This window comes from Rutidosis leptorrhynchoides, chromosome 4 (assembly GCF_046630445.1).
Source record: "Rutidosis leptorrhynchoides isolate AG116_Rl617_1_P2 chromosome 4, CSIRO_AGI_Rlap_v1, whole genome shotgun sequence".
In the NCBI taxonomy this organism is placed as follows: domain Eukaryota; kingdom Viridiplantae; phylum Streptophyta; class Magnoliopsida; order Asterales; family Asteraceae; genus Rutidosis; species Rutidosis leptorrhynchoides.
This window is the reverse complement of record NC_092336.1, coordinates 155,129,849-155,201,937: the sequence shown is the minus strand read 5'-3', so window position 1 is coordinate 155,201,937 and position 72,089 is coordinate 155,129,849.

Genomic DNA, 72,089 nt, shown 5'->3' with positions numbered 1-72,089 from the left:
ATATGAATCGAATAAGGTTATGAATAAGGTTACTACCTTAAGTTACTTGGACAAAGCTACTGGAAAAGGTAAGAAAAATCTTGGAATCAAAAGAGTGGTGGAGTGGGATTGAAAGATTGGAAGTAATCTCCTTGAAATCAGATGACTATATTGATACGTTCTTGAGTAGGTAAATGAAGAGAGATTAGGGAGTGAATTAGCTTGAAAGAAAATTGGAAATGAAATTATATGTGTGTGTGTGCAAAATAGCATGATTATGGGATGGATATATAGGAGATTTAGTTTGTTTTCTTGCACAAAAGTCACACATGAGGTTAAATGGCTGGTTCCCACATGTAACATCATGTCTAGTGGCTGATCATTGAAGTTTATTGTTGGTATATACCAATAGTAAATACGTATAGAAGCTGGGTATGATACGGTTACATATACCCTAGATATACTTGTAGAAATTTTGAGGAATCGGAACAAGAATTCAAATATGGACGGGTTTATAACTGTAAAAGAGGCTCAAAAACTGGGCTTTTATTTTTGGGTCAAACCGGGCCAAAATAAAATTTTAAGACATTTTTAATAAAGCTCGACCCCAGCCAGGGGCTCTGCCCCTTGGACCCCGCCAGGGGTTGCCACCCCTTGGACCCCGCTTATCGGGGGCGCTGCCCCCGAACCCCCGTCATAATCAAGATAAGTTCAAACAAGTGTGCACTCCACACTTCCCCAAACTTGTTCGATATTTATCAAGATTATTTTGGTTACAAATTAATCCCATTACACTTAAATCATATTGGTGACATAGACCACCAACACATTATAGATTGTAAGTATATATGTCAAAGAACGTTACATATAGTTATCGTTTTGAAAACTTAAGTTTGTGGTCTCAAAGTATACTTATAACTCATTGTTGTTAGTTCACAATGAAATGTTAAACCATCCTTAAATCATGTTAAATATGTATAGATATGTACATATACATAATCGTATAATTATCGTGTGTTATATAGTTCGTGATATCATCGGTCAAATTGGACGGTCAAACGTTGTGTGAAACTCTTTTCAAAAACATAAGTCTCAACAGTTTGGATTTCTTATCATGTTGGTAAGGTTTATTTTATGTAAATATTAATCTCACAAGTATAAAACGATCAGAAAATCCGGGTCGTTACATATACTTTGAGTTGTGATCGAGTTAGAGACATGTACACGGGTCACGATACGTATTATTTAATTCGAATATTATATATTAAACTATATATGAATTATTGAATTGCTAACTGTGGACTATCAAATGAGGACCAACATTGGACAATTAAAATGAATTAAAATATTGATTATAACATATGAAACTAAATATTTCTTCAAGTTTGCCACTTGATTTCATCTTAAACCTCAATTGTATCTTGACGATTACAATCTGCGTACAAACCTTTCATGATTCTTGAAAACACCTTAATCTAGAGAACGAATCAACCGCACTTCAACTACGGAAGAAAAGATTAATGCATATAGTTACGCACCTGAAAAAAAAACTCTCGGAACCTGAGTAAACGTTTCGCACGTATCTGTGCTAGCTCCTTTGGCGTTGTTATTACCGAAAATCACTTTGCAATCCCTTTTTAAATTAGCCAATTTTATCACAGCTCCAGTAAATCAACTTCCATTTTCATTTGGATTAGCCTTATTATAACTTGTAATATAAGTTGCCTTTCGTCATCGTTATTGGAGAACCATTTATATTCCACCACATTAGCATTACCAACAACTTCATTACTTATTAGCTTAAGTCGCTCTGAAGAACCATCATATTTGTTCATTAAAACCCTATCATATACTCATCCGCATCTTGTAACGAGAATTGTCATACCAATTACCTGGAATCAGCAATCAGTATTTTGAATCTCGTAGCGTTCCTACATCAAGAGTTATATATATACATATTACATTTATCTCTTAGAATTATGAACTTCCATTCTAAAATTCTGAAAAGCACCCAGTCTGCGAATTAATACTCGGAATTTTGAAAAGTTGAATAAATGACCTCAACAGCCAAAAGTTGAAGATAAAGAATTGTATGTTGGTAAAGCTCAGAAAAAGTTTGAAACTGAAAAACGGATTGAGCAAACTACGAAGGAATCTCTGAACAAATCACAAGGACTAAACTTATACATTAAGAATCCTGATGATTCTGTTTCTGATGAAATCTTTAGCGAATACCTTGCTTCTGACTCCAAATTCTTGTGGACAAATTTTCTTCACCATCCTTCGATATTAGAAATTCCAAGATATCATCGTATCTTTCATTATAAATATCCTCCATATTTCTGAAGATATTTTTATAACTATTCTTATCTGAAATCATTAATCTCTTCGTGCTATCAGTGTGACATCATATAGAAACTGTTAATTTCTATATTCTGTAAACTTTCGAGCTTAAAATATGAATGTTATTGAAGTAATGTTGGGAACTGATGCATGAGTTAGTATAATATAATGACACTTGATCAACGTGATTATATTACAGTAAGTCATGTTGAGTTTCTAAATGGAACATGATGATTCACAGATTATAACGTCATCATGTGCCATGTTACATAACTCTTTCATTCTGCTTAACTTCTGAACATATCAAGAAAATATATTCTTGATAGCTCTATTCTTAGTGATTCTGGTAATTTGACAAATAAAATCATGCGATTACGTTCCTTCTTATTTAGAACATTAAGTTCATTCAAAGTTCCATACTTACGAATTCTGGACAGTTACTCGCTTTACTAGAGATCGAAAAGATAATAAAAAGTTAAAGAGTTCCAAAATATAAGAGAAAATATAAAGCCCAATAATAACGCGGAGGTTACAAACCGTGGATATTAATACGGATAGCAATATAAAGACACGGTAGAATTAAGAATAGTATCACCCCAAGGTAATAGTAGAAGCACTCAGAGTTTTCTGATGGAATATTGAACAAAAGAATGACAGAAATGATAATTAGGAAAAAAAAATATATCAAGTATTAGAATGGGATTAAACATTTTCAAAATCTTTTGGATGTATGAACTAAGAAAGAAAGTATTGAGGTGGTGAAAATTAATGGAACGAAAAAAAGAAGAAGGTGAATTTATAATGGGAGTATCCGACAAAGCAATCGAAGTAGATGATCGCAATTAATTATAGAGATCCTAATTTCCTTATTCGCCGAAGAATCAAATCTTTTAGATTTCGAATATTTTCTTTATATTCCATGAATTCCGAAAATCCACCGTGACTACGTCAAAAGTTAAATCCATATCTCAATCTTTTATGATAACTTCACTTATACTCTGCGCGTAATCGAATTGTTTTATCCATATTATTCAATGATGATAAAACTCTAATTTCTAGCTCGTATGTGTCATGAAAACATACTTATTGTCAACCGTGACGACCTCACTCAAATTTCGGGACGAAATTTCTTTAACGGGTAGGTACTGTGACGACCCGGGAATTTTTGACCAAATTTAAACTTAATCTTTATATGATTTCGATACGATAAGCAAAGTATGTAATGTTGAGTCCAGAAAATTTTGAAACGATGTTCATATATTCATTTGACCTTCGACTGCTCTCGACGATTCACGAACCTTTAATCGCAAATAGAAATGTATATATAAATAATTATACATGTAAATATTTATATATTATAAATTAATTATATTAATGAACTATTATGTAAATTATGACTTAAAACTTAAACTTGTTATTTAAAAATGTTTATTTAAATATAGAAAGTAGATTGAATATACAAAACTTATAAATGTTAACAAAGTATTAATTGTTATACTTTGAGATTATTTATTTCAATAAATATATAATTAATATATTTACCTACTTGATAATTAAATCATAATTATATATATATATATTAGTTGAAATATATATATATATATATATATATATATATATATATATATATATATATATATATATATATATATTATTGATTGTATGTAGATTGTAATATATTAAGAGGTTTAACTATTAAATATTCAATATGTGTGATCATATAATATATAATATATAATTAATAATATGTAAGGTTAATATATTAAAAGTAATTACAAATTAGAAATATAAGTGTTATACAAATATTATTATTACTTTTATTATTATTATTAATATTAATATTAATATTGAAATCAGTATTAGTCATATTATTATTTTAAAATAGAGATATGGAGTTTGATATATATAAATTGATATGTTATTATTAGCACTAATATTATTATTATTATTATTATTATTATTATTATTATTATTATTATTATTATTATTATTATTATTATTATTATTATTATTATTATTATTATTATTATTATTATCATTAATAATATCAATTATATTATAATTAGTATCATTGTTGTAAATAATATTAGTGATATATATTTCATAATAATTATTATCATTATCATTAGTAATAATATTAATATTATACTTGTATTACTACTAGTCAAAATATTAAGGATATTATTACTATATTTATTAAAAGATTAATCATAATCTATAAATATAAATATATAAATATAAGAGAAAAACAAATAAAGATATAAATACAGATATATAAATACTGATGTATATTCTGATATACATAAATACTTAAATAAATACAAATTTCAGTATATATATATATAAACACATATATACTAATATATAAAATATGTAAATACAGTATATAAATAAATACAGATAGAATACGTTTTCAGTTGCAAGTCACCATCTTTCTGTATAATTTGTCCTCTTAATTGATAACTGAAAGGACCCGTCCTAATCCTCCTGGACGAAGTCATCAACATTTGGTCCCATTGCGATGATCGACTCCAAATAATGTCCTTAAATTGAACAAATGCACAGCGGAAGACTTAATTCGTACCTGAGAATAAACATGCTTTAAAGTGTCAACCAAAAGGTTGGTGAGTTCATAGGTTTATTGTAATAATCATTTCAACATGTTAATAGACCACAAGATTTCATAATCATAAACATAATACACTCGCAAGTGTATGTAAAGCATTCTAAGTGGTTGAGCACTTGGTAACCATACTTAACATTTAATCAACGTCGCATATTCCCTTTATTATGAAATCTCACTACACCGTACCAAGTGTAGTCACGAAACGAAGTACTGTGCAACCGTTGAATACTGGTCGTCCAGTTCGGTTGGGGTTGTCAGGCCCGATAGATCTATCAACAGGATTTGCGTTTACAATACCACATGTAAATAGTAGTTACCAAGCTACAGGGAAGTATGCCAGTGGTACAACTCAACGTAGAATATATTTTTAAGTACTTGTGTCTATTTCGTAAACATTTATAAAAGCAGCGCATGTATTCTCAACCCAAAAATATATATTGCAAAAGCAATTAAAAAGGGAGCAAATGAAACTCACCGTATTGTATTTTGTAGTAAAAATACATATAACGACATTGAACAAGTATAGGGTTGGCCTCGGATTCACGAACCTATATCATTTATATATATTAACACATATAATTGTAATCGAACGAATTTACATATTAATAGTGATATAATTGTTATCTTAATTAAGTGTTTCATTAAAACCCTAATAAGTTACATTTATTAATATTTATAGTTATGTCATATGTAGTAAATATATCTTTATATATACTAATAGTTATTTGACAAAATAATATTTTTAATAACTAAAAGTTTTTTTATTTTACAATAATAATAATAATAGTTATTATGATAATAACATTGATAATATGAAAATAATAATATTAATTTTTTTTAAATAATAATAATGATAGTAATAATAATAATTTTGATAAATATGATACTCTTTCTAATAATGATAATAATAATAGTAATGATGATAATGATAATTTTTAATAAAAATAATACTAATAATAATATTAATGATATTTTTAATAATAATTTTAATAATCTAATAATAATAATAATAATAATAATAATAATAATAATAATAATAATAATAATAATAATAATAATAATAATAATAATAATAATAATAATAATAAGATAAATAACTACCTTCAAAAAGATTTAAAATAAATGCCTAAATCGAGATTCAAACCCGTGACCCCTTGCTACCTGAGAACACTCACGACCACACCACCAATTCAGTTTTTCTGATTTAAAATCCCACCCGAATTCATTTAACCCATAATCTTCTATCCGACCCAACTGAAATTACCGGCCCAATAACAATTAATTTACGGCCCAGCAGAAACCTGTAGTCCAACAATAAGCCTACAGCAAGTTGTTTTATTTAAAAAAACAAATATATCTTGCTGAAGCCTAGGATTGAACACCCGACCTCTCGTTCAACCAACACCACTTCTAACCAATGCTCCGCTATAAGATTTCTGTTTTAATTACAGAATAATTCGTTTTATTCAGTGTTCTTCTGCTTTTCTTTTTCCTAATTCAACTATCATCAAACCCATCGCTTTCTCATCATCTACATACATCGTATCATCATTATCATGAAATCAAGATCACCCTTATAACCCTAACATCATCATTATTTCACCACCTAATCCATGATCATAATATGAAAGTAACATATAATATAAACTAACAAAATTTCGGTCCTTTTTTTTAAAAGTGGTCGACAATGACCTCCTCCCACTAACATGTGTTGAACCTTTTTTTTTATATGTTTTTATAAGGCACTATAATACACTCCTCTTTACAACTCTAACTTAGGAGTATACACAACCTTCTGTGTTTCTTTAGTTTTACTCGACCCATACTCTAATACCACATCTTCCATCTCGTTATCATTAAAAAAAATGGAACAAAATTTGCAGCAGCAGGACTCACTATGCAGTGATGAGAAGAAGTAAATAAGGAAAATATAATGGCGGTTTTGATGGTTATTTTTCCATCTTCAAAACATATGTGAAGATGGCGGTTGTTAGCTGCAAACAGGAAACACAAATAATAGTAGCAGTAGTTAATTAGGAAGGGAATCGATGGGTGTTTAGTGGTTTTTCGAATGAGAGAGAGAAGAGATAGCGAGAGAGATGTGGTGATCCAAGGGTGGTGGTGGCGGTTACCGATGATGATCAAGATGAGGGATGATTGGGCTGCCAAAATAGAAATGGATATCATCTGTAGTGGTCATTACGATGGTGGTGATTGTTTGATTCTCGAAACATAAAACCGAAAGAAGTGTAGCACGGTTTACAGTGGTGGTTCGTGGAGGTGCTTTAAATGGGTTTAAGATGGTGGCTTTTGTGGTGGTAAATGGTGTATGGTTATGGCCGGTGAATGGCGTTTTGGAGATCAAGCAAAGAGATGATAGTTTAGTTGTTTCCAATATCTCATGTCTATGTCTAAGTATATATATTAGAATGTTAGGTTAGATGAGGTTGATTAGGTAGTGGATAAATGTTAAAATAAAAACAGTAAAGTAACTTTAATAACCCAATTGTTTTTCCTCTGGTTAACAGGAAATTAAAAAGTTGATTGAGATGTATAAATATGTCGTATATATATATATATCTATATCTATACTACAGAAAAATGTGAATCTTAATAATTATTAATATTAATATTATAATATAATTAAAAATAAAAACGTGTTTCTCATAATTTAAAGGGATTATGTCTGCCGACAGATTTTACGGAAAGTGTATCGTGTCCACTGCTAAACAGTTAGTATATAAAAGTGTTCCTAAAAATCCCAAATTTTTAGATTAAACATATTTAATTATTTCACTCATTACCTGTTGGAAACCCGATCAAAAAGGTTTGAAAATTCTTTATTTTCTATTCCAATTTATATGCACGGAGTACTAATATTTAAACTTTAAAAGGTAAAAATATTTTTAACCAATCTAAAATATTCGTAATCAATTTACAGTTTAACTTTTATCTTAATCCTTTGTATATATATATTATATCCATATGAACACTAACGAAAAGTCAACCGAGTGTTACAGATGTTCACCATTTAAGCTCGAAATCATTCATTTTCCATTTTCTCTCACTATATACATATAATCAGTTTTTAAATAACAAGTTTACCACATAAATATATGTTATATAATTTTAAACAATTAGATTTAATATAATTTTACATTTTTTTACAAATAATATATATATATATATATATATATATATATATATATATATATATATATATTTACAAATAATTGTTCGTGAATCGTCGAAAATGGTCGAAGGTCAAATGAATATATGAATCAGTTCAAAATTTTTGAGACTCAACCTAACAGACTTTTCTTATCGCGTCGAAAATATTAAATTTGTATCGAGAGTTTAGTTTAAAATTAGTCGAAATTTTCCGGGTCGTGACAATAACCAAGTCGACATCAAGCATTACAGAATCATTCCTCAATTCCAAAATCAATTAGACATCCATTTCAAGTTTTATTTTTTTATATATATTTCTGTCCTTCAGAAGAAATTCTGTCGATTATTATGGCTAAATAATTGATGCAATTCAGCGATAAGTATTACCAATAAACCTACAATATCATTTAACAACCACAAGTACCTTTTACAGAGTCAAAATTGTCGAATTAATTCAAATATTTAAGAACACCCAGAAAAACTACTCTGTTCGTGTACCTTTAAATCAAATACTTCGAGTTCGAGTTTAATTTAAGAATCCTTTAATGCAGTCCTATTAGAAAATTTTCATTTAAACTACCTGTACAGTTTCGAACTTCAATTCTTCCTATCAAGCTTTAATTTTGGAGTCAAAATTTATTTTCAAAAAGTCAACCGTGTGATCTAGGATTAAATTGGAGTTATAGATATTGTTTCAGTTGAAATTGATGATTCATAAAGCTTCCATGAATCGTTTGCAACATATTTAGTGTTAGGATTTTCGTCTAAAAGTGTTCGGATTTCATAATCAAAGTTGGTGTTCTTGTGTTCTTCGTGTAACTGTTTAAATTTTTATTTTTATTATTTTTTTTAAAACCCAATCCAATCACAGCTAATTGTCAACCTGTTTCGTTATATTTCCTAAACCAAAATAAAAAGGTTAATTGCTATAAAAATTATTCCACTGGTCGACTTGTGTTTAGTGAAGAAGAAGAAGAAGAAAGTGACACAGAAAAAATACGGTTTATAATTAATAGATTGAGTTTAATTACATAAAAACAAGTTAGCTTGGATGGTTAGAGGGTGGTGTCGGGTTTCGAGAGGTCGCGGGTTCGAGCCTTGTCGTGGGCAATTTTTTTTGGAAAAACATCCTAAGGTAGTCTTTATTATATGTATTAATATTAATATTAATATTATTATTATTATTATTATTATTATTATTATTATTATTATTATTATTATTATTATTATTATTATTATTATTATTATTATTATTATGATCATCATCATCATTATTATTATTATTATTATTATTATTATTATTATTATTATTATTATTATTATTATTATTATTATTATTATTATGGTTATGATTAAGATTATTATTATTATATATTCATTAACATTGTTATTGTTATTATTATTATTTATATCAAAATCAATACGAGTATTTTTATTAAAACCTTAGAATCACTAGTATTATCAATATAGATATTACCATTACCACTATGATTATGAATATTAAAAGTATTATTATTTTCATTAGTATTAATACCATTTCATAATTATTAGAATTATTATTTATATTACAAACATAAGTATCATTAAATATTAATATTATTATTATTAATATAATTACCACTATTAGAATTGCTATTAATAAAAATTTTAATCATTATTAACAAACATCATGTTATTATCACTAAAGCTATCAGTATTATTATTATTAGTATTTTCAATATTATTAACATTAAAATTATTATAAAAATAAAAGTTTTAAAGATATTATTAAGGTTATAAGTATATACTAATCATATTAATAATTTTATATAAATATTCATAAATAACAAATTAAGTATTTTTAATATATTACAAATCAGATATATATATTAATATAACTATATAGATATTAATCATTTTAAATATATACACAAATTAAATATATAATATATAAATTAAGATATAATAAATAAAGTTGTTCGATTACGATTATGTGTATTAATAAATATACAAATGATATAGGTTCGTGAATTCGAAGCCAACCCTGCATTGTTCAATATTGTCATATGTATTTTTACTACAAAATACATTAGGTGAGTTTCATTTGCCTTTTTATCCTTTATATTTTTGGCTGAGAATACATGCACAATTTTTATAAATGTTTTACGAAATAGGCACAAGTAATTGAAACTACATTAGATGGGTGAATGATCGAAGCCAAATATGCCCCTTTTACTTGGTAACCTAAGAATTAGTAAACCAGCCTACTAATTGACGCGAATCCTAAAGATAGATCTATAGGGCCTAACGAACCCCATCCAAAGTACCGGATGCTTTAGTACTTCGATGTTGTTTTTATCATGTCCGAAGGATTTCCCGAAATGATAGGGGATATTCTTTTATGCATTTTGTTAATGTCGGTTACCAGGTGTTCAATCCATATGAACGATATTTTTGTCTCTATGCATGGGACGTATATTTATGAGAACTGAAAATGAAAATCTTGTGGTCTATTAAAATTATGGAAATGATTATTTATGATAAACTAATGAACTCACCAACCTTTTGGTTGACACTTGAAAGCATGTTTATTCTCAGGTATGAAAGAAATCTTCCGCTGTGCATTTGCTCATATTAGAGATATTACTTGGAGTCATTCATGACATATTTCAAAAGACGTTGCATTCGAGTCTTCGAGTTCATCAAGATTATTACTAAGTCAATTATAGTTGGTTATATTATGAAATGGTATGCATGCCGTCAACTTTCGATGTAATGAAAGTTTGTCTTTTAAAAACGAATGCAATGTTTATAAAATTGTATCATATAGAGGTCAAGTACCTCGCGATGTAACCAACTATTGTGAATCGTTTGTAATTGATATGGACTTCGTCCGGATGGGTTAGGATGGGTCGCTACATATTAATGCAACGAACGAAGGTAATTGCTTATGCGTCTAAATAATTGAAGATTCACGAGCAGAATTATACGACGCATGATTTGGAATTAGGCGCAGTTGTTTTTTCATTAAAGACTTGGAGGCACTACTTATATGGGGTCAAAAGTATTATATATACCGACCACAAAATTCTTCAACACATATTTAATCAGAAACAACTGAATATGAGGCAGCGTAGGTGGATTGAATTGTTGAATGATTACAACTTTGAGATTCGTTACCACGCGGGGAAGGCAAATGTGGTAGCCGATGCCTTGAGCAGAAAGGACAGAGAACCCATTCGAGTAAAAGCTATGAATATAATGATTCACACTAACCTTACCACTCAAATAAAGGAGGCGCAAAAAGGAGTTTTAAAAGAGGGAAATTTAAAGGATGAAATACCCAAAGGATCGGAGAAGCATCTTAATATTCGGGAAGACGGAACCCGGTATAGGGCTGAAATAATTTAGGTACCAAAATTTGGAGATATGAGAGAAATGGTACTTAGAGAAGCTCATAAAACCAGATACTCAATACATCCTGGAACGAGGAAGATGTACAAGGATCTCAAGAAATATTTTTGGTGGCCGGGTATGAAAGTCGATGTTGCTAAATATGTAGGAGAATGTTTGACGAGTTTTAAGGTCAAAGCGGAGCATCAGAAACCATCAGGTCTACTTCAACAACCCGAAATCCCGGAATGGAAATGGGAAAACATTACCATGGATTTCATCACTAAATTGCCAAGGACTGCAAGTGGTTTTGATACTATTTGGGTAATAGTTGATCGTCTCACCAAATCAGCACACTTCCTGCCAATAAGAGAAGATGAAAAGATGGAGAATTTGACTGTATTTGAAGGAAGTCGTCTCCAGACATGGAATACCAATCTCTATTATCTCTGATAGGGATGGCAGATTTATTTCAAGATTCTGGCAGACATTACAGCAAGCATTAGGAACTCGTCTAGACATGAGTACTGCCTATCATCCACAAACTGATGGGCAGAGCGAAAGGACGATACAAACGCTTGAAGACATGCTACGAGCATGTGTTATTGATTTCAAAAATAGTTGGGATCGACATCTTCCGTTAGCAGAATTTTCCTACAACAACAGCTACCATTCAAGCATTGAGATGGAGCCATTTGAAGCACTTTATGGTAGAAAGTGCAGGTCTCTGATTTGTTGGAATGAAGTGGGGGATAGACAGATTACGGGTCCGGAGATAATACAAGAAACTACCGAGAAGATCATCCAAATTCAACAACGGTTGAAAACCGCCCAAAGTCGACAAAAGAGCTACGCTGATATTAAAAGAAAAGATATAGAATTTGAAATTGGAGAAATGGTCATGCTTAAAGTTGCACCTTGGAAAGGCGTTGTTCGATTTGGTAAAAGAGGGAAATTAATTCCAAGGTATATTGGACCATTCAAGGTTATTGATCGTGTCGGACCAGTAGCTTACCGACTTGAGTTACCTCAACAACTCACGGCTGTACATAACACTTTCAACGTCTCAAATTTGAAGAATTGTTTTGCTAAAGAAGATCTCACTATTCCGTTAGACGAAATCTAAATCAAAGAAAAACTTCAATTCATTGAAGAACCCGTCGAAATAATGGATCGTGAGGTTAAAAGACTTAAGCAAAATAAGATATCAATTGTTAAGGTTCGATGGAATGCTCGTAGAGGACCAGATTTTACCTGGGAACGAGAAGATCAGATGAAAAGGAAAACCCGCACTTATTTCCAGAAGATACGTCAACACCTCCAACTGCTTAAAATTTCGGGACGCAATTTATTTAACGGGTAGGTACTGTAGTGACCCGAGCTTTTCCATGTTTATATATATTAAATGAAATTGATATTTATATGATTAAGTGTTTCCAACATGTTAAGCAATCAAACTTGTTAAGACTTGATTAATTGAAATAGGTTTCATATAGACAATTGACCACCCAACTTGATCGGTGATTCACGTACGTTAAAACTTGTAAAAACTATATGATGACATATATATGATTATGTATATAGTTAAAATGATATTATGATAAGTAAGTATCTCATTAGGTATTTTAACAATGAGTTATATACATAAAATTGAGTTTATTGAATTAAGAAACTCGAAACGATATATATAACGATTATCGTTATAACAACGTCTTACTAAATACATATGAATCATATTAAGATATTGATACTGTGACGCCCCGTACTAAATCATCATGTACGGACCATCAACAACAGGATCATTACAAGGTTAAGTACTATATGCGTTTTCAAAACAGAGTTTGCATTCATTAATAAAAGTGACGTCATAACATACGTCAATTGTTTTACAAATCAAAGTATGCTTCACTAAGTAGAAGCATTAAATAAGTGTACGTGACCATAATGGTCGTTACATAACATAAATTCATAAGTAAAAAGTTTGAATGCAACATAGGTAGTCATGCGATAACAACTCTAGGCAGCGGGTTCTACAGCACGACTAGTAAGATAGCGGAAGAGACTTCAAGCACCTGAGAAAATACATGCTTAAAAAGGTCAACACAAAGGTTGGTGAGCTATAGTTTAAGTATAACAGTAATGTAAGTAGGCCACGAGATTTCAGTGCTACAACGAGCGTTTCAAAAGTATGTAAAAGTATATGCTTAACCGTGGGCACCCGGTAACTAACTTAACGTTTAATGTACCCCCTTAAAGTGCACTTGGCAAGTGCGTATAACCTCGAAGTATTAAACACTCGTTAAATGCTAGCGCTACTAGCCCGAGTGGGGATGTCAAACCCTATGGATCCATATCTAAGATTCGCGTTCACGGTTCAAAAACCAATGATTAAACGTTACCGAGCTAAAGGGAATGTTTCTGCCGTTATATAACCCACACATATATAAAGTTTAAGTACTCGTGCCTAGTATGTAAAACATAAAATCCGCATGTATTCTCAGTTCCCAAAATAAGTTAAAGTAAAAAGGGAATGCTATAACTCACAATGATTAGTAGTAATGGTAAGGTAGTAGTCGGAAAGTGGTGTGCAAGTAACGGTCCAAACGTCCTCAACCTAAGTCAAATAGCACTAAGTCAATAAGTCGTCTCAAAAGGTTTACAAGTACGTAATTAAGGTCATAAGGGTCATCATCAATCATCATTAAACAAAAGGTAACAAGTAGGACTCGTTTATGAAAGTCGTTTAAAACAAAGGCTGACTTCGGTCAGTCACCACGGCCTCTACCCTTACTGAATTAAGGTGAGACCAGTGGTCATGGCTCCGTCTATGAGTCCCTTAAGTGTGGTAAAATTTACAGAAGCAAACTCGTCTTGGTTTGACCGTGGCGACGGTCTAAGTGCGAGTAGGTCAGAAATTTCTGCACAACGTTAAAGGACATGGTAACGATCGGAGGACCATAAATCCTAAACCGTAACTCGGATTAAGACGAGTCCTATATGAAAAGTTATCTACTCGAAAAGTTCTATCTAAAAATCAAGGTTAGAACAGCCCAGGTCTACTGGTCTGTTCCAGAAGCATCAGGTCAGTAGGTTTTGGACAGAACAGTGGGTTTTGGAGAGTTCCGGTTGTCTCGGTGCTTGATGTTCATCACGGTTCTCATCCTTGATGCGTATAGCTTCAAGTGTACAACTCGTTGATGTGTTAACATCATTTTGACCAAGGTTTGTCCATCATAACTCAAGTGCAAGTGTTGTAAGTGTTTGATGAACCAAGGTTACATGTAAGTTTATGAACAAGTTCATGAACACTAAGAAAGATCACAACCAAGTGTTGGATCCATGATACTTGCACCAAAGTGTAAGCTCTTGTTGGTTTCATGTCCTTGTTCAAATGTGTAGTAAGCAACTAACAATAAGAAATAAAGAAAATGAATGATAAGCCTAAACCAACCGTGAAGGTGGTATTCTAGTAACATACAACAAACAAGAACACAAGTAACAATTATAAAGATTATAAACTTTAAATCTTTGAAACAAATAAAGTAGAAAACTAAATAAACAAGAAAATGATTCATAGTTGCTCATACTTTTAAAGATTCAACCAAGTTGATCTTTAAGTGAAGTAACTTCAAAGTTACTTCAAGAACTACAAGTAATGAGTTTATACAACTATGAAGTTTAATCTTTTGAAACAAAATATGTAGAACATAACTAGATAGATTATGTTCTTGAATGTTCTTGAATTCTACAAGATATTATGAAGAATCAAGACTAGAAAGTTTGATTCTTGAAAGCATGTAAGTAGCTACAACAAGTAAGTAAACTATAAGTAATGAATCTTTAACAAGAACAAGTAACTACAACAAATGATGATGATGATTATGGGTCTCATGGCCACGGTTTTTAGGGAGAAAGAAGAAGAAGAAATGTCTTCAAATTACTTACAAAGAACAAGGAACTTGAGAGAAAAAGAGAGAAGGAAATTGCAAGTAAAGTGTGTGTGTATTTGAGAGGGAAAATGCAAGTAAGTTGTGAATGAAAAATGGAAACCAAAACACCCCATATGGGCATCAAAATCTCGGCATTCAGCAGAAAAAAAGAGGGGATGGGTTGGTTCATTGGTTACTAGCTTGTAAAGATGACAAAAGTTGGGTAAAAGAGGTGTTTACATGGGGATCAAGTGTTAACAAGATTCTAAATGGATGTAACTAACTAGTTACACTTAAGTTTGATACTTGCAAGTCTTAATGGGCTAATTAAGTCCAACTAATAAGTAGGGTGGGCTCTCATAAGTCCATGTACATGTATAAAGCCCAAGTTGTATGCAAGTAACAAGTAAGTCCACTAAATGCCCAAGTAATTAACTAATAGCTTTAGTTAATTGAAATGATTAATAAAATTAATCATGAATGTAAATAATATCTTAAAATATTATTCGTGCAAGTTCCGGGTGTCACAAAGACGTTTCGGGCATTTAAAGTTCAAGTACGGGCAATTAAAGCAACATGTAAATGTAATAACATACATTCGTTTAATCAAGCGTATTAATAATAATAATTATTAATAAATAACGTTGGAAAAACCAGGGTCGTTACAGATACACTATGTTTAATCATGACAAATGATAAGTAAACATGTCATTAAGTGTATTAACAATGAACTACATATGTAAAAACAAAACTACTAACTTAATGATTTCGAAACGAGACATATATGTAACGATTATCGTTGTAACAACATTTAACTGTATATATATCATACTAAGATATATTAATATATCATAATATCATGATAATGTAACAATTTAACATCTCTTTTGATATAATAAATAATGGGTTTATAACATTTAACAAGATTGTTAACCTAAAGGTTTCAAAACAACATTTACATGTAACGACTAACGATGATTTAACGACTCAGTTAAAATGTATATACATGTAGTGTTTTAATATGTATTCATACACTTTTGAAAGACTTCGAGACACTTATCAAAATACTTCTACTTAACAAAAATGCTTACAATTACATCCTCGTTCAGTTTCATCAACAATTCTACTCGTATGCACCCGTATTCGTACTCGTACAATACACAACTTTTAGATGTATGTACTATTGGTATATACACTCCAATTATTAGCTCTTAGCAGCCCATGTGAGTCACGTAACACATGTGGGAACCATCATTTGGAAACTAGCATGAAATATCTCATAAAATAACAAAAATATTAATAATCATTCATGAGTTATTTACAAGTAAACAAAATTACACATCCTTTATATCTAATCCATATACCAACGACCAAAAACACCTACAAACACTTTCATTCTTCAATTTTCTTCATCTAATTGATCTCTCTCAAGTTCTATCTTCAAGTTCTAAGTGTTCTTCATAAATTCTATAATACAAGGTAATCTTTCTTATTTACAGTAAGATATCTTTCTAATACAAGGTAATACTCATATTCAAACTTTTATTCAATTTCTATAACTTTAACAATCTTATTTCGAGTGGAAATCTTACTTGAACTTGTTTTTGTGTCATGATTTTGCTTCAAGAACTTTCAAGCCATCCAAGGATCCTTTGAAGCTAGATCTATTTTTCTCATTTCCAGTAGGTTTATCCAAAAAACCCGAGGTAGTAATGATATTCATAACATCATTCGATTCATATATATAAAACTACCTTATTCGAAGGTTTAAACTTGTAATCACTAGAACATAGTTTAGTTAATTTTAAACTTGTTCTCAAACCTATATTTTCGTTTTTATGTTTAGATTCATAAAATAGAGTTCAATATGAAACCATAGCAATTTGATTCACTCAAAACGGATTTAAAACGAAGAAGTTATGGGTAAAACAAGATTGGATATTTTTTGATTGTTGTAGCAACGGGAAATATTGTAACAATTCTATACAAATCATATCCTAGCTAACTTATATTGTATTATACATGTATTCTAATATATTATGTAATATTGGGATACCATAGACACGTATGCAAATGTTTTGACATATCATATCAACCCATCTATATATATTATTTGGAATAACCATAGACATTCTATATGTAGTAATGTTGGAGTTAGCTATACAGGGTTGATGTTGATTCCAAAAATATATATACTTTGAGTTGTGATCTAGCCTGAGACGTGTATACACTGGGTTGTGGATTGATTCAATATAATATATATCGATTTATTTCTGTACATCTAACTATGGACAACTAGTTGTAGGTTACTAACGAGGACAGCTGACTTAATAAACTTAAAACATCAAAATGTATTAAAAGTGTTGTAAATATATTTTGAACATACTTTAATATATATGTACATATTTGTTATAGGTTCGTGAATCGACCAGTGGCCAAGTCTTACTTCCCGACGAAGTAAAAGTCTGTGAAAGTGAGTTATAGTCCCACTTTTAAAAATCTAATGTTTTGGGATGAGAATACATGCAGTTTTATAAATGTTTTACGAAATAGACACAAGTAATTGAAACTACATTATATGGGTGAATGATCGAAGCCGAATATGCCCCTTTTGCTTGGTAACTTAAGAATTAATAAACCGATCTACTAATTGACACGAATACTAAAGATAGATCTATTAGGCCTAACGAACCCCATCCAAAGTACCGGATGCTTTAGTACTTCAAATTTGTTTTTATCATGTCCGAAGGATTTCCCGGAATGATAGGGGATATTCTTATATGTGATGACCCGGGAATTTCCGACCAAATTTAAACTTAATCTTTACTTGATTTCGACACGATAAGCAAGATCTGTAATGTTGAGTCTCGAAAGTTTTGAAACTATATTCATATAAACAATTAACCTTTGACCATCCTCGACGATTCACGAATAGTTGTGTAAATAAATGTGTGATATATATATATATATATATATATATATATATATATATATATATATATATATATATATATATATATATATATATATATATTAATATCATTATAAAGGTATGTATTAATTTAAATAAATATAATACAAATAAATCTTTTGAATTGAAATTTAAAGTAATATATAAAATAATTAATTTACTAATAAAACGAATATATTATACAATTAGAAAGTATTATGTAAATAATAATGTATAAATTATTAGATTTTTATATTTATATTATTAATATTAGTATTATTATTAGTGTTACTAATAATATTATTATTATTGAAATTATCATTATTGTTATTATTAATAACATTATATTGCTAATATATATATATATTTTTTAAGTACTTCTATTATTATTATTAGTGTTAGTATTTCTATTTCTATTTCCATAATCAATAATAGGTGTTATTAATATAAATTTTATTAATTAGAATTATTATTATTACATATGTATATAAATATATATATATATATATATATATATATATATATATATATATATATATATATAATTAGTATTAATATTGATTATATTATATACTTTATAAATACAAATATAGATATATGATATTGATACAATACATAATACTCATCCATCACGATCAATCTAATTATGTTACTGCTCATGATTGGTACTTCATTCACTGTACATCGAATTCTATGTCAAGTAGCAAACAAAGTTTGTTATCAATCTAACTCACCATCAAATTATTAATAAAACAATATTACAAATATTCTTGCATAGAATAGAAGGCTCACACATACAACACTCTTTCCCTTCCTCTCACAGCATACCAACACCCATCTTTGTGCTACAACCGAGACCCAAAACCATCTTTTGAAAACCCTTGTGGTTCAAACTCATACACCACCTACAAATGATTTACCACTATATACGAACTGCTACAGCTGCAAGATATGCATAAGTGTTGTTTCTGTCCACATGTGCAGCTGCACCTGCTGCTTGAATCTTCTATTTTGGTGATCAATGTGTACATCAAACCTGTTATATAAAGCAAGTGAGATGTTATTTAACTGCTGTTTTTGCCATATTCGATTTAACCATCAAATAAATCATTTTCAAGTTAATTGCTGCAAAAACAAGAAGGATGCTACTATTGTTGTTGTCCGATTATAACCTGAAACCCAAACCATCTCACCCGACCATCACCATCTATGTTGATTGCTGCACGATCAACTCTAGTTGTTGATGTTATCTATCTTCTGTTTAACCTGCAATGAAAACCAAAAAGGCACCTACTACTCATTGATTTTCTGTTTGGTCTTCACTGCATAAACAGGTCAGTGACATACGAATCCTTGTCATCTAAATAATTTAACAAACACAATTTTAATAATTTAGATTTCAATTAAATAAATTCAAAACTCAAACTAATTGTTAAAAATACTTACAGAATATATATCAGAGTTAATAATTTAAGCTTTACAAACTAATTCAAAAAGCATATCAAATTTAATAACTTTAATATCAAGAATATATATATATTGTATACTAGATATCTAAGATTTAATGAATTGGTAAATAGCTCAGATTGTACAAAACGCATAACTAATAAATATAGTCAAACACAAGAATAGATAGAGATGAACTGTTGCAGCTATAAGTGAAACAAATCGAGCCAGGAGATGAATCTGTAAAACCTAAAAGATGATGACAGTTTCACGGATGATTCGATTTTGGAACCGAATTGGGAAAAATTATAAAATAAATTATATTAGTAAATACAGATTACTTGGGTGATTTTTGGTATTCGATCAAATTTAAAATACTGAAAATAGAGGATTGAAGAAAATTAACAGAGTAGTAATGAACCAATTAACTTACTTCACCAATTAATATATCGATTAATTGATTTATTGGTGGAAAGTGATGAAGACCGATGATACAAATTGAACAAGGATGAGGACGAGTCAACAAACCTGCAATTCAACGACGATCACCGTTTGAGTAATCTATTGCTGACGATGATGATGATTGTGGATTGAGTAATCGACGAGTATCTTCCTCTTCTCTGCATTTTTATTTATTTATTTTCTTCTTTTCCTTCGATCTGAATTGGGGGTAACCATACGCGTGTTTTAATATATGATATATTATTATTATTATTATTATTATTATTATTATTATTATTATTATTATTATTATTATTATTATTATTATTATTATTATTATTATTATTATTATTATTATTATTATTATTATTATTATTATTATTATTATTATACGGAGTACTTTACATGGCTGGCAAAACAATTTACGTTGGGCCATTTTTGATTCAGTTGCTGTTGGACCGAGTTGTAGTTGGGCCGAATTCCTTATCTTGAGTTGGGTCGAGTCCCATTCCTTCTGTGGGCCGAGTTTTGGTTTTAAATAATTAAGTGAAACATATAATTTAAAGAAATTACTAGTAGTGGAGTGGTTAAGCGTGATTTGGGGTTCTAGAGGTCGCAGGTTCACGTCTCATCTGGGCATCATTTCTTGTTAGAAGGCATTTCTTTTTTTTGAAAAGGCTTGGAGAGGTTATACACTTTTATTTTATTTCTATCATTATTATTTTTGTTACTAAAATAGGTATATCTATAAAAGCTATCATTTATTAGTAATAGTAGAATATTAGATACAATTATGAACATTATTAGTATTATTATGAAAATAATAAAAGTATTGTTTTTCATTAATATTGATATTAGTTTCTTTTTTATTAGTATAGTAACACATTTAAAAATTTGTAATATTATTATTATTATTATTATTGTTGTAAGTACTATCTTAACATTATCATTATTATTATAAGTATCATTATTATTAATACTATTCCTATTATTAATATTATAACAAATAAATATTAATTATATAAAAATATATATTTAATACATATAACATAACTATATTAAGATTTATAAAAGTATATATAAAATAAATATACTTAATTAATAAAACCTATAAGTTATGAAATATAACAGTTATATCACTAATAATAATATATAAATTGTTCTAATACAACTATACGTGTTAATATATATATACTTGATATAGGTTCGTGAATCTGAGGCCAACCCTGCATTGTTCAATATAGTCATATGTATTTTTACTACAAAATACATTAGGTGAGTTTATTTATTCCCTTTTTATATATATTTTTGGGCTGAGAATACATGCAATGTTTTAATAACTATTTTACAATATTTGTATGCGTGAGTTTCATTAATCCCTTTTTAAATGCTTTTGCAATATATATTTTTGGGACTGAGAATACATGCGCTGCTTTTATAAATGCTTTACGAAATAGACACAAAGTAATCGAAACTACATTCTATGGTTGGATTATCTAATCGAATATGCCCTTTTTATTAAGTCTGGTAATCTAAGAATTAGGGAACAGACACCCTAATTGACGCGAACTCTAAAGATAGATCTATCGGGCCCAACAAGCCCCATCCAAAGTACCGGATGCTTTAGTACTTTGAAATTTATATCATGTCCGAAGGAGGATCCCGAAATGATGGGGATATTCTTATATACATTTTGTGAATGTCGGTTACCAGGTGTTCAATCCATATGAATGATATTTTTGTCTCTATGCATGGGACGTATGTTTATGAGAAATGGAAATATGAAATCTTGTGGTCTATTAAAATTATGAAATGATTATTTATGTTAAACTAATGAACTCACCAACCTTTTGGTTGACACTTTAAAGCATGTTTATTCTCAGGTATGAAAGAAATCTTCCGCTGTGCAATTGCTCATTTTAAAGATATTACCTGGAGTCATTCATGACATATTTCAAAAGATGTTGCATTCGAGTCGTTGAGTTCATCAAGATTATTATTAAGTCAATTATAGTTAGATATATTATAAAATGGTATGCATGCCGTCAACTTCGATGTAATGAAAGATTGTCTTTTCAAAAACGAATGCAATGTTTGTAAAATGTATCATATAGAGGTCAAGTACCTCGCGATGTAATCAACTGCTGTGAATCGTTTATAATCGATATGGACTTTGTCCGGATGGATTAGGACGGGTCTTCACAGTTGGTATCAGAGCAGAAGTCTTAGCGAACCAGGTCTGCATTAATGTGTCTAACTGATAAGTCGTTAGGAGGCATTAGTGAGTCTGGACTTCGACCGTGTCTGCATATCTAAAGTTTTGCTTATCATTTTTGTCGAAAAATCATCTACTTATCATCCTTAGAAAATTACCTGCTTATCATTCCTAGTCTAGACACATATTACTGCATTGATTGCATGAATAGTGTATAGATAAATTCATATCTTAGCGTATCTGACAATTCATATCTTAGCGTATCTGTTACTGTAGACCTTGCCTGATATCTCTCGTAAATTTCTCCTTAATTTAAGGGATCCTGATACTATAGATATCTATGTAATTTATGCATTGAGAATACCATCCAACCATCAATTGCTGTCACTAAATTCTTTGTACCAAAAACCTTTCCTGAGATCGCGTAAGATGGCCTCTACGAATCGACCAAGTTCCTCTGACTCCGAAGACAGCGTGACAGGAGCACACCAACCAATCAACTACCGTGATTACTGGAGAAAATGGGGGTGGGTTCGCGACATACTCACCCTATGGAGAAGGGAAGAAGGTACTCCATATCATGAATCGAATCTACCACCTAACCTTGGAGTACTCGACCCGCTCACCGGCGAACCTGTTCGCAACACCGTTTATACCCTTTTTGCCAGAATTTTTCATCTTGAGACTACCATTAACGGAACTAGAGAAGATATCCAATCACTACATCACACTGATAACTAACCAGGGTAAGTAGAAGAAGTTAAAGAACTCCGAGCTCGAGTGTTAACTTTAGAGAGCACGGTACACAGTTTGCAAGCACCAACAGTATCACCAACACCAGTCACATCACCAACCTTAGCACCAACAACATTAGTACCACCAACAACAACATCCGCATCACCAGCTTCGACATCTCATTCTGTACCTCGAGTATAATTGTCGTTCTATATGATGTTCTACATCATTTATCTTCATTCGACATGATGATTATGTAAACTCTAATGTTTTAGAGATTATATATTCTTGTTCAAACGGTAAATCAAATGAATTTAATAACATATTGACACATTAAATCCATGATTACATCTGAAGAAGAAAAAAAAAATATATATATATATATATATATATATATATATATATATATATATATATATATATATATATATATATATATATATTCATAAAGATTGTAATTAAATTTTTTTGCGTACAAACTGTTAATGGTGAAAATATTTTAACGGGTAGGTAATACCCTAGGAATATTTAGATCTCACATTAATAGGTTACACTGTACATTCTTTGAAGCTAATTCAACGGTCATTTATTATCCTACTTACATCCACCGATATACGAATCTGATTCACCACAGAATAACAATATCCATCCAATTTCATATTTGAATTTTGATTTATCAAAAATCAAGTGGCATAATGAAGGAAACATTTGACAAAATAAAATTTGTTAGAAACAAACAAATTAACTATGAGAAATTTTGTTAAGAATCCACGCTAACTGTATCGAGCTAATTGTTCCCAGCTAATTAATTACACTTTATTCATCGCAATTTAATTATCGCAATTTACATTCTCACAATTTTATTTATGGTCATTTAATTTCTATATTTATTTTACGCACTTTAAATATCGGGTCACGATACGTATTAATTAATTCGAATATTATATATTAAACTATATATGAATTATTGAATTGCTAACTGTGGACTATCAATTGAGGACTACCAACATTGGACAATTAAAATGAATTAAAATATTGATTATAACATATGAAACTAAACAATTCTTCAAGTTTGCCACTTGATTTCATCTTAAACCTCATTGTATCTCGACAATTACAATCTGCATTCAAACCTTTTATGATTCTTGAAAACACCTCAATCAATAGGACGAATCAACTGCACTTCATCTACGGAAGGAAAGATTTATGCATATAGTTATGCACCTGAGAAACTCTCGACAATTGAGTAAAAGTTTAACACGTAGCCGCATCAGATCCTTTGGCATTTATTAGCAAAAATAACTTTGCGATCCCTTTTCAAAGTAGCCAATTTTGTCACAGCTCCAGCAAGTCAGCTTCGACCTTTCGTTCGAAGTAGCTTTACTATAATCCAGATATATACAATTACCCTTTTGATACTGGAGAATTCTTTTATATTCCACCATACTACCAGCAGACATACCAACAACCTCGTTGCTTCTTGACTTGAATCTCTCTGACAAATCATTATATTTATTCATTGAAACCCTATCATATAATCATTCGCATCTTGTAACGAGAACTACCATACCAATTACCGGGAATCAGCAATCAGTACTTTGAAAACTCACAGCATATCTACATCAACAGTTATATGTATGACATTTATCTCTTAGAATTATGATCTCTCATTCTGAAATTCTGAAAAGCACTCAGTCACAAATCAATATATAAATGTTGAAAAATTTGAATGAAGCAGCAGAAACCATAGACAACCGTAAACGACCTTAATCATCGAAAGTTTGATGATAAACAATAGTATGTTGGAATAGCTCAGAAAAGTTGAAACTGGAAAACGGATTGAGCTAACCACGAAGGAGAACAAGGACAAATACAAGGACCATACCATATATTCAAAGAATCCAGGTAATTCTGGATCCGATGAAACCTTCAACGAATATCTTGCTCCGTACTCATGTTAAAATCTTGCGGAAAATCTTCCTCATCAACCATCGAACTTAGAAATTCCAAAATATCATCATAAATATCTTTGATATTTCTGAAGATATTTTCATAAATATTCTCGTCCGAAATTATTTATCTCTTCATGCTATCTATATTACATTATAAAGGAAACTACTTTAGTTTCTAAATTTCTTTAAAAATTCGAGTTTAAATTATGAATGTTTTTGAAGTAGTGTTGGGAACTGATGCATGAGTTAGTATAATATAATGACACTTGATCAATGTGATTATATTACAGTAAGTCATGCTGAGTTTCTAATGGGACGTGATGATTCACAGATCATAACATCATCATGTGCCATGTTACATAACTCTTTCATTCTACTCAACTCCTGAACAAATCAAGAAAATGTATTCTTGATGGTTCTATCTTCCGTGATGTTGATAAATTTGAAAATCAAATCGTGCTATCACGTTCCTTCCTGCTTAGAACATTATAATCATTCGAAACTCTATATCTACAAATTCTGGACCATTATTCGCTTGACTTGAAGTCGGGAAGAGAAAACAAAAGAATAGAGCTTTGAAATTTAAGGGAGAATATAAATCCTGATAGCAACACATAAATTACAAACCGTATATATCAATGTTTATAGCAACATAAATACACGGGAGAATTAAAAACATTATAATCCCAAGTGCGAAGTAGAAGAAAGCAGATTCCTCTGGTGGAAGTTGGAAAAGGAGAATGATTGTTGTGATAGTAAGGATGAGGACAAGGATCAGAACTGGATTAAACATTTTTAGAATCTTTTGGATGTATGAAACAAGAAGGAAAGTATAGGAATGGTGAGAATAATGGAACGGAAGAGTTTAATTTATAATGGAAATATCAGACAGAGTAATCGAAGCAGATCACCGTATTTAATTAGAAAGATCTTAATTTCCTTATTCGCCGAAGAATCAGATCTTATAGATTTCCAAGATTTCCTTTTAAATCCCTTGAATTCCGGAATTCAACCAAGACAATGTCAAAAGTTAAGACGCTCCTTATTTTCTAAATTCAAACCTGTCTACGTCAAAAGTTAAAAACAAATCTTTGTTTCTCATTTCATTCTTTTGTGAATAGTTTCACTCGTGCTTTTCGAATAATCAAATTATTTTTATCCATATTACTCAATGATGATAAAACTCAATTTATCAACTCATATTCGTCATGAAAACATTTTTATTGTTAGCCATGACCACCTTACTCAAATTTCGGGACGAAATTTCTTTAACGGGTAGGTACTGTGATGACCCGGGAATTTCCGACCAAATTTAAACTTAATCTTTACTTGATTTCGACACGATAAGCAAGATCTGTAATGTTGAGTCTCGAAAGTTTTGAAACTATATTCATATAAACAATTAACCTTTGACCATCCTCGACGATTCACGAATAGTTGTGTAAATAAATGTGTGAATATATATATATATATATATATATATATATATATATATATATATATATATATATATATATATATATATATATATATATTAATATCATTATAAAGGTATGTATTAATTTAAATAAATATAATACAAATAAATCTTTTGAATTGAAATTTAAAGTAATATATAAAATAATTAATTTACTAATAAAACGAATATATTATACAATTAGAAAGTATTATGTAAATAATAATGTATAAATTATTAGATTTTTATATTTATATTATTAATATTAGTATTATTATTAGTGTTACTAATAATATTATTATTATTGAAATTATCATTATTGTTATTATTAATAACATTATATTGCTAATATATATATATATATATTTTTTAAGTACTTCTATTATTATTATTAGTGTTAGTATTTCTATTTCTATTTCCATAATCAATAATAGGTGTTATTAATATAAATTTTATTAATTAGAATTATTATTATTACATATGTATATAAATATAAATATATATATATATATATATATATATATATATATATATATATATATATATATATATATATATATATATATATATATAATTAGTATTAATATTGATTATATTATATACTTTATAAATACAAATATAGATATATGATATTGATACAATACATAATACTCATCCATCACGATCAATCTAGTTATGTTACTGCTCATGATTGGTACTTCATTCACTGTACATCGAATTCTATGTCAAGTAACAAACAAAGTTTGTTATCAATCTAACTCACCATCAAATTATTAATAAAACAATATTACAAATATTCTTGCATAGAATAGAAGGCTCACACATACAACACTCTTTCCCTTCCTCTCACATCATACCAACACCCATCTTTGTGCTACAACCAAGACCCAAAACCATCTTTTGAAAACCCTTGTGGTTCAAACTCATACACCACCTGCAAATGATTTACCACTATATACGAACTGCTACAGCTGCAAGATATGCATAAGTGCTGTTTCTGTCCACATGTGCAGCTACAGCTGCTGCTTGAATCTTCTGTTTTGGTGATCAATGTGTACATCAAACCTGTTATATAAAGCAAGTGAGCTGTTATTTAACTGCTGTTTTTACCATATTCGATTTAACCATCAAATAAATCATTTTCAAGTTAATTGCTGCAAAAACAAGAAGGATGCTACTATTGTTGTTGTCCGATTATAACCTGAAACCCAAACCATCTCACCCGACCATCACCATCTGTGTTGATTGCTGCACGATCAACTCTAGCTGTTGATGTTATCTATCTTCTGTTTAACCTGCAATGAAAACCAAAAAGGCACCTACTACTCGTTGATTTTCTGTTTGGTCTTCACTGCATAAACAGGTCAGTGACATACGAATCCTTGTCATCTAAATAATTTAACAAACACAATTTTAATAATTTAGATTTCAATTAAGTAAATTCAAAACTCAAACTAATTATTAAAAATACTTACAGAATATATATCAGAGTTAATAATTTAAGCTTTACAAACTAATTCAAAAAGCATATCAAATTTAATAACTTTAATATCAAGAATATATATATATTGTATACTAGATATCTAAGATTTAATGAATTGGTCAATAGCTCAGATTGTACAAAACGCATAACTAATAAATATAGTCAAACACAAGAATAGATAGAGATGAACTGTTGCAGCTATAAGTGAAACAAATCGAGCCAGGAGATGAATCTGTAAAACCTAAAAGATGATGACAGTTTCACGGATGATTCGATTTTGGAACCGAATTGGGAAAAATTATAAAATAAATTATATTAGTAAATACAGATTACTTGGGTGATTTTTGGTATTCGATCAAATTTAAAATACTGAAAATAGAGGATTGAAGAAAATTAACAGAGTAGTAATGAACCAATTAACTTACTTCACCAATTAATATATCGATTAATTGATTTATTGGTGGAAAGTGATGAAGACCGATGATACAAATTGAACAAGGATGAGGACGAGTCAACAAACCTGCAATTCAATGACGATCACCGTTTGAGTAATCTATTGCTGACGATGATGATGATTGTGGATTGAGTAATCGACGAGTATCTTCCTCTTCTCTGCATTTTTTTTATTTATTTTCTTCTTTTCCTTCGATCTGAATTGGGGGTAACCATACGCGTGTTTTAATATATGATATATATATATATATATATATATATATATATATATATATATATATATATATATATATATATATTATTATTATTATTATTATTATTATTATTATTATTATTATTATTATTATTATTATACGGAGTACTTTACATGGCTGGCAAAACAATTTACGTTGGGCCATTTTTGATTCAGTTACTGCTGGACCGAGTTGCAGTTGGGCCGAATTCCTTATCTTGAGTTGGACCGAGTCCCATTCCTTCTGTGGGCCGAGTTTTGGTTTTAAATAATTAAGTGAAACATATAATTTAAAGAAATTACTAGTAGTGGAGTGGTTAAGCGTGATTTGGGGTTCTAGAGGTCGCAGGTTCAAGTCTCATCTGGGCATCATTTCTTGTTAGAAGGCATTTTTTTTTTTTTGAAAAGGCTTGGAGAGGTTATACACTTTTATTTTATTTCTATCATTATTATTTTTGTTACTAAAATAGGTATATCTATAAAAGCTTTCATTTATTAGTAATAGTAGAATATTAGATACAATTATGAACATTATTAGTATTATTATGAAAATAATAAAAGTATTGTTTTTCATTAATATTGATATTAGTCTCTTTTTTCTTAGTATAGTAACACATTTAAAAATTTGTAATATTATTATTATTATTATTATTATTATTATTATTATTATTATTATTACTATTATTATTATTATTATTATTATTGTTGTAAGTACTATCTTAACATTATCATTATTATTATAAGTATCATTATTATTAATACTATTCCTATTATTAATATTATAACAAATAAATATTAATTATATAAAAATATATATTTAATACATATAACATAACTATATTAAGATTTATAAAAGTATATATAAAATAAATATACTTAATTAATAAAACCTATAAGTTATGAAATATAACAGTTATATCACTAATAATAATATATAAATTGTTCTAATACAACTATACATGTTAATATATATATACTTTATATAGGTTCGTGAATCCGAGGCCAACCCTGCATTGTTCAATATAGTCATATGTATTTTTACTACAAAATACATTAGGTGAGTTTATTTATTCCCTTTTTATATATATTTTTGGGCTGAGAATACATGCAATGTTTTAATAACTATTTTACAATATTCGTATGCGTGAGTTTCATTAATCCCTTTTTAAATGCTTTTGCAATATATATTTTTGGGACTGAGAATACATGCGCTGCTTTTATAAATGCTTTACGAAATAGACACAAAGTAATCGAAACTACATTCTATGGTTGGATTATCTAATCGAATATGCCCTTTTTATTAAGTCTGGTAATCTAAGAATTAGGGAACAGACACCCTAATTGACGCGAACTCTAAAGATAGATCTATCGGGCCCAACAAGCCCCATCCAAAGTACCGGATGCTTTAGTACTTTGAAATTTATATCATGTCCGAAGGAGGATCCCGGAATGATGGGGATATTCTTATATACATTTTGTGAATGTCGGTTACCAGGTGTTCAATCCATATGAATGATATTTTTGTCTCTATGCATGGGACGTATGTTTATGAGAAATGGAAATATGAAATCTTGTGGTCTATTAAAATTATGAAATGATTATTTATGTTAAACTAATGAACTCACCAACCTTTTGGTTGACACTTTAAAGCATGTTTATCCTCAGGTATGAAAGAAATCTTCCGCTGTGCAATTGCTCATTTTAAAGATATTACCTGGAGTCATTCATGACATATTTCAAAAGATGTTGCATTCGAGTCGTTGAGTTCATCAAGATTATTATTAAGTCAATTATAGTTAGATATATTATAAAATGGTATGCATGCCGTCAACTTCGATGTAATGAAAGATTGTCTTTTCAAAAACGAATGCAATGTTTGTAAAATGTATCATATAGAGGTCAAGTACCTCGCGATGTAATCAACTGTTGTGAATCGTTTATAATCGATATGGACTTCGTCCGGATGGATTAGGACGGGTCTTCACATTATATGCATCTTGTTAATGTCGGTTACCAGGTGTTCATCATATGAATGATTTTTTTATCTCTATGTATAGGATGTATATTGAAATATGAAATCTTGTGGTCTATTATTTTGATTGATAAATATATAGGTTAAACCTATAACTCACCAACATTTTTTTGACGTTTAAAGCATGTTTATTCTCAAGTAATTATTAAGAGCTTCCGCTGTTGCATACTAAAATAAGGACAAGATTTGGAGTCCATGCTTGTATGATATTATGTAAAAACTGCATTCAAGAAACTTATTTTTGATGTAATATATTCTTATTGTAAACCATTATGTAATGGTCGTGTGTAAACGGTATATTTTAGATTATCATTATTTGATAATCTACGTAATGCTTTTTAAACCTTTATCGATAAAATAAAGGTTATGGTTGTTTTAAAAATGAATGCAGTCTTTGAAAAACGTCTCATATAGAGGTCAAAACCTCGCGACGAAATCAATTAATATGGAATGTTTATAATCAATATGAACGGGACATTTCAGTCTATTTGCATATTGATCCTCATCACAAGATTGGTATGTATCATATAATTGAATTGAACATGAAGAATTAAGATGTTAGTTATGCACATCACATATCTAGCATATGCTTTAAATCCTACTTATTGATTGCTATGCAACACTTAGTTTAACCTATTAAGAGATAATAATTGGTCTATGATTGTTATTCTACTTTGTGTTAATATAAGTTATGAAACTTATCTAATATGAATTCTGTATGAATTGATTGTCCATGTAATCACTTGTATCTTGTATCTTTATTTGTATCTTATTTTGATTCTTCAATTCCTTATTTTATTTATCTTTAAAAGCAAACTCTTTCCTAAGAGAAATCTATCCCATAAAAGACATAAAAATATATCTTTAATTCTTTAATAAGAATTAAATAATAAAGCAACTCTTATCGTTACCACACTTCTCTTGGGACGATAACCTTACATACTACCTCTGATCGGGATTTGTTGCTCGTTAGGGTGTTAAAGTGTATTAAATAAAGGTTTTATAAATTTAAAAGTTGAAGAATAAGCTAAGCACTACTGCACACACTTTCAACACATCAACTTTTTGGCGCCGCTGCGGGGAAGTGAAGCACCTTCCTTTAGAGGAAGTGAAGCACCTTCCTTTAGGGGAAGTGTAGCGTGGTAAATACGGAGATTTAATATACTTTGGTTATTGATATTTCTTGAAAATGGGTGATGATTGTCTTCCTTTAGGAGAGGGTTGTTGGGGTTCCGATTTAAAGGCTCCTGCCTGAACCTAGATGCTGACGGGTCACTTAAGTATTAAAAGATTCAATAGGCCGTGTATGTTTGATTATTCGTTGTTATGCAATAAAAGTTGTTAATTAATATTTATATTATTAATTACGTCTTTAATATTTAATATATTTATTAATTTAAAATTTACTTATATCCTAAGATATTTCTTAAATAGAAAACTTAAATATATAAATCCTTTAAGGCTTAAAAGATTTTCTCCTAAAACATTTCTTTTCATGATTTTAGATCACATGATTACTCGGTCCAAGAAACCGGTCTTACAAAGAACGTTGTCAAATCCTGATATATTATTTAAACTTTCTAAAGATTCGAAAATTGTTAAGAAATTAGATTTCCAAGAAGGAACTACTTCTAGTGATGATTCATTATCTAGCCCTCCGTCTAGTCCTGATTCTAATTTGGGATCTCTTTTTGGTTCAGAAATTAAAATGACTGATTCAATGGAAGCGTTAATGAAAGCTGGTCGGGAAGGATTAGGTCATGCTATTACTCAGCCCGAAATAAAAGAAAATTTTGATATTAAGGGTCCTATTTTTCATTTGCTAAAAGATAATCAATTTAGGGATACAGAGCAGGAATATGATAATGCCCACATTCAGAATTTTAAAGATATTTGTAATCTGTTTAACATTAATAATGTGGAGAGTAATATTATTTATCTTCGTCTCTTCCCATGATCACTAAAAGATGAAGCTATGGAATGGTTAAACTCGTTACCTAAATGAGATATTACTAGTTGGGATACGATGGTTGAGAAGTTTCTCACTCAATTCTTTCCTGCGTCTAAAACTGTCACCCTTCAAACTGAAATTGCCAATTTTCATCAGAAAACTAACGAGTCTCTTTATTCTGCTTGGGTTCGATTTGGTAAAATGCTTAGAGGTTGTCTGCAACATGGTTTGAATAAGTTTAAAAAGGTAACTACTTTCTATAAGGGTTGTGATATTGCTACGAGAAGAGAGATTGATACATCTGCTGGAGGAAACATTATGAGCAAAACTGCTGAAGAAGCTGAAACTCTAATTAATAAGTTGGCTGCTCATTCCCATGAATGGCACCAAGACTTAGATATTTCTCGTTCGGTAAAATCTGTTAGTTTTGATTCTGAAGATATGGTTAAAGCTATGAATGTGTAATTGGGTAATTTAGGAAGGCAAATTGAAAAGCTTACTAAGGAAATGCATATGATTAAGGTAGGTTGTGAAAAATGCCAAGGTCCTCATGCTACTAAAGATTGTGTTGCTAGTCTTACCATGGAGCAAGTTGAGAATGCTTCGTATGTTAATCAATTTCAAGGAAACCCGAACTACCGTAATAATTATAATACGCCTTATCCTGCTAATAATAAAAACTCACCTGGTTTCTTTCCTGTTAGAGCACCTTTCATTCCAAATTCTTCTAATGATAAGAAATCTAATCTTGAGGAAAGCATCCTCACTTTCATCAAAAATCAAAATGAAGCTAATGATAACATAAAGGCTCAACTTTCCCAAGTACAAAATAATCATCAAGCGTCAATTCAAAACTTAGAGCACAATGTAACTAATTTATTTAAACTTGTGGAGGGTAAAGTTCCGGTTGAATCTGAAGTTTCTAAGGAAGTTTGTTTTGAAAAGGTAAATGCGGTTACTTTTATTAATATAGATGATAGTGATGACAGTGATGGTTCTGATGATACTGAATATGATTTTGATAAGGGGCCTAGAGAAAATGATCCTGAATATAATAGGTTTTGGGAAACTGTTAAGGGAATATCTGAAAGAGAACATCTTGGAAGAAAAGCAGTCCGTGAATATGTAGTTCTAGAGGAGCTGATATAATGTGAGAATATGAATTAACTAAGGAAGAATTGTCCAAAGAAGTAGAAGAAATGAATGGTGGATATCCTGATTCGGAAGAAGAAGATGTTGCTACTAAATCCACATCTATTAAGGAAGAGGACGCTAATTTAGATGAATATGTGGACAAAGTAGTTGAAGAAACAACTCGCAGGATAGATGATGAATCTGAATAAGTCACAAAGTTTACTGAATCGTTGAAAGGAAATAAGCGTTGGGTATTCATTCTGCCACGTGATGAAATTCAAGATGATAATTTGGTTAAGGAAAAGGATTTTGTTAGTGAAGTGTCATTAAAGGCAATAAAAATTTCAATTTCCGACTTCCCGATAGTTCGTGCTAATTCTGGAGAATTTCATATCCCTAGTGAAATTAATGGTTCCACATCATTTCGTGTGTTAGCTGATAGTGGGTCTAGTGTGAATATTATGCCTTTTAGCATGTTTGAGCGATTGAAGTTAAACACGCTAGAACCTATTGATGGAATTGTTTATTTTGGTAATCAAAGCTTAAGTCGTCCAAGGCATATTGTGAAAAATGTTATGGTTAAAATAGGGTCAACTAAATTTCATATTCATTTTCTTGTTATGGACATGGTGGAAAATAAGATCACGCCTATTCTTCTAGGAACACCATTTCTGTCCATATTCAAAGCCATCATCAATTATGTCAGTAATACCATAATTATTCATCAAGTCCACCATAGTGAAACCCTGCCTATAACTGCAAAATCAGGTTTGAAAATGAAAGGACCCGTTCATATACATTATAAACGATTCACAATAGTTGATTACATCGTGAGGTATTTGACCTCTATATGATACATTTTACAAATATTGCATTCGTTTTTAAAAGACAAACTTTCTTTACAACGAAAGTTGACGGCATGCACACAATTTCATAATACATCCAACTATAATTGACATAATAATAATCTTGATGAACTCAATGACTCGAATGCAACGTCTTTCAAAATATGCCATGAATGACTCCAAGTAATATCCTTAAAATGAGCTAATGCACAGCGAAAGATTTCTTTAATACCTGAGAATAAACATGCTTTAAAGTGTCAACCAAAAGTTTGGTGAGTTCATAGGTTTATCATAACAATCATTTCAATATATTAATAGACCACAAGATTTCCGTTTATAAATATATGTACACTCGCAAGTGTATAAAAGTATTCTATAAGTTGTAGGCACCCGGTAACAAGCCTTAACGTTCATGTTTTACCCTCTGAAGTACACCAGATCAGGTGTGTTTAAAATAACCTCGAAGTACTAAAGCATCCCATAGTCAGGATGGGGTTTGTCAGGCCCAATAGATCTATCTTTAGGATTCGCGCCTACCGTACATAGACAAGTAGTTTAATGTTACCAAGCTAAGGGTATATTTCTGGTTTAAACCCACGTAGAATTAGTTTTAGTACTTGTGCCTATTCGTAAAACATTTATAAAAACAGCGCATGTATTCTCAGTCCCAAAAATATATATAAAAGGGAGCAAATGAAACTCACCATACTGCATTTCGTAGTAAAAATACATATAACGTCATTTAACAAGTGCAAGGTTGGCCTCGGATTCACGAACTTATATTAATTATATATATTTATATATTGGTCAATATTTGTCTAACAATTTTTGGTCAAGTCATAGTGTACCACAATCCTAATGCTCGAGACTAATATGCAAAAGTCAATAAAAGTCAACTTGACCCAAAATGACTACTAAAATTTATACGTGTTTATTATATAACTTAACTATAGTCGTTTTATATATTTTAATATATTTATTAGATTTTATAATAATAAAAGTCATTTATTAATAAAAATTTATATTAACGTTTATATATGATAAAATATACTTTTATATATCTTAAGTAGTAAAATTTATAAAGTTCACTTAATATCGTAAAACTATAGTGGTAAGTATTATTAATGTAATTATATTACGCGTAGTGAAAAATATCTTTGTATCCCCTATTTATTTGATAAAATAATATTGATCATAATAATAATAAGTAAAAGTTATATTATTTTGTAATAATAATAATTATTATTCTATAAAAAATTAACAATATTTATATTTACTAAAAATGTTATTATGATAAAATGATAATACTAACATAATAGTAATAATGATATTTTATAATAACAATGATATTTCTATTAAAATAATAACGATGATAGTAATAATAATCATTTTAACAATAATACTAAAATTCAGTTGACTATAACTTCTAATCCATTCATCGAAACCATTCGATATCTAAATGAAAAGTTCTTAATTTTTCACTAGCTTTCCAATGACATGCATATCATATACCCTATCTCAGTAGCATATGTATCTAATTCAGGATTCAACAAACCTATCTAAGGACAATATCGAATATACAAGCATGCATAATCCTATATACTCGAGCACTAGTCAGGGATACACTATTGATATATAAAAGTTAAGTTATGAGTGCTCACGTATCAATACTAAGATTCAATATTGCAGGAAAGTACGTAAACGCAACGGAGATGATAAACACCAGATTGACCTCACGAGCATACCCATGAACCATACCCATCACCTCCATAGCTATAACCCATAATTTCCTTAGCTTCGACTCATTCAAAAAACTATTTTGAAATCACTCAGACATCACTCCGTCGTAATATTTTATGTATACTAATAATATCTTGAAATAATACAGAGCAAATATATATATATATATATATATATATATATATATATATATATATATATATATATATATATATATATATATATATATATATGTAAATCGATTGAGAGAGTTTAGAGAAATATATTTTCAAGTTTCTATGAAATAATAAAACCTATTGATATCTATTTATAATAGATTTTTGAATTATTAAAGTGAATTATTAAAGTATGAATTATTAAAGTGAATTATTAAAGTATGAATTATTAAAGTGAATTATTAAAGTATGAATTATTAAAGTGAATTATTAAAGTATGAATTATTAAAGTGAATTATTAAAGTTAAAGTAAAGTAAAAGAAAAGTAAAGGTAAAGTTAAAGTATAGTAAAAGTATAAAAACTATGTATGTATAATACGCGTATAAATATATATAATATTAATTTAAATCGTTATATATATTTAATGAAATAAAATATAAATATCATTATATTTATTATACTGGTTAAGTAATGAGTTGTCAAAAGTGATTCTAGATATTTATAAAAATTATATACGTTTTAATAATAAAGTTCTTTTTAAACTGAAAACATTTTTATACGTTTGAAAATAGATTAATATAATATTATGGAAACCAATTCTCCACTAGCTTTTGTCTAACTTTCGTAAATGACACTTTTTATTTTTATTTATAAATAGCTTTACAAATTATTCCGAATATCATTAAGAGGAATAGATTTTCTCAAATCATAGTGGACCTCTCAACAGAGACTTGTAATCATAATTCAATGTTTCTAATAATTCAATCATTTAATATATATTTTTTAATTTCATCGATAATCATATTGAAACAAATACGTTCATATAAAGCATTATATGTTTAAATACTTTGTTGACATTTTCAATTTATAACATATACACATATACATACATATTCATATATGTTCATTTAATGGTTCGTGAATCATTGGAATTTGGTCAAGGTTTAAATGAATGTATAAACATAGTTTAAAATCCTTGAGATTTAACTTAACAAACATTGCTTATCGTGTCAGAATAATATAAAGATAAAGTTTAAATTTAGTTGGAAATTTTTCGGGTCGTCACAGTACCTACCCGTTAAAGAAATATCTTCCCCGAAATTTGATAGAGGTCATTATGGCTAACAATGAGAATGTTATTATGACGATTATGATGTTTTATCATGTCTAAGAAGTATGGATAAAATAATTCGATTACTCGAAGCGTATGAGGGAAGTTATCGTAAATGAAGGAAATAAGATTATAGTGATTCGTCATATCTTTTGACGTCATCACAATTGATCTCCGAATTTAAAGAAAATCTTTGTAATCTATCTTGGATTTGATGCTTCGGTGATTAAGGAGATTATGATTCTCTTCGTATTAATACGATAATCCATCTTGATTTCTCTGTCGGGTATTTCACTATAAATCCACCTCCTTCGTTTCTTTACAACTCACACCTTCTATTCTTTCTCCCTCAACTCATATTTTAAAGTATTTGTCAATATGCTTCATCCAGTACTGATTCTCGATATACTCCTCACTTTCATATCTGTCGTTCTTCTTTTTCATCTGCCTCTGGAAGAATCTATTTACTTCTACTATGCTCTCGGTTTTATAGTGTTTTTAGTTCTTCCGTGTCTTTATATTGCTATATGCATCAATATATACGGTTTATAATTTTTGGGTGGTTGTTGGGTTTTATATCTTCCCTTATATTTCAAAGCCCCTGCTTTTGTCTTCTATAATCATTGACATCCACAGTTAATGCTCCCTTCTATTTGCTGCGATTTATACTCCAATTTCTATTTTGGAGTTTTGTCCTTTCGTTTCTTCTTCTTGCGATTAAGCAACGTTTGTAATGGTCCAGTATTCGCAGATATGAATTTCAGAATGAACATAGTTAATGTTCTAAGAAGGAAATGGTAATGGCACGATCTTGATTTGTTAATTTACCAGAATACCCTGAAAAGACCGAATCATCAAGAAAATATATTCTTGATATTTTTAGAGATTAAATAGAATATAAGAGTCGTGTAACATGGAACATGATGACGGCATGATCTGTGAATCGTCATGTCCCATTAGAAACTCAGCATGACTTACTGTAATATAATTACGTTGATCAAGTGTCATTATATTATACTAACTCACGCTTCAGTTCCCAACACTACTTCAAAACATTCATAATTTAAACTCGAAAGTTTATAGAATATAGAAACTAATAGTTTCTTATATGATGTAACACTGATAGCGCAAAGAGATAAATGACTTCAGATAAGATTAGTTGTGAAAATATCTTCAGAAATATCGCGGATATTTATAATGAAAGATATGATAATATCTTAGAATTTCTAATATTGATGGATGATGAAGAAGATTTGTCTGTAAAGGTTTAGAATAAAGAGTAAGGTATTCGTTAATGACTTTAGCAGGCACTGAATCATTTGGATTCTTTGAAGACAGATTTAGACTTTGTGATTTGTCCACAGCCTCCTTCATAGTCTGTTCAATCCGTTTTCCAGTTCCAAACCTTCTCTTTTTCTCAGCTTTACCACCTTACTATTCTTTGTCATCAAACTTTTTACTGTTAAGATCGTTTACAGTTTTTGATGCTTCGTCAGCATTTCAAGAACTAGTTTGCAGTTCAAAATATTTTTCAGAACTTCACATTCAAAGTATGTAAGTCAAGGAGATAGACGTTTTACGTACACATATAACTGTTGGCGTAGACATGCTGCGAGATTTCAAAATACTGGTTACTGTTTTCTAATGATTCGTATGATAATTCTCGTTACAAGATGCTAATGAGTAAATGATGTGATTTCAATAAATATAATGATTTTTCAAAAAGTCAAAGATAATTGAAGTTGTTGGTAAGTTTATTGCTAAGGTGGCGAGATATGAAAGGTCCCCAGTAACGATGACGAAAGGGCAACGTATCTATCGAGGTTATAATAAGACTAGTCCGACTGAAAAGTCGAAGTTGACTTGCTGGAGCTGTGACAAAACTGTCTACTTTGAAAAGGAATTGAAAAGTCATTTTAGCTAATAAATGCCAAAGGGTCTGACACGGATACGCGTCGAACTATGACTTTGGCTTCGAGAGCTTTTTAGGTACATAAATGTGGGTAATATGTGGTTGGATCATCATCTCGATTGTTCATTATTTGAAGTGTCTTCGGAAACTTCGGAGAGTTTGAATACAGTTTGTAATCGTTAATATACATATGATGTTCTAACACAGTTTTGAAGTCAAAGTATAGCTTTGAAAGATGTAGGAATCTAAGAGTGACGTCTTCTGTTAAATCATGACTTGGATTTTGATTTGTCAAAATCAGAATGCGTAATCAAATTTGGGTGAGAATGATTGTTTTGATTTCTATACAAGAATGTATATTGTTGTGAGATTTTGGGAGTATAGTTGATGATTTGCTTAATCAGATTCGAAAAATGTAACATATTAATTGTGAATTTATATATCTCTCGGGTATTACCTACCCGTTAAAATTTTTTTTCACAATTAATATTTTGTAAAACAGAATTTTATTACAGTCTTTATGAAAATATATATGTGCATATTTTCTTCAGATGTAACATAGATTTAATGAGTTAATATTAAATTAAACTCATTTGATTTACGGTTGAAACTAGAACTGAATAATCCCTAAAGACTTTAGAAATTACATAACTTTTACGAAGTATTTATTCAATAAAATTGAAATTATGAATTAATACTTCGTTATTTGTTGGTGTTTGTGGAATTCTTGTGAATTTCGCAAGGTACGAATAATGTTATTTGAAAAGTTTCGAGTACATCGACGATGAAAGTGAAAAATCAAACTTATATTTGAATAATTCATTTGATTTATTATGAATTGGGCTTTATTGAATTTAGGCAGAGATTGTAGTTAATGATGGTTAAGTTGTGGACGAATGACGTACATTATTGCATATTAGTAACATGAATTAACCGAGTAGTTAAGATTCACACATAATAGCTTAGTACGGAAATATTTATTATGGTCTAAAAATTTATATATGTAAGATATACATATAAATCCTTCAGTGGAAATGAGTTAATACTTCATAACTCATTGATATGACCTACTTGTTGTTGATTTATAATGATGTCCATGGTGATTCTTGAACTGACGGAGTTTGTGATGTTATAGGTGCTGCTGATTCTGACAACGCTGATGGCACTGACTGTAGTGGTGATGTTCATGGTACTGTTGATGCTGTTGGTAAATCAAGTCTAGCTTGTAAACCACACATCATTCTTGTCAGGGTTTCTACTCTTCCTTATATCATTTGGGTTCACTCATCTAATTTATGGTTAGGGCTAGAAAAGATAATCTCTAAGACTTTAGAGACTACATAATCGTCGCAAAATGTTTCTCCAATGAAGTTATGAATCAATACTTCATCATTTGTTGTTGTTGGTATTCTTTGGTATCTATAGAGTGTATGTCATTGGTACTCGTGGGATATAGGTTGTGATGTTGAAGTGTGGGATGCGGATGTTACTGTTGGTGGTGGTGATGGTACTGTTGGTGTTGCTGATGGTGGTACTGGTTATGCTGCTGGTGCTGCTGTTGGTGTTTTTAACCCTTGCTCCATATTCTCTAAAGCCACTACTCGAGCGCGAAGCTCGTTGACTTCTTCTATTACACCGGGGTGATTGTCGGTTCGGACGAGCAGATAAAATCTAGAATTTGATGTAGTATATTGAAAGGACCCGTCCTAATCCACCTGGATGAAGTCATCAACATTTGGTCCCATTGCGATGATCGGCTCCAAGTAATGTCCTTATATTGAGCAAATGCACAGCGGAAGACTTAATTCGTACCTGAGAATAAACATGCTTTAAAGTGTCAACCAAAAGGTTGGTGAGTTCATAGGTTTATCTTAACAATCATTTCAATATGTTAATAGACCACAAGATTTCATAATCATAAATATAATACACTCGCAAGTGTATGTAAAGCATTCTAAGTGGTTGAGCACTTGGTAACCATACTTAACATTTAATCAACGTTGCATATTCCCTTTATTATGAAATCTCACTACACCGTACCAAGTGTAGTCACCAAAACGAAGTACTGTGCAACCGTTGAATACTGGTCGTCCAGTCCGGTTGGTGTTGTCAGGCCCGATAGATCTATCAACAGGATTCGCGTTTACAATACCCATGTAAATAGTAGTTACCAAGCTACAGGGAAATATGCCAGTGGTACAACTCAACGTAGAATATATTTTTAAGTACTTGTGTCTATTTTGTAAACATTTATAAAAGCAGAGCATGTATTCTCAGCCCAAAAATATATATTCAAAAGCAATTAAAAAGGGAGCAAATGAAACTCACTTTTGCCTTGAAGGTATTTAATTCGACTTGGTCTCCGATACATATCACGAACCTAACCATATATATAATATATCAACATATTTTCTTTTTAAGTAATCGTTACATATATATATATATATATATATATATATATATATATATATATATATATATATATATATATATATATACTTTTAATACTTTTAATATTTTCTTAGTCCGTAGTTAGCAGTCCGATGTTAGTGGTCCACAATTAGTTGCTTAAATAAAATAAATAAAGACCCCATCGTATTCGTATTGATCAGAATTAATCTCGACCCATGGTACCATGTTGTCAAATGACGTGTTGCGTACATAAAGTACCGTGTGGTCAAATGCGTGTTGCGTACAATCATAAGGTCTTATGATTAATCTTCTCGTGTTGTTTACGGGTGGTCCTGAAATATATAAAATCAAATCATAAGTAATTATATATAAAATATCATATTAATTAGAAAATATATGATTAATTTACTTTTTCTCCAAATATTTTCGTAGCTAAACTAGCTTCGGATACCCAATCTTGTTTTAGTCGTAGTTTCTTCATTACAACTCCGTTTTTGTTGGTTCAACTTGTAGTGACCCGAACTTTTCCATGTTTATATATATTAATTGAGATTGATATTTACATGATTAAATGTTTCTAACATGTTAAGCAATCAAACTTGTTAAGACTTGATTAATTGAAATATGTTTCATATAGACAATTGACCACCCAAGTTGACCGGTGATTCACGAACGTTAAAACTTGTAAAAACTATATGATGACATATATATGGATATATATATAGTTAACATGATACTATGATAAGTAAACATATCATTAAGTATATTAACAATGAACTACATATGTAAAAACAAGACTACTAACTTAATGATTTTTAAAGGAGACATATATGTAACGATTATCGTTGTAAAGAGATTTAATGTATATATATCATATTAAGAGATATTCATACATGATAATATCATGATAAAATAATAATTTAAAATCTCATTTGATATTATAAACATTGGGTTAACAACATTTAACAAGATCGTTAACCTAAAGGTTTCAAAACAACACTTACATGTAACGACTAACGATGACTTAACGACTCAGTTAAAATGTATATACATGTAGTGTTTTAATATGTATTTATACACTTTTGAAAGACTTCAATACACTTATCAAAATACTTCTACTTAACAAAAATGCTTACAATTACATCCTCGTTCAGTTTCATCAACAATTCTACTCGTATGCACCCGTATTCGTACTCGTACAATACACAGCTTTTAGATGTATGTACTATTGGTATATACACTCCAATGATCAGCTCTTAGCAGCCCATGTGAGTCACCTAACACATGTGGGAACCATCATTTGGCAACTAGCATGAAATATCTCATAAAATTACAAAAATATGAGTAATCATTCATGACTTATTTACATGAAAACAAAATTACATATCCTTTATATCTAATCCATACACCAACGACCAAAAACACCTACAAACACTTTCATTCTTCAATTTTCTTCATCTAATTGATCTCTCTCAAGTTCTATCTTCAAGTTCTAAGTGTTCTTCATAAATTCTACAAGTTCTAGTTACATAAAATCAAGAATACTTTCAAGTTTGCTAGCTCACTTCCAATCTTGTAAGGTAATCATCCAACCTCAAGAAATCTTTGTTTCTTACAGTAGTTTATCATTCTAATACAAGGTAATAATCATATTCAAACTTTGGTTCAATTTCTATAACTATAACAATCTTATTTCAAGTGATGATCTTACTTGAACTTGTTTTCGTGTCATGATTCTGCTTCAAGAACTTCGAGCCATCCAAGGATCCGTTGAAGCTAGATCCATTTTTCTCTTTTCCAGTAGGTTTATCCAAGGAACTTAAGGTAGTAATGATGTTCATAACATCATTCAATTCATACATATAAAGCTATCTTATTCGAAGGTTTAAACTTGTAATCACTAGAACATAGTTTAGTTAATTCTAAACTTGTTCGCAAACAAAAGTTAATCCTTCTAACTTGACTTTTAAAATCAACTAAACACATGTTCTATATCTATATGATATGCTAACTTAATGATTTAAAACCTGGAAACACGAAAAACACCGTAAAACCGGATTTACGCCGTCGTAGTAACACCGCCGGCTGTTTTGGGTTAGTTAATTAAAAACTATGATAAACTTTGATTTAAAAGTTGTTATTCTGAGAAAATGATTTTTATTATGAACATGAAACTATATCCAAAAATTATGGTTAAACTCAAAGTGGAAGTATGTTTTCTAAAATGGTCATCTAGACGTCGTTCTTTCGACTGAAATGACTACCTTTACAAAAACGACTTGTAACTTATTTTTCCGACTATAAATCTATACTTTTTCTGTTTAGATTCATAAAATAGAGTTCAATATGAAACCATAGCAATTTGATTCACTCAAAACGGATTTAAAATGAAGAAGTTATGGGTAAAACAAGATTGGATAATTTTTCTCATTTTAGCTACGTGAAAATTGGTAACAAATCTATTCCAACCATAACTTAATCAACTTGTATTGTATATTATGTAATCTTGAGATACCATAGACACGTATACAATGTTTTGACCTATCATGTCGACACATCTATATATATTTCGGAACAACCATAGACACTCTATATGTGAATGTTGGAGTTAGCTATACAGGGTTGAGGTTGATTCCAAAATATATATAGTTTGAGTTGTGATCAATACTGAGATACGTATACACTGGGTCGTGGATTGATTCAAGATAATATTTATCGATTTATTTCTGTACATCTAACTGTGGACAACTAGTTGTAGGTTACTAACGAGGACAGTTGACTTAATAAACTTAAAACATCAAAATATATTAAAAGTGTTGCAAATATATTTTGAACATACTTTGATATATATGTATATATTGTTATAGGTTCGTGAATCAACCAGTGACCAAGTCTTACTTCCCGACGAAGTAAAAATCTGTGAAGGTGAGTTATAGTCCCACTTTTAAAATCTAATATTTTTGGGATGAGAATACATGTAGGTTTTATAAACGATTTACAAAATAGACACAAGTACGTGAAACTACATTCTATGGTTGAATTATCGAAATCGAATATGCCCCTTTTTATTAAGTCTGGTAATCTAAGAATTAGGGAACAGACACCCTAATTGACGCGAATCCTAAAGATAGATCTATTGGGCCTAACAAACCCCATCCAAAGTACCGGATGCTTTAGTACTTCGAAATTTATATCATATCCGAAGGGTGTCCCGGAATGATGGGGATATTCTTATATATGCATCTTGTTAATGTCGGTTACCAGGTATTCACCATATGAATGATTTTTATCTCTATGTATGGGATGTGTATTGAAATATGAAATCTTGTGGTCTATTGTTACGATTTGATATATATAGGTTAAACCTATAACTCACCAACATTTTTGTTGACGTTTAAAGCATGTTTATTCTCAGGTGAATACTAAGAGCTTCCGCTGTTGCATACTAAAATAAGGACAAGATTTGGAGTCCATGTTTGTATGATATTGTGTAAAAACTGCATTCAAGAAACTGATTTCGATGTAACATATTTGTATTGTAAACTATTATATAATGGTCGTGTGTAAACAGGATATTTTAGATTATCATTATTTGATAATCTACGTAAAGCTTTTTAAACCTTTATTTATGAAATAAAGGTTATGGTTTGTTTTAAAAATGAATGCAGTCTTTGAAAAACGTCTCATATAGAGGTCAAAACCTCGCAACGAAATCAATTAATATGGAACGTTTTTAATCAATAAGAACGGGACATTTCAGTTGGTATCATAGCGTTGGTCTTAGAGAACCAGAATTTTGTATTAGTGTGTCTTATCGAGTTTGTTAGGATGCATTAGTGAGTCTGGACTTCGACCGTGTTTACTTGAAAAATGATTGCTTCACAAATTTTGTTGGAAACTATATATTTTAAACATGTGAATATTATGTGATATATTAATCTCTTAATGCGTTTGATATTATGTGATAGATGTCTACCTCTAGAACAAGTCCCATTGACTCACCTAATAATAATGAAGAGTCAAATGTAAATTGGAATGATTCGTGGACTGATTCACAAGTTCCGGAAGAGGAACCGGAAGAAGAGTCGGAACCGGAAGAAGAATCGGAACCGGAAGAAGAATCGGAACCGGATGAAGAAATAGAACCGGTGGGTGAAATAATAAAACGGTTAAATAAAAGAAAATCCTCAACCAACCGACCAAGGTTAATTATGGTCAATGGTGTTTCCGCCAAGGAAGCAAAATATTGGGAGGATTACCAATTCTCCGATGAATCGGATTCCGACGAGAATTCCGATGATGTTATAGAAATTACCCCAACTGAATTTAAAAAGGCAAAAGAAAATAATAAGGGAAAGGGCATAAAAATAGAGAAATCTAATTCCAACCCCGATGAACTTTATATGTATCGTCAACCCCCGAAGTCCTTAAGTTGTAATAATGACCCGGGAACCACTAAACCACCAGGTTTTTCTAAACCAATGTGGATAACGATGGATCGTATTAGGGGAACATCATATATCCCTAGAAACTTGGCAAAATGAACCAAAACCGAAGAAGAAGAAACAAGCGAGTCGGAATAAGATAGTTGTATTCGTGTGGTGTAATATATGTAATATAGTGTGCTTATGCTTTATGATATATGTAAAAATTGCTTGTATTAATAAGTATTTTTTTATGAATCTAACTCTTGTCTATTTTACAGTATAAAAACACAAAATGGATAGACAACCAAATATTTTAAGAGACCTACCCGGAGACATGATTGATGAAATCTTGTCTAGAGTCGGTCAGAATTCTTCGCCACAACTATTTAAGGCGAGATCAGTTTGTAAGACATTCGAAGAACGTTCCAAGAATGCCTTGGTTTATAAAAGGCTTTCGTTCGAAAGATGGGGGATATCACATTGGGAAATCCATAAGTTACGATGTGTTTACTTTGACGCTTATATTGCGGGGAACCCAAATGCTATTTTACACAATGGGTTAAGAAATTATTTTGACTCAATATATCTGAATATTGGACTTCGTGATTTAGAAAAAGCGGCTAACATGCAACATAAAGAAGCATGTTATGCTTACGGATTAGTAATGTTCGCTTCTCACCAAAGTGAGAACAAGAACATCGGGCTACAACTGTCATAACCCGTCCTTAACCCTAAGAACGAGTTAGATAACGTATGATTTCATTGCGAGGTATTGACCTCTATATGAGACATTTTTAAAAGAAAACTGCATATATTTTACATTACAAACCACAAATCTTATTTTTGATACAAGCTTTAGACGATAGAAAGATGATTATCGTTTAGCGATAATCTTCGACTTACAAACTTTACAAATAATGATAACAACACGATTTCTAGTATATTTTACAACACAAATCCTCCGGTATGCAGTTTTATTTTTGACACAAATATGCGTACGCAAGATCCTGCTCAAATTCAACATAATGCAGCGGAAACTTCTAATTATCACCTGAGAATAAACATGTTTAAAACGTCAACATAAAGTTGGTGAGATATAGGTTTAGTGCCGGCAGCAATATATATATAGACCACAAGATTTCATATATAAACAGTTAAATAAAAATATTCTAAGTGGTTGAGCACTTGGTAACCATACTTAACATTTAATCACGTCGCATATTCCCTTTATTATGAAATCTTACTACACCGTACCAAGTGTAGTCACGAAACGAAGTACTGTGCAACCGTTGAATACTGGTCGTCCAGTCCGGTTGGGGTTGTCAGGCCCGATAGATCTATCAACAGGATTCGCGTTTACAATACCGCTGTAAATATTAGTTACCAAGCTACAGGGAAGTATGCCAGTGGTACAACTCAACGTAGAATATATTTTTCAGTTACTTGTGTCCATAACGTAAAACATAAAATACATGTATTCTCATCCCGAAATATTTAGAGTTTAAAAGTGGGACTATATACTCACTTTCGTCTTGAAGATATGTAATTTCGACTTGGTCTCCGATTGATATCACGAACCTATCCATATATAGTTTATCAATATATTTCTATTTTAAACAATCGTCACATATATATACTTTTTATACTTTTAATAGTTTTAATAATTTCTTAGTCCGTAGTTAGCAGTCCGATGTTAGTAATTCAATTTTAATGGTTCATTTTTAGGTGTTTAATAAACCCCCAATGAAATAAATAAAAACCCCCATCGTATATGTATTGGTCGAGATTAATCTTGACCCATGGTACCGGTGTTGTCAAATGACGTGTTGCGTACATAAAGTACCGGTGTTGTCAAATGACGTGTTGCGTACAATCATGGGATCTTATGATTAATCTTCTCGTATTGTTTACGGGTGATCCTGAACCATATAAAATTAAATTATGAGTACATATATATAAAATATCATGTTATTTTAAAAAGATGTGATTTATTTAATTTTCTCCAATTATTTTCGTAGCCAAACTAGTCTTAGATATCCGATCTCGTTTTGGTCATAGTTTCTTCGTTACAACTCCGTTTTCGTTGATTCAACTTGCCACTTCCTTGGATCGAGTCCCTCTTTAAGACTATGAACTGTAAATACCTTAGTTTGTATTCGAAATCACAGGTCATAGGTCAAACTTTAGTGAAACTTATGAAGTTAATCATTTTCCATCATGTAAACAACCTTAAATGATTATTTTTCTAAAAATACTTATACTTTGAGTTAAATCATGAAATTTTTATGTGTTATCATATTCATAGTAAAAATCATTTTTCCAGAAAATAAACCTCCAATTCAAAGTTTAAGATGGTTTTTAATTATCCAACCCAAAACAGCCCCCGGTTGCACTCCGACGTCATAAAAACAGTTTTTAAGGTGTTCTTTGAAAAACCAAGTTATACCTTGTTAAATTAGCATATTTTTAAGTTATATTACAGGTCTTGAAGTATTTTAAAAGTTAAGTTAGAAGGATCTATTTAGTTTGCGAACAAGTTTGAAATCATTCAAAATATGTTCTAGTTTATAAACTCTTATATATATAGCTATAAATATATGAATTGAAAAAGAGTTGAAGTAGAGTTTTTACCTCAAGTTTAAAATGTAAAGTTGCTGGAAAGAAGTAGTAAAATTAAAGTTGAGAGAGTTCTTGCAAGTGTGTGTGAAAATTGGAAGTAAAATTTGGAAAATGAATGTGTAAAAATGAGTTAGAAATGGTGCTTATTTATAGGCTTGAAAATTTGGTTTTTAGTGAAAATATCTAAGATAAGTTAAAATTTATTATGTCATGAATGACATATTATTCCAATAATTGAAGATTTCTATTGGTATATACCAATAGTAAATACTTCTAGAAGCTGTGTATAGTACCCTAGATATACGTATAGGATTATTGAGGAAACGGAACGAGAATTCAAATATAACTATCTTTTGTAAATATACTTATATTGTTTTATGTATAAAAGCCCTTTAAAAATGATTAAATACATTACTTATACGATATATGTATAAACATTATAAATCATCAGTATTTATGTCAAATAACGTTACGTATGGTTATTGTTTTGAAAACTTAAGTTAGTAGTTTCAAAATATACTTATGACTTTTTGTTATTAATACAAAATGAGATATTAAAACATCCTTAGATCATGTTAAATATGTATGTATAATTATCATATATTGTATAGTTCGTGATATCATCGGTCAAACTAGACGGTCAAACGTTGTGTAAAACTCTTTTCAAAAACATAAATCTTAACAATTTGGATTGCTTATCATGTTGGTAAGGTTTAATTTATATAAATATTAATCTTATAAGTATAGAACGATCGAAAAAGTGCGGGTCATTACAGTACCTACCCGTTAAATAAATTTCGTCCCGAAATTTTAAAATTGTACCTATTTTGCGTCATCGGAAAACAAGTGTGGATATTTTTGTTTCATTTGATCCTCTCGTTCCCAAGTAAACTCGGGACCCCTTCGAGCATTCCAACGAACCTTAACGATCGGTATGTTGCTCTGCTTGAGCCGTTTAACTTCACGATCCATGATTTCGATTGGTTCTTCGATGAATTGTAGTTTCTCGTCGACATGGATTTCTTCAAGAGGAATGGTGAGGTCTTCCTTTGCAAGACACTTCTTAAGGTTTGAGACGTGAAAGGTATTATGTACTCCGGCGAGTTGTTGCGGTAACTCGAGTCGATAAGCTACCGGTCCAATGCGTTCGATGATCTTGAACGGGCCTACATACCTTGGGTTTAGTTTACCCCTTTTTCCAAAACGTATTACACCTTTCCAAGGTGACACCTTTAACATAACCATGTCACCGATCTGAAACTCTAATGGTTTCCTTCGAACATCGGCGTAGCTCTTTTGGCGACTACGGGCTGTTTTCAATCTCTCCTTGATTTGTACTATCTTCTCAGTCGTTTCGTGTATGATCTCGGGACCAGTTAATTGTCGATCTCCTACTTCATTCCAACAAATAGGAGATCTACACTTCCTTCCGTACAATGCTTCGAATGGCGCAGCTTTAATGCTCGCAAGATAACTATTATTATACGAGAATTCTGCTAATGGTAGATATTTATCCCATCCGTTTCCAAAATCGATCACACATGCCCTGAGCATGTCTTCAAGAGTCTGAATCGTTCTTTCACTCTGCCCGTCAGTTTGCGGATGATACGCGGTACTCATATCCAAACGAGTTCCTAGGGCCTCCTGTAGTGATTGCCAGAACTTTGATGTAAATCTACTATCACGATCGGATATAATGGAAATAGGTATTCCATGCCTTGAAACAACTTCCTTTATATACAATCGTAATAGTTTCTCCATTCTATCCGTTTCCTTTATAGGCAAGAAGTGTGCAGACTTGGTGAGACGATCAACAATCACCCAAATGGTGTCGTATCCCCAGGCAGTCTTTGGTAACTTCGTGATGAAATCCATGGTAATACCATCCCATTTCCATTCTGGGATTTCTGGTTGTTGAAGTAACCCTGACGGCTTCTGGTGTTCAGCTTGGACTTTGGAACAAGTTAAACATTCCCCAACATATGTTGCAACGTCTGTCTTTAAATTAGGCCACCAATAATGTGTCTTAAGATCTTGGTACATCTTTCCAACTCCAGGATGTATCGAGTATCTTGTCTTATGTGCCTCATTTAATATCAACTTCCTTAATCCACCCAACTTCGGTACCCAAATACGATTTGCAAAATATCGAATTCCATCTTCCCGCATAACGAGTTGCTTCTCATACTTCTTCATTATTTCATTTCCTATATTTTCTTTAGTAAGTGCTTCTCGTTGAACTTCTTTGATTTGTGAGTTGAGATTCATGCGAATTTTTATGTTCATCGCTCGTACTCGAATTAGTTCTCGTTCCTTTCTGCTTAAAGCATCGGCCACCACGTTCGCCTTCCCGGGATGATAACGAATTTCACAATCATAGTCGTTTATTAACTCGACCCACCTACGTTGTCTCATGTTCAGCTGTTTCTGATCAAAAATATGTTGAAGGCTTTTATGATCAGTAAACACAGTGCATTTAACCCCATACAAGTAGTGTCTCCGTATCTTCAATGCAAACACGACTGCTCCCAGTTCTAGATCATGCGTCGTATAATTCCGCTCGTGAATCTTCAATTGTCGGGATGCGTATGCAATAACTTTCTTTCGTTGCATAAGAACGCAACCAAAACCTTGTCGCGAAGCGTCACAATATATTTCAAAATCATCGTTCCCTTCTGGTAACGATAAAATAGGCGCCGTAGTTAACTTCTTCTTTAGTAATTGAAATGCACTCTCCTGCTCAGAAGTCCATTCATATTTCTTCCCTTTTTGCGTTAACGCTGTCAACGGCTTAGCTATTCGGGAAAAATCTTGAATAAACCTTCTATAATAACCGGCTAAACCCAAAAATTGACGTATCTGCGTTGGTGTCTTAGGAGTCTCCCATTTTTCAATGGCTTCAGTTTTTGCTGGATCAACCTGAATTCCTTTGCTACTAACAACGTGGCCAAGAAATTGAACTTCTTTCAACCAAAAAGCACACTTAGAAAATTTAGCATATAGTTGTTCTTTTCTCAACAACTCTAATATCAACCTTAAATGCTCTTCATGCTCTTGCTCACTCTTGGAATAGATAAGAATATCATCAATGAAAACGATAACAAACTTATCTAAATACGGACTACAAACTCGATTCATGAGGTCCATGAATACAGCTGGCGCATTCGTCAATCCAAACGGCATTACCAAAAATTCGTAATGACCATAACGTGTCCGAAAAGCAGTTTTCGGTATATCTTCTTCTTTGACACGTAATTGATGATAGCCCGACCTTAAGTCAATTTTTGAGTACACACATGATCCTTGGAGTTGATCAAATAAGTCGTCAATTCTCGGTAGTGGATACCGATTCTTGATAGTTAACTTATTTAATTCACGATAATCTATACACATCCTAAAAGATCCATCTTTCTTTTTAACAAATAGAATCGGAGCTCCCCACGGTGAAGTACTTGGTCGTATGAATCCATGATCCAGTAATTCTTTTAACTGACTCTGAAGTTCTTTTAACTCGGATGGTGAAAGTCTATATGGAGCACGAGCCACTGGTGCAGCTCCTGGTACTAAATCTATTTGAAATTCTACAGATCTAAATGGAGGTAATCCCGGCAACTTTTCCGGAAAGACTTCAGGAAAATCTCTTGCCACAGGCACGTCATTGATGCTCTTCACTTTTTCCTTTGTTTCGACTTTATTAACATGTGCTAAGATAGCATAGCACCCTTTCTTCAAGAACTTTTGAGCTTTCAAATAACTAATGAGTTTTAGCTTTGAGTTACCCTTCTCTCCATAAATCATTACTGGCGTTTTATCCTTACGAGGAATGCGAATTGCCTTCTTGGCGCACACAACTTCAGCTCCTATTTTGGACATCCAGTCCATGCCGACTATTACATCAAAACTTCCTAATTCTACGGGTATCAAGTCAATTTTAAACGTTTCTCCGGCTAAATTTATTTTACAATCACGGCAAATTTTATCGGCTTTAATTAGTTTACCATTAGCTAACTCAATCATGTACTTAGCATCGAGAGGTAATGATGAACAATTCAATTTAGCGTGAAAGTCTCTACACACGTAACTTCTATCAGCACCAGTATCAAATATAATAGATGCGGATAAGTTATTAATGGTAAACGTACCCGTAACAAGCTCCGGGTCTTCACATGCCTCTTTAGCATTAATAACAAATGCTCTTCCACGTGCAGGTCCGATATTCTTCTCTGGATTCGGGCACTGGCTCTTATAGTGGCCTTGTTTTCCACACCCAAAACAAGTAATGGTAGCCAAAGCAGTTCTATTTGCGTTGGTGGCAGGAGTCTTGGCACCATTTGTATTCGTAACGAGAGCCCTACAATCTTCAGCAAGATGACCCTGTCGATTACATTTGTTGCATACCACACTATAGTAACCAAAGTGATGTTTGTGACATCGGTTGCATAAAGGACTTTGTCCTTTGTAACCAAAACCTGAACCACTACCCGCACCTTTCGGGGTTTCTTGTTTCTTAAAAGTTTGTTGTTGATTACCTCGATCATAGCTTCCATTCCACTTTCTCTTGTTACCTGATACCTTCACATCAGTATTGAATGCTTTCTTATCCAAAATGACCTGATCCATTAGCTCGTTTGCCATGGTTATAGCTTCATGAATTGTCTTAGGTTTCGATGCTGTAACATTTGCCTTGACCTTTTTGGGCAAACCATCTTTGTACATTTCAATCTTCCGTTCTTCGGTTGGAACCAATTCAGGACATAGCAAAACTAATTCCATGAATCGCTGATTGTAGTTGGTGATTTCAGTACCAATAACCTTCAGACTTCGTAACTCATCTTCCAACTTCCTAACCTCGTTCCTTGGACAATATTCATTGATTAACATTGTTTTGAATTCTTCCCACGGAGTATCATAAGCTACATCTCCTCCTACAGCCTTCACATAATTTTTCCACCACGTGAGTGCACTATCTTGTAAAGTGCACGATGCGTATTTGGTCATGTCCTTTTCAACACAACCACTGATTTTGAACACAGTTTCCATCTTTTCTATCCACCGGGTTAAACCGATCGGTCCTTCTGTTCCACTGAATGATGAGGGCTTGCAAGCTTGAAAAGTTTTGTAAGTGCACCCCACACGAGGATTTGGGTTAACTGCAGCACCTCTTGCAGCCTCGACCCATAACATTCTGTCGTTCACTCGCTGATTGATGAGTTCCTGGATTTCTTGTTCCGTCATTCGGTTCAATCGCGCCATATTCTTCTATAAGAATGAAAAGAAAATAATTATTCACATGGAATATTATAGATGTAGTGTATATTTACAGTACATTATAGCTTATTAATAATATGAACCAGGTATTATTATAAAAGCCTTTTCTTCTTATTAGCGTTTTATAATTATATCTAGGGTAGTACCTACCCGTTAATGTTCATACTTAATAGCTTAGTACCGAACCAATTACTACAATCTAAATAATACTTAACCATGGAAAATTATTGCATTTCACACTTCACTATTTTACATATGCTTATCTTACATCGAACATTAAGCAAACCACACTAATAATATTATACAAAACATTATATGATCTCATGGTTTAATACGGCAGCGCATCGTTTGGTCTATTTTCTAGGACGTTTAGTTCCAATGAATGGCCTAACGCTTATCCTAGCTGTCTGCCTATATTTTGGCGGTGGGGCTGAAGAACTAGATGCCGGGACAGCACGAATAGGAATAGCGGGAATAGGGGTGGTAGTGTTTAGTGGAGTTGGTGCCACATCATCCTCCCTAAACTCGGGATTTGAATTTTCTAATTCATTAGCTTTTCGTTTCTTTCCTTGTTCGAACTTGTCTTTCGTAATTTCCTCGGGTTCACTTTCCTCCTCGGGTTCACTTTCCAGATTTTCTATAGTTGGTTCATCCGGAATTTGTGAGTCTTCCCCAAAGATATTATTTTCGTCATCGGATAGGTTAATGACTGGAACACCATCTGAAGATTCTGATTCGGAGTCGCTGAATGTGATAATAAGTTTTGAGCCCGACATCTATCACACCACAACTAACTCATTAGTACTACATAATATTTACATATAAATTTTAACCAACAGTGATAAGCAATGGTTTTTGAAATCAGACCCGGTCAAAGTCCAGACTTACTAATGTATCCTAACGACTTATCAGTTAGACACACTAATGCAAACCTGGTTCGCTAAGACCACCGCTCTGATACCACATGTCATAACCCGTCCTTAACCCTAAGAACGAGTTAGATAACGTATGATTTCATTGCGAGGTATTGACCTCTATATGAGACATTTTTAAAAGAAAACTGCATATATTTTACATTACAAACCATAAATCTTATTTTTGATACAAGCTTTAGACGATAGAAAGATGATTATCGTTTAGCGATAATCTTCGACTTACAAACTTTACAAATAATGATAACAACACGATTTCTAGTATATTTTACAACACAAATCCTCGGGTATGCAGTTTTATTTTTGACACAAATATGCGTACGCAAGATCCTGCTCAAATTCAACATAATGCAGCGGAAACTTCTAATTATCACCTGAGAATAAACATGTTTAAAACGTCAACATAAAGTTGGTGAGATATAGGTTTAGTGCCGGCAGCAATATATATATAGACCACAAGATTTCATATATAAACAGTTAAATAAAAATATTCTAAGTGGTTGAGCACTTGGTAACCATACTTAACATTTAATCACGTCGCATATTCCCTTTATTATGAAATCTTACTACACCGTACCAAGTGTAGTCACGAAACGAAGTACTGTGCAACCGTTGAATACTGGTCGTCCAGTCCGGTTGGGGTTGTCAGGCCCGATAGATCTATCAACAGGATTCGCGTTTACAATACCGCTGTAAATATTAGTTACCAAGCTACAGGGAAGTATGCCAGTGGTACAACTCAACGTAGAATATATTTTTCAGTTACTTGTGTCCATAACGTAAAACATAAAATACATGTATTCTCATCCCGAAATATTTAGAGTTTAAAAGTGGGACTATATACTCACTTTCGTCTTGAAGATATGTAATTTCGACTTGGTCTCCGATTGATATCACGAACCTATCCATATATAGTTTATCAATATATTTCTATTTTAAACAATCGTCACATATATATACTTTTTATACTTTTAATAGTTTTAATAATTTCTTAGTCCGTAGTTAGCAGTCCGATGTTAGTAATTCAATTTTAATGGTTCATTTTTAGGTGTTTAATAAACCCCCAATGAAATAAATAAAAACCCCCATAGTATATGTATTGGTCGAGATTAATCTTGACCCATGGTACCGGTGTTGTCAAATGACGTGTTGCGTACAATCATGGGATCTTATGATTAATCTTCTCGTATTGTTTACGGGTGATCCTGAACCATATAAAATTAAATTATGAGTACATATATATAAAATATCATGTTATTTTAAAAAGATGTGATTTATTTAATTTTCTCCAATTATTTTCGTAGCCAAACTAGTCTTAGATATCCGATCTCGTTTTGGTCATAGTTTCTTCGTTACAACTCCGTTTTCGTTGATTCAACTTGCCACTTCCTTGGATCGAGTCCCTCTTTAAGACTATGAACTGTAAATACCTTAGTTTGTATTCGAAATCACAGGTCATAGGTCAAACTTTAGTGAAACTTATGAAGTTAATCATTTTCCATCATGTAAACAACCTTAAATGATTATTTTTCTAAAAATACTTATACTTTGAGTTAAATCATGAAATTTTTATGTGTTATCATATTCATAGTAAAAATCATTTTTCCAGAAAATAAACCTCCAATTCAAAGTTTAAGATGGTTTTTAATTATCCAACCCAAAACAGCCCCCGGTTGCACTCCGACGTCATAAAAACAGTTTTTAAGGTGTTCTTTGAAAAACCAAGTTATACCTTGTTAAATTAGCATATTTTTAAGTTATATTACAGGTCTTGAAGTATTTTAAAAGTTAAGTTAGAAGGATCTATTTAGTTTGCGAACAAGTTTGAAATCATTCAAAATATGTTCTAGTTTATAAACTCTTATATATATAGCTATAAATATATGAATTGAAAAAGAGTTGAAGTAGAGTTTTTACCTCAAGTTTAAAATGTAAAGTTGCTGGAAAGAAGTAGTAAAATAAAAGTTGAGAGAGTTCTTGCAAGTGTGTGTGAAAATTGGAAGTAAAATTTGGAAAATGAATGTGTAAAAATGAGTTAGAAATGGTGCTTATTTATAGGCTTGAAAATTTGGTTTTTAGTGAAAATATCTAAGATAAGTTAAAATTTATTATGTCATGAATGACATATTATTCCAATAATTGAAGATTTCTATTGGTATATACCAATAGTAAATACTTCTAGAAGCTGTGTATAGTACCCTAGATATACGTATAGGATTATTGAGGAAACGGAACGAGAATTCAAATATAACTATCTTTTGTAAATATACTTATATTGTTTTATGTATAAAAGCCCTTTAAAAATGATTAAATACATTACTTATACGATATATGTATAAACATTATAAATCATCAGTATTTATGTCAAATAACGTTACGTATGGTTATTGTTTTGAAAACTTAAGTTAGTAGTTTCAAAATATACTTATGACTTTTTGTTATTAATACAAAATGAGATATTAAAACATCCTTAGATCATGTTAAATATGTATGTATAATTATCATATATTGTATAGTTCGTGATATCATCGGTCAAACTAGACGGTCAAACGTTGTGTAAAACTCTTTTCAAAAACATAAATCTTAACAATTTGGATTGCTTATCATGTTGGTAAGGTTTAATTTATATAAATATTAATCTTATAAGTATAGAACGATCGAAAAAGTGCGGGTCATTACAACAACTATTAAACAAAACGTTCCCACAAGTGACGGAGTCGATAATTGGGGTAAGAAATGAGGTTTTTAGATTGTTACGGGACTGTTGGACATTACGTAACCCTCGTCCCTTTGACGACGTTACAACACGCTGTCTTATCAACGGCCATAGCGGTTATGTTCCACAAGACCAAGGATGGGAAGTAATCCTAGTAAAACCAGAATGCATGACTTGTTTCTGGACGTATGAATTACGTGTCTTTATTGCCTTTGCTGAACGACTTGTGTACTAGCTAGAATTATCTTCACAACTATCTTGTATCAAAGTTATTGTGTGCTATATTTCATGCTTTATGTAAAATAAGCGGTATTGTAAGTTTGTACAATATTGTATAAAAGTTTGAACGCGAAATATTATTATAATCAGTTTTTCATATAGAATTGTAGTAGTTGAATTGTATATTAGCTACTAAGTATGAACTTAACGGGTAGGTACTACCCGAATTTAAACTTATAAAACGCTAATATGAAGAAAAAGCTTTTATAAATGAGTTCATATTATGCTACGAAATACTATTAACTACTCTTAATATTCTGTATGATTAACTTGTTCCATTTGACTATTTTGAAGGAAATGGCACCGACTACTCGACACACCGTGAATATGAATGAAGAGGAATTCCGTACTTTTCTAGCTTCAAACATAGCCGCAGTACAGGCTGCGCTACATACCAACAATTACCTTGGATCTGGCAGTACAGGAAATCGTGTAGGATGCACCTACAAAGAATTCACTGCCTGCAAACCTTTGGAATTTGATGGAACCGAAGGACCGATCGGATTGAAACGGTGGACCGAGAAGGTCGAATCGGTGTTTGCCATAAGTAAGTGTACTGAAGAGGACAAAGTAAAGTACGCTATGCATACCTTCACAGGTTCTGCGTTAACATGGTGGAATACCTATCTAGAGCAAGTAGGACAAGACGATGCGTACGCACAACCGTGGTCAGCATTCAAGCACTTGATGAACGAGAAGTACCGTCCCAGAACCGAGGTCAATAAGCTCAAGACAGAACTTAGAGGGTTACGAACCCAAGGATTTGATATTACCACGTACGAAAGACGATTCACAGAATTGTGCCTATTGTGTCCGGGAGCATTCGAAGATGAGGAAGAGAAGATCGACGCGTTTGTAAAAGGATTACCGGAAAGAATCCAAGAAGATATAAGTTCACATGAGCCCGCCTCCATACAACAGGCATGTAGAATGGCTCACAAACTAGTGAACCAGATTGAAGAAAGAATTAAAGAACAGACTGCTGAAGAGGCCAATGTGAAGCAAGTCAAAAGAAAGTGGGAGGAAAACGGTGATAAGAATCACCAATACAACAACAACAGCAATTACAACAATAATCGCAATAATTATCCCAACAATCGCAACATCAATCGCAACTACAACAAACGGCCCAACAACAACAACAACAACAACAACAACAACAGCAACTACAACAATCATCCCAACAACAATAATAACCGCAACAACAACAACAATCAGAAGCAGCTATGCCAAAGGTGTGAAAAGAATCACTCGGGGTTCTGCACCAAATTTTGCAACAAGTGTAAAAGAAATGGTCATAGCGCGACGAAGTGTGAGGTCTACGGACCAGGGGTTAATAGAACGAAAGGAACAAATGGTGTCGGAACGAGTAATGGCGGAGCAAGTAGTGTCGGAGCAAGTTATGCCAATGTAGTTTGTTATAAATGTGGAAAACCGGGCCACATTATTAGAAATTGCCCGAACCAGGAGAACACGGATGGACAAGGCCACGGAAGAGTTTTCAATATTAATGCGGCAGAGGCACAGGAAGACCCGGAGCTTGTTACGGGTACGTTTCTTATTGACAATAAATCTGCTTACGTTTTATTTGATTCGGGTGCGGATAGAAGCTATATGAGTAGAGATTTTTGTGCTAAATTAAGTTGTCCATTGACGCCTTTGGATAGTAAATTTTTACTCGAATTAGCAAATGGTAAATTAATTTCAGCAGATAATATATGTCGGAATCGAGAAATTAAACTGGTTAGCGAAACATTTAAGATTGATTTGATACCAGTAGAGTTAGGGAGTTTTGATGTGATAATCGGTATGGACTGGTTGAAAGAAGTGAAAGCAGAGATCGTCTGTTACAAAAATGCAATTCGCATTATACGAGAAAAAGGAAAACCCTTAATGGTGTACGGAGAAAAGGGCAACACGAAGCTACATCTTATTAGTAATTTGAAGGCACAAAAACTAATAAGAAAAGGTTGCTATGCTATTCTAGCACACGTCGAGAAAGTACAAACTGAAGAAAAGAGCATCAATGATGTTCCCATTGCAAAAGAATTTCCCGATGTATTTCCGAAAGAATTACCGGGATTACCCCCACATCGATCCGTTGAATTTCAAATAGATCTTGTACCAGGAGCAGCACCAATAGCTCGTGCTCCTTACAGACTCGCACCCAGCGAGATGAAAGAACTGCAAAGCCAATTACAAGAACTTTTAGAGCGTGGTTTCATTCGACCAAGCACATCACCGTGGGGAGCTCCTGTTTTGTTTGTCAAGAAGAAAGATGGTACATTCAGGTTGTGTATCGACTACCGAGAGTTGAACAAACTTACCATCAAGAACTGCTACCCACTACCGAGAATCGACGACTTATTTGATCAACTACAAGGCTCGTCTGTTTATTCAAAGATTGACTTACGTTCCGGGTATCATCAAATGCGGGTGAAAGAAGATGATATTCCAAAGACTGCTTTCAGAACACGTTACGGTCATTACGAGTTTATGGTCATGCCGTTTGGTTTAACTAATGCACCAGCTGTGTTCATGGACCTTATGAACCGAGTGTGTGGACCATACCTTGACAAGTTTGTCATTGTTTTCATTGATGACATACTTATTTACTCAAAGAATGACCAAGAACACATTGAACATTTGAGAAAGGTGTTAGAAGTATTGAGGAAGGAAGAATTGTACGCTAAGTTTTCAAAGTGTGCATTTTGGTTGGAAGAAGTTCAATTCCTCGGTCACATAGTGAACAAAGAAGGTATTAAGGTGGATCCGGCAAAGATAGAAACTGTTGAAAAGTGGGAAACCCCGAAAACTCCGAAACACATACGCCAGTTTTAGGACTAGCTGGTTACTACAGAAGGTTCATCCAAGACTTTTCCAGAATAGCAAATCCCTTGACTGCATTAACGCATAAAGGGAAGAAATTTGAATGGAAGGATGAACAAGAGAAAGCGTTTCAGTTATTGAAGAAAAAGCTAACTACGGCACCTATATTGTCATTGCCTGAAGGGAATGATGATTTTGTGATTTATTGTGACGCATCAAAGCAAGGTCTTGGTTGTGTATTAATGCAACGAACGAAGGTGATTGCTTATGCGTCTAGACAATTGAAGATTCACGAGCAAAATTATACGACGCATGATTTGGAATTAGGCGCGGTTGTTTTTGCATTAAAGACTTGGAGGCACTACTTATATGGGGTCAAAAGTATTATATATACCGACCACAAAAGTCTTCAACACATATTTAATCAGAAACAACTGAATATGAGGCAGCGTAGGTGGATTGAATTGTTGAATGATTACGACTTTGAGATTCGTTACCACCCGGGGAAGGCAAATGTGGTAGCCGATGCCTTGAGCAGGAAGGACAGAGAACCCATTCGAGTAAAATCTATGAATATAATGATTCATAATAATCTTACTACTCAAATAAAGGAGGCGCAACAAGGAGTTTTAAAAGAGGGAAATTTAAAGGATGAAATACCCAAAGGATCGGAGAAGCATCTTAATATTCGAGAAGACGGAACCCGGTATAGGGCTGAAAGGATTTGGGTACCAAAATTTGGAGATATGAGAGAAATGGTACTTAGAGAAGCTCATAAAACCAGATACTCAATACATCCTGGAACGGGGAAGATGTACAAGGATCTCAAGAAACATTTTTGGTGGCCGGGTATGAAAGCCGATGTTGCTAAATACGTAGGAGAATGTTTGACGTGTTCTAAGGTCAAAGCTGAGCATCAGAAACCATCAGGTCTACTTCAACAACCCGAAATCCCGGAATGGAAATGGGAAAACATTACCATGGATTTCATCACTAAATTGCCAAGGACTGCAAGTGGTTTTGATACTATTTGGGTAATAGTTGATCGTCTCACCAAATCAGCACACTTCCTACCAATAAGAGAAGATGACAAGATGGAGAAGTTAGCACGACTGTATTTGAAGGAAGTCGTCTCCAGACATGGAATACCAATCTCTATTATCTCTGATAGGGATGGTAGATTTATTTCAAGATTCTGGCAGACATTACAGCAAGCATTAGGAACTCGTCTAGACATGAGTACTGCCTATCATCCACAAACTGATGGGTAGAGTGAAAGGACGATACAAACGCTTGAAGACATGCTACGAGCATGTGTTATTGATTTCGGAAACAGTTGGGATCGACATCTACCGTTAGCAGAATTTTCCTACAACAACAGCTACCATTCAAGCATTGAGATGGCGCCGTTTGAAGCACTTTATGGTAGAAAGTGCAGGTCTCCGCTTTGTTGGAGTGAAGTGGGGGATAGACAGATTACGGGTCTGGAGATTATACAAGAAACTACCGAGAAGATCATCCAAATTCAACAACGGTTGAAAACCGCCCAAAGTCGACAAAAGAGCTACGCTGACATTAAAAGAAAAGATATAGAATTTGAAATTGGAGAGATGGTCATGCTTAAAGTTGCACCTTGGAAAGGCGTTGTTCGATTTGGTAAACGAGGGAAATTAAATCCAAGGTATATTGGACCATTCAAGATTATTGATCGTGTCGGACCAGTAGCTTACCGACTTGAGTTACCTCAACAACTCACGGCTGTACATAACACTTTCCACGTCTCGAATTTGAAGAAATGTTTTGCTAAAGAAGATCTCACTATTCCGTTAGATGAAATCTAAATCAACGAAAAACTTCAATTCATCGAAGAACCCGTCGAAATAATGGATCGTGAGGTTAAAAGACTTAAGCAAAACAAGATACCAATTGTTAAGGTTCGATGGAATGCTCGTAGAGGACCCGAGTTCACCTGGGAGCGTGAAGATCAGATGAAGAAGAAATACCCGCATCTATTTCCAGAAGATTCGTCAACACCTTCAACAGCTTAAAATTTCGGGACGAAATTTATTTAACGGGTAGGTACTGTAGTGACCCGAACTTTTCCATGTTTATATATATTAATTGAGATTGATATTTACATGATTAAATGTTTCTAACATGTTAAGCAATCAAACTTGTTAAGACTTGATTAATTGAAATATGTTTCATATAGACAATTGACCACCCAAGTTGACCGGTGATTCACGAACGTTAAAACTTGTAAAAACTATATGATGACATATATATGGATATATATATAGTTAACATGATACTATGATAAGTAAACATATCATTAAGTATATTAACAATGAACTACATATGTAAAAACAAGACTACTAACTTAATGATTTTTAAAGGAGACATATATGTAACGATTATCGTTGTAAAGAGATTTAATGTATATATATCATATTAAGAGATATTCATACATGATAATATCATGATAAAATAATAATTTAAAATCTCATTTGATATTATAAACATTGGGTTAACAACATTTAACAAGATCGTTAACCTAAAGGTTTCAAAACAACACTTACATGTAACGACTAACGATGACTTAAAGACTCAGTTAAAATGTATATACATGTAGTGTTTTAATATGTATTTATACACTTTTGAAAGACTTCAATACACTTATCAAAATACTTCTACTTAACAAAAATGCTTACAATTACATCCTCGTTCAGTTTCATCAACAATTCTACTCGTATGCAACCGTATTCGTACTCGTACAATACACAGCTTTTAGATGTATGTACTATTGGTATATACACTCTAATGATCAGCTCTTAGCAGCCCATGTGAGTCACCTAACACATGTGGGAACCATCATTTGGCAACTAGCATGAAATATCTCATAAAATTACAAAAATATGAGTAATCATTCATGACTTATTTACATGAAAACAAAATTACATATCCTTTATATCTAATCCATACACCAACGACCAAAAACACCTACAAAAACTTTCATTCTTCAATTTTCTTCATCTAATTGATCTCTCTCAAGTTCTATCTTCAAGTTCTAAGTGTTCTTCATAAATTCTACAAGTTCTAGTTACATAAAATCAAGAATACTTTCAAGTTTGCTAGCTCACTTCCAATCTTGTAAGGTAATCATCCAACCTCAAGAAATATTTGTTTCTTACAGTAGGTTATCATTCTAATACAAGGTAATAATCATATTCAAACTTTGGTTCAATTTCTATAACTATAACAATCTTATTTCAAGTGATGATCTTACTTGAACTTGTTTTCGTGTCATGATTCTGCTTCAAGAACTTCGAGCCATCCAAGGATCCGTTGAAGCTAGATCCATTTTTCTCTTTTCCAGTAGGTTTATCCAAGGAACTTAAGGTAGTAATGATGTTCATAACATCATTCAATTCATACATATAAAGCTATCTTATTCGAAGGTTTAAACTTGTAATCACTAGTACATAGTTTAGTTAATTCTAAACTTGTTCGCAAACAAAAGTTAATCCTTCTAACTTGACTTTTAAAATCAACTAAACACATGTTCTATATCTATATGATATGCTAACTTAATGATTTAAAACCTGGAAACACGAAAAACACCGTAAAACCGGATTTACGCCGTCGTAGTAACACCGCCGGCTGTTTTGGGTTAGTTAATTAAAAACTATGATAAACTTTGATTTAAAAGTTGTTATTCAGAGAAAATGATTTTTATTATGAACATGAAACTATATCCAAAAATTATGGTTAAACTCAAAGTGGAAGTATGTTTTCTAAAATGGTCATCTAGACGTCGTTCTTTCGACTGAAATGACTACCTTTACAAAAACGACTTGTAACTTATTTTTCCGACTATAAATCTATACTTTTTCTGTTTAGATTCATAAAATAGAGTTCAATATGAAACCATAGCAATTTGATTCACTCAAAACAGATTTAAAATGAAGAAGTTATGGGTAAAACAAGATTGGATAATTTTTCTCATTTTAGCTACGTGAAAATTGGTAACAAATCTATTCCAACCATAACTTAATCAACTTGTATTGTATATTATGTAATCTTGAGATACCATAGACACGTATACAATGTTTCGACCTATCATGTCGACACATCTATATATATTTCGGAACAACCATAGACACTCTATATGTGAATGTTGGAGTTAGCTATACAGGGTTGAGGTTGATTCCAAAATATATATAGTTTGAGTTGTGATCAATACTGAGATACGTATACACTGGGTCGTGGATTGATTCAAGATAATATTTATCGATTTATTTCTGTACATCTAACTGTGGACAACTAGTTGTAGGTTACTAACGAGGACAGTTGACTTAATAAACTTAAAACATCAAAATATATTAAAAGTGTTGCAAATATATTTTGAACATACTTTGATATATATGTATATATTGTTATAGGTTCGTGAATCAACCAGTGACCAAGTCTTACTTCCCGACGAAGTAAAAATCTGTGAAGGTGAGTTATAGTCCCACTTTTAAAATCTAATATTTTTGGGATGAGAATACATGTAGGTTTTATAAACGATTTACAAAATAGACACAAGTACGTGAAACTACATTCTATGGTTGAATTATCGAAATCGAATATGCCCCTTTTTATTAAGTCTGGTAATCTAAGAATTAGGGAACAGACACCCTAATTGACGCGAATCCTAAAGATAGATCTATTGGGCCTAACAAACCCCATCCAAAGTACCGGATGCTTTAGTACTTCGAAATTTATATCATATCCGAAGGGTGTCCCGGAATGATGGGGATATTCTTATATATGCATCTTGTTAATGTCGGTTACCAGGTATTCACCATATGAATGATTTTTATCTCTATGTATGGGATGTGTATTGAAATATGAAATCTTGTGGTCTATTGTTACGATTTGATATATATAGGTTAAACCTATAACTCACCAACATTTTTGTTGACGTTTAAAGCATGTTTATTCTCAGGTGAATACTAAGAGCTTCCGCTGTTGCATACTAAAATAAGGACAAGATTTGGAGTCCATGTTTGTATGATATTGTGTAAAAACTGCATTCAAGAAACTGATTTCGATGTAACATATTTGTATTGTAAACTATTATATAATGGTCGTGTGTAAACAGGATATTTTAGATTATCATTATTTGATAATCTACGTAAAGCTTTTTAAACCTTTATTTATGAAATAAAGGTTATGGTTTGTTTTAAAAATGAATGCAGTCTTTGAAAAACGTCTCATATAGAGGTCAAAACCTCGCAACGAAATCAATTAATATGGAACGTTTTTAATCAATAAGAATGGGACATTTCACAACTTGCCACTTCCTTGGATCGAGTCAAATTTTAAGAATATGAACTGAAAATACCTTAGTTTGTATTCGAAATCATAGGTTATAGTTCAAACTTTGGTGAAACTTATGAAAGTGATCATTTTCCATCATAAAAACAACATTTAATGATCATTTTTCTAAAAATACTTACACTTTGAGTTAAACCATAAAATTTTTCTAGAACATGAACTTCCAATTCAAAGTTCAAGATGGTTTTTAATTATTCAACCCAAAACAGCCCCCGGTTGCACTCCGACGACGTAGATTCAGTTTTTAAGATGTTCTTTGTAAAACCAAGTTATATCTTGTTAGGTTAGCATATCATTATGATATATTACAGGTCTTGAAGTGTTTTTAAAGTCAAGTTAGAAGGATCTATTTAGTTTGCGAACAAGTTTGAAATCATTCAAACTATGTTCTTGTTGTTAAAATTTTATACCACAAAATAAGATAGCTATATGAATATGAATTGAATAAGATTATGAACAAGGCTACTACCTCAAGTTACTTGGACAAAGTTACTGCAAAAGATAAGAAATAATCTTGGAATCAAAGAGTGGTGGAGTTAGATCAAAAGGTTGGAAGTAAACTTCTTCAAATGGGTGGTTATTTTGATATGTTCTTGAAAGAGTTTTCTTATGGTGTTTAAGGCTTATAATTGAAGCTAAATGATGGGGAAAATGCTTGAAGATGATCAATTATGAAGTTAGGAGTATTTTGAGAGAGAAATGAGGGTGTAGGTATGAGAAAATGGAGTGAAGAAATGGTGTTCATTTATAAAAACGTTTTTAGTTTATAAAGAAAGAAAAAGATTCCTAATTTTGTTTTCTTACTAATAATTCATACTACTTGACAAAACCTAGTTACCTCATATCTAGGGCAGTAATAATGTTGATTAGGATGTTGATTTGATGTGTATATACCAATAGTAAATACGTATAGAAGCTGGGTATGATACGGGTACATATACCCTAGATATACGTATAGAAATCTTGAGGAAACGAAACGAGAATTCAAATATAGCTATATTTTGTGAATATACTTATATTTTTTTATGTATTTAAGTCCTTAAAAAGTGAATAAATACATTATATATACGATACATGTATAAGCATTATAGATTATAAGTATATATATCAAAGAATGTTACGTATAGTTATCGTTTTGAAAACTTAAGTTAGTAGTTTCAAAATATACTTATAACTCATTGTCATTAGTACACAATGAGATGTTAAACCATTCTTAGATCATGTTAAATATATATAAATACATATATATACACAAACGTATAATTATCGTATGTTATATAGTTCGTGATATCATCGGTCATATTGGACGGTCAAACGTTGGGTAAAACTCTTTACAAAAACACAAGTCTCAACAATTTGGATTGCTTATCATGTTGGTATGGTTTAATTTATGTAAATATTAATCTCATAAGTATAATTTGGTCGGAAAATTCCGGGTCATTACAGTACCTACCCGTTAAAGAAATTTCGTCCCCGAAATTTGATAGAGGTTGTTATGGATAACAATAAGAAGGTTTTCATGACAAATATAAGGTGATAATGGAGTTTTATCATCATTGAGTAATGTAGATAAAACGATTCGATTATGTGAAGAATATAAATGAGACTATCGTAAAAGAGTGAGATGAGTAAAATATATTCGTCTTAACCGATGACGTAATTATGATTGATTTTCGGGATTTAAGGGATTTAAAGAGAATCTTATGTAATAAGATTTGGTTCTTTGGTGATTAAGGAAATCAAGATCTTCTTTGATTATATGCAATAATCTATTTCGATTGCTCTGTCGGATATTTCACTATAAATTCGCCCCTTCGTTTCCTTATTTTCCACGACTCACACCTTCTATTCTTTCTCCCTTGATTCTTACTTTAAAGCATTCATCAATATGCTCCATCCAGTCCTGATTCTTGATATACTCCTAACTTTTATATCTGTCATTCTTCTTTTTCATCTACCACCAGAAGAATCTATTTACTTCTACTATACTTTTGTGTTTATAGTGTTTCTAATTCTCCCGTGTCTCTATATTGCTATCTGCATCGATATACACGGTTTGTAATTTCGGGGTTATTATCGGAGTTTATATTCTTCATTATTTTTCGGAGCTTCATGCTTTCGTTTTCTCTTCCCGACTTCGAGTCAAGCGAGTAATGGTCCGAAATTCGTAGATATGAAATTCAGAATGAACATAGCTAATGCTCTAAGAAGAAAATGGTAATAGAAAGATTTTGATTCGTTAAATTACCAGAATACCCTGGAGAAGACCGAGTCATCCAGAAAAATATTCTCTTGATATGTTTAGAGATTAGATAGAATGTAAGAGTCGTGTAAATGGCACATGATGACGGTACTGTGAATCATCATGTTTCATTAGAAACTCAGCATGACTTACTGTAATATAATGACGTTGATCAAGTGTCATTATATTATACTAATCCATGCTTCAGTTCCCAACACTACTTCAAAACATTCATATTTTAAACTCGAAGGTTTCAGAATTTAGAAACTAACACAGTTTCTTTTATGCAGCAGATATTATGGAGAGATAAATGATCTCAGATAAGAATAGTTGTAAAAATATCGCCAGAAATATGGAGGATATTTATAATAGAACATACGAGAATATCTTAGAATTTCGAATATCAATGGATGATGAAGAAGATTTGTAGGTGAAGGTTTAGAATGAGAAATAAGATGTTTGATAACGATTTCAGCAGGCAAAGAATCATTTGGATTCTTTAAAGGCAAACTTATTCTTTGTGATTTGTCCAAGGCTTTCTTCATAGTTTCGCATAATCCACTTTTCGGTACTAAATTTTCTATCGAGCTTTCCTAACACTCCTTTCTTTATCATCAAACTTTTGGCCATTAAGATCATCTACAACATGCTGCTTTGTCAGCATTTTCAAAGTTAACTGATCTGGGTCATCGGTTATCAAACCGAGGTAGTTTCAGGAGAATTGTGTTTTTTAGAATGATTAATCGCTGATGGTAATATTGTGGAATATAAAAGGTTCCCCAGTAACAATAAAGAGTACGCATATATATCGCGGTTATAATAAAGTTGTTTCGGATGAAAAGTTGGAGTTGACTTGCTGGAGCTGTGACAAAATTAGCTACTTTGGAAAGGTATTGCAAAACGATCTTCGGTAATAACAATGTCAAAGGAACTAGAACAGATACGTGTTAAACGTTTACTCAGTTTCTGAGGGTTTTTCAGGTGCATAACTATATGCATCAATCTTTTCTTCCGTAGATGAAGTGCAGTTGGTTTAACCTCTCGATTGAGGTGTTTTTAAGAATCATGATAGATTTGAACGCTGATTGTAATCGTCGAGATACAATGAGGTTTAAGATGAAATCAAGTGGCAATCTTGAAGAAATGTTTAGTTTCATATGTTATAATCAATATTTTAATTCATTTTAATTGTCCAATGTCATTAGTCCACAGTCGATAGTCCACAGTAACAATCCAATAATTCATATATAGTTTAATATATAATATACGAATTAATTAATACGTGTCGTGACCCGTATACGTCTCAGACTCGATCACAACTCAAACTATATATATTATTGTAGAATCAACCTCAACCCTGTATAGAGAACTCGATCATTACTGCATATAGAGTGTCTATGGTGATTCCAAATAATATATATAGATGCGTCGATATGATATGTCAAAACATTGTATACGTGTCCCGATATTTAAAGTGCGTAAAATAATTACAGAAATTAAATGATGATAAATAAAAGTGCGATAATTAAATTGCGATAAATAAACTGCGATAAATAAAATGTAATCAGTTAGCTAGGAACAGTTAGCTGGAACAGTTAGCGTGGATTCTTAACACAATTTTTCATAGTTAATTTGTTTGTTTCTAACAGATTTTATTTTGTCATATGTTTTCTTCATATGCCACTTGTTGGATTCTGGGAAGTCAAAATCCAAATATGAAATTGAATGAAAATGGTTATTCTGCGGTGAACGGATACGTATATCGATGGTTGTAAGTAGGATAGTAAATGACTGTTGAATCAGCTTCGACGAATGTACAATGTAACTTATTAAGATGAAATCTAATTATTCCTCGGGTATTACCTACCCGTTAAAAAAAATATTTCACCATTAATATTTTGTACAAAAGAACTTTTAATTACAATCTTTATGAAAACAAATATGCATATATATTTTCTTCGGATGAAATCATGAATTTAATGAGTTAATATGATATTAATCTCATTTGCTTTTCAGTTTGAGCTAGAATAAGAAATCTCTAAAACCTTTTTGAAACCACATATTCTTCGCAGAATATTAATGAAGTTATGGATCAATACTTCATCGTTCATTATTGTTGGTACTACTTGGTATCTATGGTGCGTATGATGTTGATGTTTGTGGGACAGATTATGATGTCGAGACATGTGATGCGGATGTTGTTTGTTAGTTGTGATGATGGTATTGTTGATGTTATTGATGGTGGTGCTGATTATGCTGCTGGTGCTGCTGCTGGTGTTTGCAACCTTCGCACAATGTTCTCCAAAGCCGTCACGCGATCGCGAAGTTCGTTAACTTCTGCTAGTACACCGGGATGATTGGCGGTTGGAGCGAGCGAATGAACAAGATTTGTAATATGGGATAGTATATAATCGTGACGAGATACTCTAGAAATGAGAGAGAAAATGGTGTTTCAAATAGGTTCGCCGGTAAGTGCTTCAGCTTCATCGCCAAGAGGGCAATTTGGTGGATGGAATGGATCACCTTCTTCTTGTCTCCAGTGATTTAGTATATTACGAACCCATCCCCAATTCATCCAGAATAGATGATGGGAAATTGGTTGATCCATTCCGGTGATGCTGCTTTCAGAGCCCGAATGCAAATCCATATCGGCATAACTGTCGGAATCTGAAGAATTCGAACTAGATGCGGAATCCATCTTGTATAATGAGGAAAATGAAATTTTGGAATGGAATAGATTATAGGAGTTAGATTTGGTACTCTTCAATACATAATTTACATATGTATATATAATACCAAAATCCCGTAAATTACGGAGAATCTTTGAAAAGGTATCAGTCAAAGTTCGCAATAACAGATATGCTAAGATAAGAATTCGTCTTTACACTATCAATGCAGTAAATGCAGTAAAACGTGTCTAGACTTATGAATGATAAGCAGGTAATTTCCTAAGGATGATAAGCAGATGATTTCTGACTAGAAATGATAAGCAAAACTTTTGACATGTAGACACGGTCGAAGTCCAGACTCATTAATGCATCCTAACAACTACTAGTTAGACACACTAATGCAAGACCTGGTTCGCTATGACCACCGCTCTGATACCAACTGAAAGGACCCGTCCTAATCCACCTGGACGAAGTCATCAACATTTGGTCCCATTGCGATGATTGGCTCCAAGTAATGTCCTTATATTGAGCAAATGCACAGCGGAAGACTTAATTCATACCTGAGAATAAACATGCTTTAAAGTGTCAACCAAAAGGTTGGTGAGTTCATAGGTTTATCTTAACAATCATTTCAATATGTTAATAGACCA